Source organism: Phaseolus vulgaris, unplaced genomic scaffold (assembly GCF_000499845.2).
Source record: "Phaseolus vulgaris cultivar G19833 unplaced genomic scaffold, P. vulgaris v2.0 scaffold_22, whole genome shotgun sequence".
In the NCBI taxonomy this organism is placed as follows: Eukaryota; Viridiplantae; Streptophyta; class Magnoliopsida; order Fabales; family Fabaceae; genus Phaseolus; species Phaseolus vulgaris.
In genome coordinates, this window is record NW_027174091.1 from 397,058 (window position 1) to 468,671 (window position 71,614).

The 71,614-nt window shown below is 49.5% G+C and overlaps 2 protein-coding genes across 2 annotated transcripts; one reads left to right on the forward strand and one right to left on the reverse strand.

Moving 5' to 3' along the window:
* Positions 1 to 23,101: 23,101 nt before the first annotated feature.
* On the reverse strand, positions 23,102 to 23,923 carry LOC137817232 (uncharacterized). Its single transcript, XM_068620480.1, has one exon. It carries the CDS (start codon positions 23,921 to 23,923, stop codon positions 23,102 to 23,104), a length of 822 nt encoding a protein of 273 aa, XP_068476581.1.
* Positions 23,924 to 29,940: 6,017 nt separating this feature from the next.
* LOC137817233 (uncharacterized) lies at positions 29,941 to 31,104 on the forward strand. The gene has a single exon (XM_068620481.1). The coding sequence runs from the start codon at positions 29,941 to 29,943 to the stop codon at positions 31,102 to 31,104; it is 1,164 nt and encodes a 387-aa protein (XP_068476582.1).
* Positions 31,105 to 71,614: the final 40,510 nt, after the last annotated feature.

A 71,614-nucleotide genomic window follows, 5' to 3' on the forward strand; every position in this document is an offset into this window, starting at 1 on the left:
ACTCTTCTCGCCTACACTCGCTCGAGGCGAGGAAGGTCTTTTTGAACTCTTCTCGCCTACACTCGCTCGAGGCGAGGAAGGTCTTTTTGAACTCTTCTCGCCTACACTCGCTCGAGGCGAGGAAGGTCTTTTGAAACTTTTCTCGCCTACACTCGCTCGAGGCGAGGAAGGTCTTTTGAAAATTTTCTCGCCTACACTCGCTCGAGGCGAGGAAGGTCTTTTTCAACTCTTCTCTCCTACACTCGCTCGAGCCGAGGAAGGTCTTTTGAAACTCTTCTCGCCTACACTCGCTCGAGGCGAGGAAGGTCTTTTGAAACTCTTCTCTCGCCTACACTCGCTCGAGGCGAGGAAGGTCTTTTGAAACTCTTCTCGCCTACACTCGTTCGAGGCGAGGAAGGTCTTTTGAAACTCTTCTCTCGCCTACACTCGCTCGAGGCGAGGAAGGTCTTTTGAAACTTTTCTCGCCTACACTCGCTCGAGGCGAGGAAGGTCTTTTGAAAATTTTCTCGCCTACACTCGCTCGAGGCGAGGAAGGTCTTTTTCAACTCTTCTCTCCTACACTCGCTCGAGCCGAGGAAGGTCTTTTGAAACTCTTCTCGCCTACACTCGCTCGAGGCGAGGAAGGTCTTTTGAAACTCTTCTCGCCGACACTCGCTCAAGGAGAGGAAGGTCTTTTGAAACTCTTCTCGCCTACACTAGCTCGAGGCGATGAAGGTCTTTTTGAACTCTTCTCGCCTACACTCGCTCGAGGCGAGGAAGGTGTTTTTGAACTCTTCTCGCCTACACTCGCTCCAGGCGAGGAAGGTCTTTTGAAACTCTTCTCGCCTACACTCGCTCGAGGCGAGGAAGGTCTTTTGAAACTTTTCTCTCCCACACTCGCTCGAGGCGAGGAAGGTCTTTTGAAAATTTTCTCGCCTACACTCGCTCGAGGCGAGGAAGGTCTTTTTCAACTCTTCTCTCCTACACTCGCTCGAGCCGAGGAAGGTCTTTTGAAACTCTTCTCGCCTACACTCGCTCGAGGCGAGGAAGGTCTTTTGAAACTCTTCTCTCTCCTACACTCGCTCGAGGCGAGGAAGGTCTTTTGAAACTTTTCTCGCCTACACTCGCTCGAGGCGAGGAAGGTCTTTTGAAAATTTTCTCGCCTACACTCGCTCGAGGCGAGGAAGGTCTTTTTCAACTCTTCTCGCCTACACTCGCTCGAGGCGAGGAAGGTCTTTTGAAACTTTTCTCGCCTACACTCGCTCGAGGCGAGGAAGGTCTTTTGAAAATTTTCTCGCCTACACTCGCTCGAGGCGAGGAAGGTCTTTTTCAACTCTTCTCTCCTACACTCGCTCGAGCCGAGGAAGGTCTTTTGAAACTCTTCTCGCCTACACTCGCTCGAGGCGAGGAAGGTCTTTTGAAACTCTTCTCTCGCCTACACTCGCTCGAGACGAGGAAGGTCTTTTGAAACCTTTCTCGCCTACACTCGCTCGAGGCGAGGAAGGTCTTTTGAAAATTTTCTCGCCTACACTCGCTCGAGGCGAGGAAGGTCTTTTTCAACTCTTATCTCCTACACTCGCTCGAGCCGAGGAAGGTCTTTTGAAACTCTTCTCGCCTACACTCGCTCGAGGCGAGGAAGGTCTTTTGAAACTCTTCTCGCCGACACTCGCTCAAGGAGAGGAAGGTCTTTTGAAACTATTCTCGCCCGCCTACACTAGCTCGAGGCGATGAAGGTCTTTTTGAACTCTTCTCGCCTACACTCGCTCGAGGCGAGGAAGGTCTTTTTGAACTCTTCTCGCCTACACTCGCTCGAGGCGAGGAAGGTCTTTTTGAACTCTTCTCGCCTACACTCGCTCGAGGCGAGGAAGGTCTTTTGAAACTTTTCTCGCCTACACTCGCTCGAGGCGAGGAAGGTCTTTTGAAAATTTTCTCGCCTACACTCGCTCGAGGCGAGGAAGGTCTTTTTCAACTCTTCTCTCCTACACTCGCTCGAGCCGAGGAAGGTCTTTTGAAACTCTTCTCGCCTACACTCGCTCGAGGCGAGGAAGGTCTTTTGAAACTCTTCTCTCGCCTACACTCGCTCGAGGCGAGGAAGGTCTTTTGAAACTCTTCTCGCCTACACTCGTTCGAGGCGAGGAAGGTCTTTTGAAACTCTTCTCTCGCCTACACTCGCTCGAGGCGAGGAAGGTCTTTTGAAACTTTTCTCGCCTACACTCGCTCGAGGCGAGGAAGGTCTTTTGAAAATTTTCTCGCCTACACTCGCTCGAGGCGAGGAAGGTCTTTTTCAACTCTTCTCTCCTACACTCGCTCGAGCCGAGGAAGGTCTTTTGAAACTCTTCTCGCCTACACTCGCTCGAGGCGAGGAAGGTCTTTTGAAACTCTTCTCGCCGACACTCGCTCAAGGAGAGGAAGGTCTTTTGAAACTCTTCTCGCCTACACTAGCTCGAGGCGATGAAGGTCTTTTTGAACTCTTCTCGCCTACACTCGCTCGAGGCGAGGAAGGTGTTTTTGAACTCTTCTCGCCTACACTCGCTCCAGGCGAGGAAGGTCTTTTGAAACTCTTCTCGCCTACACTCGCTCGAGGCGAGGAAGGTCTTTTGAAACTTTTCTCTCCCACACTCGCTCGAGGCGAGGAAGGTCTTTTGAAAATTTTCTCGCCTACACTCGCTCGAGGCGAGGAAGGTCTTTTTCAACTCTTCTCTCCTACACTCGCTCGAGCCGAGGAAGGTCTTTTGAAACTCTTCTCGCCTACACTCGCTCGAGGCGAGGAAGGTCTTTTGAAACTCTTCTCTCTCCTACACTCGCTCGAGGCGAGGAAGGTCTTTTGAAACTTTTCTCGCCTACACTCGCTCGAGGCGAGGAAGGTCTTTTGAAAATTTTCTCGCCTACACTCGCTCGAGGCGAGGAAGGTCTTTTTCAACTCTTCTCGCCTACACTCGCTCGAGGCGAGGAAGGTCTTTTGAAACTTTTCTCGCCTACACTCGCTCGAGGCGAGGAAGGTCTTTTGAAAATTTTCTCGCCTACACTCGCTCGAGGCGAGGAAGGTCTTTTTCAACTCTTCTCTCCTACACTCGCTCGAGCCGAGGAAGGTCTTTTGAAACTCTTCTCGCCTACACTCGCTCGAGGCGAGGAAGGTCTTTTGAAACTCTTCTCTCGCCTACACTCGCTCGAGACGAGGAAGGTCTTTTGAAACCTTTCTCGCCTACACTCGCTCGAGGCGAGGAAGGTCTTTTGAAAATTTTCTCGCCTACACTCGCTCGAGGCGAGGAAGGTCTTTTTCAACTCTTATCTCCTACACTCGCTCGAGCCGAGGAAGGTCTTTTGAAACTCTTCTCGCCTACACTCGCTCGAGGCGAGGAAGGTCTTTTGAAACTCTTCTCGCCGACACTCGCTCAAGGAGAGGAAGGTCTTTTGAAACTATTCTCGCCCGCCTACACTAGCTCGAGGCGATGAAGGTCTTTTTGAACTCTTCTCGCCTACACTCGCTCGAGGCGAGGAAGGTCTTTTTGAACTCTTCTCGCCTACACTCGCTCGAGGCGAGGAAGGTCTTTTTGAACTCTTCTCGCCTACACTCGCTCGAGGCGAGGAAGGTCTTTTGAAACTTTTCTCGCCTACACTCGCTCGAGGCGAGGAAGGTCTTTTGAAAATTTTCTCGCCTACACTCGCTCGAGGCGAGGAAGGTCTTTTTCAACTCTTCTCTCCTACACTCGCTCGAGCCGAGGAAGGTCTTTTGAAACTCTTCTCGCCTACACTCGCTCGAGGCGAGGAAGGTCTTTTGAAACTCTTCTCTCGCCTACACTCGCTCGAGGCGAGGAAGGTCTTTTGAAACTCTTCTCGCCTACACTCGTTCGAGGCGAGGAAGGTCTTTTGAAACTCTTCTCTCGCCTACACTCGCTCGAGGCGAGGAAGGTCTTTTGAAACTTTTCTCGCCTACACTCGCTCGAGGCGAGGAAGGTCTTTTGAAAATTTTCTCGCCTACACTCGCTCGAGGCGAGGAAGGTCTTTTTCAACTCTTCTCTCCTACACTCGCTCGAGCCGAGGAAGGTCTTTTGAAACTCTTCTCGCCTACACTCGCTCGAGGCGAGGAAGGTCTTTTGAAACTCTTCTCGCCGACACTCGCTCAAGGAGAGGAAGGTCTTTTGAAACTCTTCTCGCCTACACTAGCTCGAGGCGATGAAGGTCTTTTTGAACTCTTCTCGCCTACACTCGCTCGAGGCGAGGAAGGTGTTTTTGAACTCTTCTCGCCTACACTCGCTCCAGGCGAGGAAGGTCTTTTGAAACTCTTCTCGCCTACACTCGCTCGAGGCGAGGAAGGTCTTTTGAAACTTTTCTCTCCCACACTCGCTCGAGGCGAGGAAGGTCTTTTGAAAATTTTCTCGCCTACACTCGCTCGAGGCGAGGAAGGTCTTTTGAAACTCTTCTCGCCTACACTCGCTCGAGGCGAGGAAGGTCTTTTGAAACTCTTCTCTCTCCTACACTCGCTCGAGCCGAGGAAGGTCTTTTGAAACTCTTCTCGCCTACACTCGCTCGAGGCGAGGAAGGTCTTTTGAAACTCTTCTCTCGCCTACACTCGCTCGAGGCGAGGAAGGTCTTTTGAAACTTTTCTCGCCTACACTCGCTCGAGGCGAGGAAGGTCTTTTGAAAATTTTCTCGCCTACACTCGCTCGAGGCGAGGAAGGTCTTTTTCAACTCTTCTCGCCTACACTCGCTCGAGGCGAGGAAGGTCTTTTGAAACTTTTCTCGCCTACACTCGCTCGAGGCGAGGAAGGTCTTTTGAAAATTTTCTCGCCTACACTCGCTCGAGGCGAGGAAGGTCTTTTTCAACTCTTCTCTCCTACACTCGCTCGAGCCGAGGAAGGTCTTTTGAAACTCTTCTCGCCTACACTCGCTCGAGGCGAGGAAGGTCTTTTGAAACTCTTCTCTCGCCTACACTCGCTCGAGGCGAGGAAGGTCTTTTGAAACCTTTCTCGCCTACACTCGCTCGAGGCGAGGAAGGTCTTTTGAAAATTTTCTCGCCTACACTCGCTCGAGGCGAGGAAGGTCTTTTTCAACTCTTCTCTCCTACACTCGCTCGAGCCGAGGAAGGTCTTTTGAAACTCTTCTCGCCTACACTCGCTCGAGGCGAGGAAGGTCTTTTGAAACTCTTCTCGCCGACACTCGCTCAAGGAGAGGAAGGTCTTTTGAAACTATTCTCGCCCGCCTACACTAGCTCGAGGCGATGAAGGTCTTTTTGAACTCTTCTCGCCTACACTCGCTCGAGGCGAGGAAGGTCTTTTTGAACTCTTCTCGCCTACACTCGCTCGAGGCGAGGAAGGTCTTTTTGAACTCTTCTCGCCTACACTCGCTCGAGGCGAGGAAGGTCTTTTGAAACTTTTCTCGCCTACACTCGCTCGAGGCGAGGAAGGTCTTTTGAAAATTTTCTCGCCTACACTCGCTCGAGGCGAGGAAGGTCTTTTTCAACTTTTCTCTCCTACACTCGCTCGAGCCGAGGAAGGTCTTTTGAAACTCTTCTCGCCTACACTCGCTCGAGGCGAGGAAGGTCTTTTGAAACTCTTCTCTCGCCTACACTCGCTCGAGGCGAGGAAGGTCTTTTGAAACTTTTCTCGCCTACACTCGCTCGAGGCGAGGAAGGTCTTTTGAAAATTTTCTCGCCTACACTCGCTCGAGGCGAGGAAGGTCTTTTTCAACTCTTCTCTCCTACACTCGATCGAGCCGAGGAAGGTCTTTTGAAGCTCTTCTCGCCTACACTCGCTCGAGGCGAGGAAGGTGTTTTGAAACTCTTCTCGCCCACACTCGCTCAAGGAGAGGAAGGTCTTTTGAAACTATTCTCGCCCGCCTACACTAGCTCGAGGCGATGAAGGTCTTTTTGAACTCTTCTCGCCTACACTCGCTCGAGGCGAGGAAGGTCTTTTTGAACTCTTCTCGCCTACACTCGCTCGAGGCGAGGAAGGACTTTTTGAACTCTTCTCGCCTACACTCGCTCAAGGCGAGGAAGGTCTTTTGAAACTCTTCTCGCCTGCACTCGCTCGAGGCGAGGAAGGTCTTTTGAAACTCTTCTCCCCGACACTCGCTCGAGGCGAGGAAGGTCTTTTGAAACTTTTCTCGCCTACACTCGCTCGAGGCGAGGAAGGTCTTTTTGAACTCTTCTCCCCTACACTCGCTCGAGGCGAGGAAAGTCTTTTTGAACTCTTCTCGCCTACACTCGCTCGAGGCGAGGAAGGTCTTTTTGAACTCTTCTCGCCTAGACTCGCTCGAGGCGAGGAAGTCCTTTTTGAACTCTTCTCGCCTACACTCGCCCGAGGCGAGGAAGGTCTTTTGAAACTCTTCTCGACGACACTCGCTCGAGGCGAGGAAGGTCTTTTGAAACTCTTCTCGCCCACACTCGCTCGAGGCGAGGAAGGTCTTTTGAAACTCTTATCGCCGACACTCGCTCGAGGCGAGGAAGGTCTTTTGAAACTATTCTCGCCCACACTCGCTCGAGGCGAGGAAGGTCTTTTGAAACTCTTCTCGCCTACACTCGTTCGAGGCGAGGAAGGTCTTTTGAAACTCTTCTCTCGCCTACACTCGCTCGAGGCGAGGAAGGTCTTTTGAAACTTTTCTCGCCTATACTCGCTCGAGGCGAGGAAGGTCTTTTGAAAATTTTCTCGCCTACACTCGCTCGAGGCCAGGAAGGTCTTTTTCAACTCTTCTCTCCTACACTCGCTCGAGCCGAGGAAGGTCTTTTGAAACTCTTCTCGCCTACACTCGCTCGAGGCGAGGAAGGTCTTTTGAAACTCTTCTCTCGCCTACACTCGCTCGAGGCGAGGAAGGTCTTTTGAAACTTTTCTCGCCTACACTCGCTTGAGGCGAGGAAGGTCTTTTGAAAATTTTCTCGCCTACACTCGCTCGAGGCGAGGAAGGTCTTTTTCAACTCTTCTCTCCTACACTCGCTCGAGCCGAGGAAGGTCTTTCGAAACTCTTCTCGCCTACACTCGCTCGAGGTGAGGAAGGTCTTTTGAAACTCTTCTCGCCGACACTCGCTGAAGGAGAGGAAGGTCTTTTGAAACTCTTCTCGCCTACACTAGCTCGAGGCGATGAAGGTCTTTTTGAACTCTTCTCGCCTACACTCGCTCGAGGCGAGGAAGGTCTTTTTGAACTCTTCTCGCCTACACTCGCTCAAGGCGAGGAAGGTCTTTTGAAACTCTTCTCGCCTGCACTCGCTCGAGGCGAGGAAGGTCTTTTGAAACTCTTCTCGCCCACACTCGCTCGAGGCGAGGAAGGTCTTTTGAAACTCTTCTCGCCTACACTCGTTCGAGGCGAGGATGGTCTTTTGAAACTCTTCTCTCGCCTACACTCGCTCGAGGCGAGGAAGGTCTTTTGAAACTTTTTTCGCCTACACTCGCTCGAGGCGAGGAAGGTCTTTTGAAAATGTTCTCGCCTACACTCGCTCGAGGCGAGGAAGGTCTTTTTCAACTCTTCTCTCCTACACTCGCTCGAGCCGAGGAAGGTCTTTTGAAACTCTTCTCGCCTACACTCGCTCGAGGCGAGGAAGGTCTTTTGAAACTCTTCTCGCCTACACTCGCTCGAGGCGAGGAATGTCTTTTTGAACTCTTCTCGCCTACACTAGGTCGACCCTTGGCTGGGTCCTCCTTGTCTCGTAGGTGCGCTTCCTGTCTTGTCCTTCCTCCCTGTTGCGGCCTCGTGGACTCTGGCGGGTTGCGCGCATATATGCGCTCTCGGGCGTGCGGGCGCGACAGTTGTGCGTTTTTCATGTACTTCACCTTCAGAGGCAACGTGTTCCACCGCATGACGCCTTATTTCAGCAAAAGTCTTGGGGCGATTGCGAATGATTGACTCGCAGAAAGACCTAGGACACACCCATTTTCTGAATGCGTACACGATCATGGGCTCCTCCTTGGTGCCAACCTTCACCACATGCGCCCCAAAGCGTCTTATGTACTCCTCCAAAGTCTCACCTTGATATTGCTTTACGTCGAATAGGTCGTATGAAACTGGGGGTGGAGCCCTGTTGGCTAGATACTGCTCTCTGAATAACTGCGACAGCTGTGTGAAAGACATGATATGACCCTCTGGGAGGCTGACGAACCAGTCCATGGCCATCCCAGTCAAGGTGCTCATGAAAAGTTTGCACCTTACGGCATCAGAGCTGCCTACTAGCATCATCCGCATGTGGAACGCAATGAGGTGCGCCTCAGGGTCCTCTATCCCTGTGAAGGTTACCTTGGGCCCCGTGGAGGTGTTGGGGGTCGCTGTCTCTAGGATCGCCTGTGAGAACGGCGTTGAGAATTCTCTTGGTGGGGTGACAGTCTCAGGCGCAGCTCCTCGTTGGTACGGTGGAGCTCGTCGTTTCTCGCCTGAGATGCTGCGAGATCCGCTTGCATGCGCTCTTGCTCCGCTTTCGACGCTGCCATTGCTTCTTGCAATCCCTGCGTCATACCCATGAGTTGCTGCATGGTCATCTCTTCACTCTCAGCGCGCGTCGAACCTTGTCTCGTGGATCTCATCATCTGGAACTTCTCCTAGCCGTCGTGCAACTCCAAAGGGCAAAGGAACTCGAACTCGAACGAACGCGATCGCACAGAGATTCAACCAAAACCAATTGGCGAAAACTGCACCAATTCCTCAACGATCAATGGCTTTTGGTAAAATCTTGAAGGAACTGGGTTGAAAACTGCAACTGGAACTGAGAAACTTGCGTGGTGGGATTGATGTTTTAGATCGAGCCCCACGGTGGGCGCCAATGTTCCCGCCGGTTGACCGGGATCGTCTTTGCGCGTGGCTTGTCCTTGCGAGCTAGGGCACCTTCGTTTTGCTCCGTCTGTGAGTACCTGAAAAGAAGTGAACAAAGAAGCGCCTTCGCAGCCGTTTGCACTCCGACGATCAAGTCAGCTAGCGAGAAACATCAAAGGTGACGCACCTCGTATCGGAACACTTGAACGAATGCTCTGAGGGTGGTCGAAAACTGTACTGAAGGGCTAAAACTATTTTGCCCTAATTGCCTTGTGCTCACAGTGGGTGCGCTGCCAAGAATAATTAGGGTTTTGTGCTCTGTGTAACTCTGAGAATTAGGTTAAAACTCTCTCCTTTTCAAATGCTCTCAAGGTCCCTTTTTATACATCTCTCATCATTAAAGCGCATTAAAGAGCATTGAAAGCGTATAAAAACATTCCTTAGAATATACGAATCTTAGCTTACTTAACGCATACCTTGGCAAACATTCCCTTAAACCTTTAATGAGCACGTGGGCATTGCCACGTGCCCCTTTGACTTGATCGTTATTCTGTGCAGAGGGTCCCACAGCGCCGCCACCCAACTTAGGGTTATTCCATCGTGTGAGCCCTCTTTTCTGCGAAGTACGTCTGTCACGTGGGTTGACTTTTTGGGTGCCAACTCATGCGCCCCAATCACTGATCACTTGCCCTGGGGGTGTATCTTCCTTTCTCTCGTACCATGCACGTGGTTCTCCCCTGGTTATGACCCTCTCATGGGTCGTATCTGTTCCAGGGTCTCGCAGCGGTGGCGTGGATACTTCATGAGTCAGCGTATCCCCTACTGGTCCTAGAACTTGTGGCCTTGAAGCCACCTTTCTCTTCTCTTTGCTACTGTTTTGGACTGTCGAGGCCCGACGTCTCTCTTGGGCGATGTCTTTGCTTGGGCGATGTCTTACTTGGGCGATGTCTTTCCTTAGGCGATGTCTTACTTGGCGACGTCTTACTTTAGGGCGACGTCTTTATTTGGCGACATCACGAGCGGTCAACCTGTTGACTTTTTTTCCTTGGGTCCCTTGAGGGGTCCCACCATGTGTTGACTTTGACTTCTGGTCAACGCCTGGGTACGGGACGGTACACCTGTAATGAGCACGTGCGCATCGTCACGTGCCCTTCTAACTTGATCGTTATTCTGCGCAGAGGCTCCCACAGCGCCGCAACCCAACTTAGGGTTATTCCACTGTGTGAGCCCTCTTTCCTCGAAGTGCTTCTGGCTCGTGGAGTGACTTTCTGGGTGCCAACTCATGCGCCCCAATCGCTAGTCACTCGCCCTGGGGGTGTATCTACCTTTCTCTCGTATCATGCACGTGGTTCTCCCCTGGTCATGGCCCTCTCATGGGTCGTATCTGTCCCAGGGTCTCCCAGCAGTGGCGTGGATACTTCACTAGTCAGGTTTATCCCTTACTGGTACTAGAACTTATGGCCTTGAAGCCACCTTTCTTTGTTACTGTTCTGAGCTATCAAGGTCCAAGGCTTCCTCACGGTGTCACCCCCTCAACGATCTTTCCTACCCATGGGCATTGGGGGGTAACACCATCGATATCTCCGCTTGGCTGTGTCTTCTCTTGGCGACGCCTTCTTTTGGCGACTGTTCGTCTTGGGCGATGTCTTTGCTTGGTGATGCCTCTCTCGGGCGATGCCTCTCTTGGGCGATGCCTCTCTTGGGCGATGCCTCTCTAGGGCGATGCCTCTCTTGGGCGATGCCTCTCTTGAGCGATGCCTCTCTCGAACGATGCCTCTCTTGGGCGATACCTCTCTTGGGCGATGCCTCTCTTAGGCGATGCCTCTCTTGGTCGATGTCTCTCTCGGGTGATGCCTCTCTTGGGCGATGCCTCTCTTGGGCGAGGCCTCTCTTGGGCGATGTCAGGCCACCTGACCTTCCATTATCTAACACGTCGGTGACACACAAAGCGGCGACAACCGATTATGTATGCCGCAGAACGCCACTTCCATAAACGGCGACTATGTACACCGCAGAACGTCACTTTCATAAACGGCGACTATGTTGGCTTCTTGACCACCCACCTTTCTCTTGTCCACGTCATCACACCCGATGACCTGATCGGTACAGAAATAAGTTAAAAACCCGGGTGCTTAGTCCTGGAGCAGTGGTTAAGGGATTCCTTCGGGACGCTCCCTCCTCAGGTATGAATAGGTTGCCCCGGTATCAGACGATAGATGTAAGCTAGAATCTGGGTGCCTAGTCCTTGAGCAGGGGTTAAGGGATTCCTTCGGGACGCCCCCTTCTTAGGTATGAACAGCTAGCCCCAGCGTCTGATGTTCAGAACATTTCGCCTTGGTGTTTTCAGACACCCTGAGGACGATACGGCATTGCTGTAGCAGGTCTTTTCTCAGGCATGGGCACCTAACGCAAAAAGATAAGGGCTAAGTTCCCCTGGTGCTTTAGACACCCCATGGATGATACGACACTATTATGTAGGCCTCTCCATGGGCGTGGGCACCAGAGCGCGACTTTTGTCCCAAGTGTTTAGACACGCTGAGGACACCCAGAGCAGGTCTCTCCTCGAGTGTAGACACCCAGTACAGGTAGGATAAGTCTTCCACGCCTTTGAGCGATGTCGAGGCCACAAAAGAACAGATAAGTCCTCCTCGCCCATGAGCGATGTCGAGGCCAAAAGAGAAGAGACTCCTCTTTTCATCCTAAAGCGATGAGGTAACTAAGAAGCAGGGTGAAGATTTTACAAGTTTAGAGGGAAAAAGAAACTCGAAAAGTAAGAAAGAGAAGCATAAAAGCATGAGTTATCAGAGACAAGGAAAATACAAAAAGTTAAAATCCTCCCTTGCCTTTGGGCAATGACGAGGCATGCGACGCCTTCATGAGGAAGATTCCTCGTAGATAGAAAGGCCAAGTGGGGTTCTAAGCGAAAAGATCAGGAGAAGGGTATGCATCGTGACTCAGAGGGGAAGGGTAAGAGAGAAGGTCACGTGCTACCTAAAGAGTTAAAGTCGAACGCGATGAAGAGATGTATCGAAGGTAACACACTCGATATAGTAAAGAAAGCAGAAGCTAAAAGTACACAAGTATGCAAATATAAAGAAAATAGGCATTCAAGTAAAAATCAAGAGTTATAATTACAGATGAAGTTCACGACAGTTGCAAATTAAGCAAAAGGCAATTATATTGTATACACATCAAATGTTTGGTTGAAACGCAAAATGAGGCTATTCTTCAGGAGCCTCTAATGCCACGATCTTTCCATCAACCACCTCGTTTAAAGGGCTGCACCCGAAGACGTCGATGCTAGGGTTGGCACATGCCGCCTGGACCAGAGCCTCCGCCAACCCATCAGCAAACCCAGTGGCAGCCTCCTCGACCAGCTTCTCTTCAGCAACTTTGAAGTTGGCAGCTTGAGCGGTCATCTCTTGGTCCTTGGAGGCCAAGGCAGAAATCAACTCTTGGACTTTGGCTTGGAGGGAGGTGTCCTCAGTGGTTAACCGGGAGCATTCATCAGTTTTGTCCGCAAGTGCGACCTCAGTCTTCCCAGTGTCTGCTCCCGATCGACATACTGGTCCTCGAGTTTCTTCTGGTATGCCTTGAAGGTTTCTACTGTCGCCTCGAGATCAGCGATCTTTGTTCGAAGGGGCACCACTTCATTAAGGAGCCCAGCCTGGGTTTGAGCCACCTCATGCAGCCGTTTATTGGCCTCCTCCCTCGCATTCTACGCCACCCTCAGTGAGGTCTTGTATGCGTCCTCCTGACTTCCCCACTAGGCGGCTAGCCTCTCCTTCTCCTCTTTTAGAGAAGCAACTTCCTTCTTCAGTGCTTGGAAGGCGGAGGCTTGGGCAACCTTGGCTCTGGACTGCTTGTGCCAGGAGTAGGCGCAAGACATGAAGGCACCCATATAGTAGTATAAACTTTCTCTCTAGGGCCCTTCAGCTTGACCACCTGGGGATGCCCTGCCCAAGAAGCCCCGCAACGAATCATGCATGGGAAGAGGGAGTTCTGGGGCAGGTGGAGGAACGCCTGTGGGCTCAGCTTCAACTCCTCCCTCCAGGTTCATTGATTGAGGAGGCGAGGTGGCGTTCGGAGGATCCTCCCTCAAGGACTCAACTCCATGAGAAGAAGAGGTGGCAGAAGTAACTGTTTGAGGGGCATGTTGGGTTCTTTGTCGCTTGAAGACTTGCCCCTCAGCAGAGTCTTCATCATCATAAACTACCTCCACCACCCTCTTCCCCTTGTCAAGGGGGGTTGAGGAAGCACCAGCCTCGACCAGCGTGAGAGGCATGGCCGCGATGGGTGGTGGTGAGCTTGGAGGTGGATTGGGAGAAGGTTGGACCGATGGGGTTGACGGTGTTGTGGCAGATTGAGGTTGGGGGTTGGGAGAAGATGAGGGGGCGCCGGAGGATGGTAGGGGGGATGCCGAAGCCCCATCTTTGGACTTCAGCACCTGGGCCATTCGCAACCGTCGTTGCCTATCCATCTTAGAATCTACACCAAGAAGACATACAAGGTAAAGGTTAGACACAAGCTAAAGTTGAAACATAAAGAGAGCAGATAAATCATGCATCAAACAAGAATCCAACAGAAGCAGGAAATAGAAGGTTATGGGGGGAAGCTCTCATACTTATGTATTGTGCTAGAGCTTCAGCGTTGTACTCTAGACTTATCAGGGTAGCGGTGTCAAAGCCCCCCACGCTGGTCAAGATTTGGTAGGCGTCTCGGTCGTTCGAGGGTAACTCGTCCAGCGACTTGGGTTTCACAGTCTTTACCTCCTTCACCCAGTAGATAGGAAAGCCGTCAAGGGCAGAGGGGTCGTAGTCGGAGCAGCAAACCTTGAAGAATCTGCCCTTCCACCCCTTGAAGGATTGCTGGAACAGGGATAGGAGGACCCTTCCAGGGATATTGCTGAGGCTCACCCAAAGGATCTTCCCTTGTTTCTTCACCTTGAAGAAATGTAGGAAGATGTCGACAGAGGGTGTGCACCCGAAGAACCCACACAACACGCCAAAGTCCTTGACGAAGGCCCAGCCGTTGGGGTGCAGCTGGGCTGGCGCGATGTTGATCTCTGTCAGCAACTCCCTCTCAAACCGGGAGAAGGGCAAGCGCATCCCAATACGCTTGAAGACCACTTGATAAAAGTAGAAGAAGGGGACCCCGTTGTTGGCCCGTTCGTCCCCACACACGGGCTCCCCTAGAGTGCAAGGAAGCACTGCGATGTCGTCATCATGCCTTTTCGCGAAGGCGCGATGATCGTAGGTCCTTGGCTCCCCTACATGATCCCTCCAAGCTTTAGTGGAGACCAGGCTCGAGCACTCGTCGAACAACTCGTCTGGAGCCCATGTATAAAGGGCCCTATGGTTGATTCTGGGGGGTGGAGGGTTGGCTGATGTTTTAGTACGAGCCATTGAAGAACAAACTGGAGAATGAAGAAGAGGAAAGGTTCAGCAAATAAGATCAGGAAGAAAAGGGGGAAGAAACCCTAAGAATACCCCTACCTACGCGTGAAGTTCAAAGGGGGAGAAACTAAGAAATGAGGGAGGGAATACAGCAATACAAGAAATCTAAACAGTCCCAGACAGATAGGAAAGCAATACAGTAAAGAACAAGGGTAATCTGAGTGGAAAGACCATACCTTTTTGTGGCTGGAATGCAAAGAGGCGTGAGCTTTCGGAAATGGAGAACGCAAGAGTCGCAAGGAAGATGAACAGTGCAAAGAGAAGTCAGAAATGATGAAACAGTGCTTTGGGCGCGCGTTTTCGAAAGGTCATAACGTTAACTTGGGAGCGCTAACGACACTCGTCCCCAGCCATAAAATCGAGCCACGTGTCGAGAGATTAATGCACAACTTAAGACGTCACATCTTTAGCGCAGAAAACGTCGCGTCAGACTATCAGAAAGTGTCAAGTCAACTGCTCAAAGGGAATGTCACGTCAGCAAAGAATGCCACGTGGATGATGGGGGCGAGGCCTTAGTCTTTTTGCTGACACAAGTGTCAGCTCAAGACTGGGGGGCTTGTGTACCGTCCCATCCTCGGGCGTTGACCAAAAGTCAAAGTCAACGTATGGTGGGACACCTCGAGAGGTCCGATGAAGAAAGTCAACAGATTGAGCACTTGAAGCATCGCCAGAAGGAGGCGTCGCCTCACTGAGGCGTCGCCTAAGGAAGGCGCCGCCAGGTTAAGGCATCGCCAAGCTAAGGCCACGACAGTTCAGAACAGTGAAAAAGGAAGGAGGGAGGTGGCTTTAAGGCCACAGTCCTAGGACTAGTAGGGAGTAACCTAACTCATGAAGTACCCACGCCACCACTGGGAAACCCTGGGACAGATACGACCCATGAGGGGGCCACGCCCAGGGGAGAACCACGTGCATGGTATGAGAGAAAGGTAGATACACTCCCAAGGCGAGTGACTAGAAATTGGGGCGCATGAGTTGGCACCCAGAAAGTCACCTCCTTGAGCCAAATGCACTTCGAGAAAGGAGGGTTTGCACGATGGATTAACCCTAAGTTGGGTTACGGCGCTCTAGGGCCCTCCACGATGGGTTGCGATCAAGTCAGAAGAACACGTGATAATGAGCACTGAAAACATCAAGGCCTTCCTAAAAGTTCGCTACGGTACGCGTTACTTAGTCAAGATTCGAACGTTCCCATGAATATTTTTATACGCTTTCAATGCGCTTTAACGCGTTTTAAATGCGAGAGGTGTATAAAAAGGGACCTTGGGGCGTTTGAAAAGGGATCCAAGTTTTGACCTAATTCTCGCAGTTTTACACAGAACACAAACCCTAGTTCTTTTCGTTGCGCACCCACTGTGAGCACAAGACGATTAGGGCAACACAGTTTGGTTATTGAGTATAGTTTTCGACCACCTTCAGAGGGTGTGTCACCTTTGATGTTTCTCGCTAGCTGACTTGATCGTCGGAGTGAAAACGGCCGCGAGGGCGCCCCTTTGTTCACTTCTTTTCAGGGGTCACAAACGGAGCATAACGAAGGTGCCCTAGCTCGCAAGGACGAGACACGCGCAAAGACGACCCTGGTCAACCGGCGAGATTCCCTACCAAAATATGCAGAAAGGGCGTTGGCATCAAATTCGCGAGCTATAAGTGTCGAGGTGTGGAAAACAATCTTCAGGCCAGCTAAGGCCACACACACCTCCCTATCAGCGGAGGATAACTCGTCCAAAGATTTGGGCTTGGTCGGATTGGGCTTCTCCGTCCAGTACAGAGGAAAGCCATCCAAGTCTGCATGGTCGTGTTTGGAGCAACACACCCTGAAGAAATTACCCTTCCAACCTTTGAAAGAGTTCTGGAAGAGGGTGAAGAGAATTCTGCTAGCAACTCCGGAAAAGGTCACCTAGAGGCTTTTCCCTTGCTTTTTCACTTCAAAGAAATGAAGGAAAACGTCCACTGAGGGTGGGATGCCCAGGTACCCGCACAGGATCTGGAAAGCCCTGACGAATGCCCAACCATTGGGGTGTAGTTGGGCGGGGGCTATATTGATCTCTGTAAGCAGCTTCCTCTCGAAGGCTGTGAAGGGGAGGCGCAGGCCGACGTGCTTAAATACCGCTTGGTAAAAGAATAAGAAGGGTTTCACCCCATTGGACCTGTCGTCCACGCAAACTGGCTCCCCAGGGGTGCCATGACGGATGAAGATGTGAGAATCATGGATTCTGCAGAAGGCGTTGAAGTTGTACAATCGCAGGTCACCCAGATGTTTATCTATGTCTTCAACAGTAGTTAAGGTGGTGCATTCGTTCAAGAGTTCGTCGGAAGCCCATGAATAAAGGGCTTTGTAGTGGACCTTTGGGGGAGGAGGATTGGGCGTTGTTTTTGTACGCGCCATAGATTGATAAAGAAGCTGAAGAAGGAAGAAAAAGCAAAGGCTTAGTGAAGGAGTTTTGAAGAAGCAAATGGGACGAAACCCTAAGAAAACCCCCACCCACGCGAGAAATCCATAAAAAAGGGGAGAGCGAAGAAATGTGGAGAAGAGGAGAAGAATACAGAAATACGAGAAATGTACCGTCCTGTCCCCGGGCGTTGACCAAACTCAAAGTCAACAGTTAAGTCAAAGTCAACATATAGTGGGACCACTCGAGGAGTCCAAAGAAGGAAGTCAACAGACTGACCGCTTGAGGCATCACCAAGATAAGGCATCGCCAAGATGGGGCGTCGCCAAGAGAAGGTGTCGCCAAGATGAGGCGTCGCCAAGATGAGGCGTCGTCAAGATGAGGCGTCACCAAGAGAAGGCTTCGCCAAAGTAAGGCGTCGACAGGAGAGGGTGTCACCAGGTTGAAGCATCGCCAGGTTAAGACGTAGCCCAAAACAGTAATAAAGAGAAGAGAAAGGTGGCTTCAAGGCCATAGTTCTAGTACCAGTAGGGAGTAACCTGACTCGTGAAGTACTCATGCAACCGTTGGGAGGCCCCTGGGATATATATGACCCATGAGAGGGCCACGCCCAGGGGCAAACCACGTGCGTAGTGCAAGAGGAAGGTAGATACACTCCCAGGGGAAGTGACTAGAGGTTGGGGGGTCTGAGTTGGCACTCAGAAAGTCACCCCACGCGCCAGATGCTCTTCGAGGAAAGAGGACTCACACAATGGAATAACCCTAAGTTGGGTTACGACGCTGTGAGGCTCTCTGCGTAGAATAATGATCAAGTCAGAAGAACACGTGGCAATAAGCATTGGAATATCAATATTCTCCTGAAAGTTCGCTAAGGTACGCGTTAATTTAGTTTACGTATCGAATGTTTCAAGGAATGTTTTTATACACTTTCAATGCGCTTTAACGCGCTTTAAATGCGGGAGGTGTATAAAAGGGGGCCTTGGGACGTTTGAAAGGTGATCCTACCGGTTGACTAAGCGCAAGAACGATGCCTCGTCACGATCTTTTCTCACCACCTTTGACACCACGTGCCCTTCAAGTCCACGGTACAAATTATCTCTCTGAGAACCTGAAAACACAAGATGGCGCCTCTGCGGCCGGTGGCGCTCCGACGCTTAAGTCAGTAACAAGAACACCTAAAAACTGAGAGAAAACTAAGTTCTGTAGAACGGTACTAAAGTGCATTCAACCAAAAAACAATGAGCCGTAATGAACGTACCTCTACAAATTCTGTTAAGTTTACCTTTATACCTAGGTTTTTTCTCTCTCCAGGCTGTTACGCTTTGGACACGTGGCTCGCATCCAACCATGCACGTGTCATCATCTGGGCTGGGGTGACTGGTAGCACCCAACCCTACACGTGTCATCATCTGATCTAGGGTAACTTGAGCGTCATTTCTATGTAACATCCAACCCTACACGTGTCATCATCTGGGTTGGGGTAACTAGTAGTACCCAAACCTACACGTGTCATCATCTGAGCTAGGGTAACTTGAGCGTCATTTCTATGTAACATCCAACCCTACACGTGTCATCATCTGCGTTGGGGTAACTAGTAGTACCCAACCCTACACGTGTCATCATCTGAGCTAGGGTAACTTGAGCGTCATTTCTATGTAACATCCAGTCGCGTGGCCAAGTCTCCTATTCAAGGAGTAATCTAGCACGTAACACGCTCTGGAACACCATCCAACAAGGCGAGTATCGGATGCAACAAAGTACACCGTCTCTGGGATATCGCTTGTCGCAAGTGCCACCCTCCTCATTGCCACGCCATGCATGTTCTAGCTGGGGAAACCTCGCCATCGACGAATGTCCACTCTGGGAATCCCGTCGTCGATGAGCAAGTTGTTTCCTCCAACTCACTCAACCTTCACGCTTTATGCTGACGTAACAATGATCTTTACTGAACTTACACGCTTGAACTTACTCGCCTGAACCTCCAACAGCTTCAACTAAGTTTACTGGAAAGCCCCAGCGATGTGCTTCTTGTGGCGATGTGAGACCACCTGATCTTCCATTATCTAACACGGCGATGTGCTTCTTGTGGCGACAACCGACTATGTACACTGCAGAACGCCACTTCCACAAACGGCGACTATGCTCACTTCTGGACCATTCGTCTTTCTCTTGTCCACGTGTCCCGCTAAGCACCCCCCACGTAGTCACTTACTATCCACATCGTCACACCCGATGACCTGGTCGGTACACAAGCCCCCCAGTCTTGAGCTATGGCTTGTTCAACGAAAAGACTAAGGAGTTGAATTTTCGGCGATCTACGTGGCCTTGTGCGCTGGTGCTCATACTGTTTACTGATTTGACATTTCACCAACCCCTCCGATCAATTCTTTTCCTCTGACGGTGCACAAGAGGAGAGCCAGAGCTCTCCTCTTCAGTTGAGGCAGCAGTGGCAGCAGCAGCAAGCGAAGTGGAAGCCTTCACCAGCCTTTTCCTTTTCTTTCCTTGCTCGGGGCCTTCAGCTGGCGCGACCGAGAGTGGAGGGGCGGCAATGGGCTCAGTTGTAGAAGAGGAGGAGCCAGTGCCTTTGGTTCCCCTACGTTTGGCAAGCTCTAGCAAAGCCAGCCTCCTGTCCTTTCCTGACATTGAGTCTACATAGACGAGAAAAGGAAGGGTCAGTTGGCCAAGTTATGCAAGTAAGTTAGAAAACACATAAAAACATGCATGAGAAGAGACAAGTATCCTAAGAGGTGCAAGAAGAGCTACCTATATATTTTTTCAGAGCCACCACATCAAATTCATCCTTGATGAGGCGAGCGGAGTTGTACTTGGCTCCCAGGAGCAGCCCACACAGCTCGCGCTCGTAGGGGGCCATAGCTTCGAGGTCCCTGGATTTCTTGAATTCAACTCCAGGAACCCAGTAGAGGGGGTACCCCTCGAGCAGATTTGGACTTTGAGGGGTAGCAGATATCATGTAGAATCTGCCCTTCCAGTCTTTGAAGGATTGCTGGTACAGGCCCAGGAGCACCCGTCCAGCAACCCCATTCAGGCTAACCCAGGACCTGTCCCCAGGGTTCTTCGCTTCGAAGAAGTAGAGGAACACGTCCACGGAGGCGTTATGCCCGAAATAACTGCAGAGGATCTGAAATGCCCGGATGAAGGCCCAGGCATTTGGATGGAGTTGGCAAGGCGCGACATTTAACTCCATCATCAGCTCCTTTTCGAAGAAGGTGAAAGGGAGGCGCAGCTTCAACTTGAAGATAGCGGAGTAGATGAAGACGAAGGGCACCCCATTGGTGGCCCTGTCATCCGCGCAGATAGGCATTCCTCGGGGAGGAATGCGGATTTGGATGTTGAAATCAATCTCCCTGTCGATGGAGCAGGAAGGCTCGTCGGGATTGTGGCTTAGCAGGGACGTGAGATGACCCTTGGGCAGCAGGGTGGAGGTTTCAGCGAGCAATGCCAGGGGAGCCCATTCGTAGACCCTGGCATTGTCGTGGTAGGAGGTAGCCACAGGCGGTGGTGGAGCTGGCGCACTCGCAAAAGGCTGTGCACCAGAGGACGGGGCAATAAGGCGCGCAGTTTGTTTCAAGCGAGCCATCGCGAGATAGCTGCAAATGGAAGAAAAACGAAAAAGTCAAAATAAATGGAAGAAGAGGGAATGATGAATGTTTCGGTGAAAACAGAAAGGGGAAAGGAGAAGGAGATGCCCAGGTGAAAAGAGGAAGAAGAAGAAGCAGAAGCCAGAATGAGAGCGCGAAAAAACCCTAGCGCGGGTTCGAGAGAGGGAAATAGAGAAGATGAATGCATGATAACCAGAATGATAAATGCAATCGGTAAAGATGACCAAAAAGGGGCCAGGGAGAAGAAAAACCATACCTTTGGATGATCGCAAGAGATTTGAAGCAGAGAATTTGAGGAAAGAAAGATGCGCAGAGGAAAAGTTCGCAGAGAGTCGGGGAGTCGAATGAAGAAGATGAAGGAATAGTGAAAGAGCGCGCCAATTTTAATAAGAGAAGCGCTAGCGACGCGCAACGCTGGCCATCGATGGGGCCACGTGTCGCGAGATTAAGAGAGGAAGTCCAAACGTTAAAGAAGCAGCACGTGAGGTGTCACGTGAGGCGGCCCCACTTGCCACGTGGACTGAGGGCACGACCACTTAGTCTCTTCGCTGCGAACGAGTTCTCGACTCGAGACTGGGGGGCTTGTGATCCGATCGGTCATCGGTAGTCGATGACGTCAGCAGCAGAGAACCACGTGGACCACTCGCAGGGTGACACGTGGACCAGGTGGCAGAGAGGTCAGGGAGACGATCGCCAAGAGCGGTGATCGGTGGTCAGTAACCAAGTGACCACCGACAGATCAGGCGGCAGAGAGGTCGGGGGACAGATCATCCAGAATGGTGATCGGTGGTCAGTAGCCAAGTGGCCACCAACATACCAGTTCTCAGACTAACGCCTGAAGGCAGAACGCGAGAAGCAAATAAACACTGATCAGTCGTCGGGTGTATTGTCATCGGGGTCTCGTGTTACACGCAGTTAAACTGGGACTGAGGTTCCCAGCGAGAGCGTTACGCATGGATCTCGCATCAGCACACCTCAGGGAATCATGCACGAGAGTGGCCTGAGGGAACTAGTAAACCAGTCAGTGATTGGTGATTCCCTCTACCCATTACGTGCGTGGCATCGTGAAGGGTAAGTCGCCTACGCAGAGAGCAACGTTTGGTGAGTGCGCCTAGACCAGCCACACCCGACGTTCTCCTAAGAGTATGCGATTTACCCAGATAAGAGAAATATCCTAAGTTACTCCGCGACCCTAAAGAGAAGCGCTAGAGCCCTTCCAGTAAATGACACGCGTGTGGTTAGATGTGAGTTGCAGGCCTCCACGTGTCACCATCTGAGAGGGGTGCGGTCCAGACAAAAGTGCACTCCGTACCATTAAGGGTACAGACAGGCGCAGCCCAGCGCAGAGACGCGCAGACATGCACAGACTCTCACGCTCTCACTACTGATTCTGCAGGTACACTGTCTCTGAAAAGCATAACAGGGTTCTGACACATGCCAGAAAAGCATAACAGAATTCTGTTATGCCCAGAAACAGAGGGAGAGAGATAAAAGAGAGAATCAGGGAGAGATTGAGGGGGATACGAAAAACAGAGAACAAGAGTTTCACACACACACTACCAGTTTTCTGATCTTTGGTGGTTCTGTGGACTAACTTGATCGTCGGAGTGCAAACGGCCGCCAGAGGCGCCGTCTGTGTGTTTTGCAGGTCACATTTGAAGACATCTGAGAGAAGGTTCTGAGGGTGACTCTGCAGAGAACGCAGTCGCGTAGACGGGACAGAGAGTGCTACGAAGCGATTCCTCCACGTTCGAGTTGCCGGCAGGATCAGCAGGTCTGCCTAACAAAATTTTGTAGGATGAGTTGGCGTTAACCACCAAGTACCGGATGCTCTCGGTGCGCGACGCCGCTTCATCAGTGAAATTCGTCCTCAGCTCCAAGTAGCCACGTACCTCTACTGGGTTATCTGCAAACCCATACAAGCATCCAGTATAAGGTCTCAAAAGGTCGGGGGACAACTGTAGCTTATTGAAGGTGGACCAAAACATGACGTCTGCAGAACTGCCTTGGTCGACGAGGACCCTATGTACCTGATCCTGCCTGTTGACCAAAACGCTGGAGCCTTGCCTCGTCAAACCTGGACCGACTTCTACGCCGTGTTAGCCTCCGTCCTTCACCGCGATCCACCTCAAGAACCTGCAAAGGACAGAACGGCGCCGCTGCGGCCGATCACGCTCCGACGCCCAAGTCAGCGACTGAACCACCAATTACTAAGAGAAAAACTCAAGAACTCTAAGGAACCGTGCAAAGTTCTCTCTCAGCGTACTCTCGTTCTCGCAGTTGTAAAGAAGTAATCTAAACGCGTGCGTACCTCAAAGTTTGTTGGAAACTCTTATATACCTGGGCACTTTCTCTTTCCTGGCAGTTACACATCTAGACACATGGCTTGCATCCAGCTGTACACGTGTCATCATCTGGAGCATCCTTGGCTTGGGCGCCACTTCTTACTCTTCAGGCTTTTGGCTAAGTTACTTACGCATGGAGCGCAAAGCTGCCTTGGAGCGTGATCTCTTCTGAGTGGCGAGTTCGGGTGCCTTCATATACACCTTCCCTGTGGTCTCGCCGGCCGCCTTCATGATCTGCTCTACCTGCTTCACCGTGTATGTTCAAGTAAGCAGTCTCCCGACCTCATCCTCTGGTTAGCTAAGAAATGACTATCTGACAACTTTATCCTTTGCTTCGAGGGCCTAGAACAAGCTTCCCTGGTCCTTCGGCGATGTCCTTCTGTCGGCAATCTCTAACCATCAGGTTGCCTGGGTTCGTATCCGGCGACTTCATCTCAAACTCGGTGACTGCCGGGTTAGGTACGATAGAGATCGGAGCACGCCAACTTAATACCTGGCGACCGCTCGAGCCCCCCGACCTCCTTCCCTTCTGCCAGCCATGGGCCCCGCCCAGCACGCCTTCATAATAGCTTGCTGCCATGTCATCACTTCCGACTACCAGGGCGGTACAGTACCTTTCCTCCCGCTGTGACTATTGAAATGACCACTGGGTCATTATCGTGTGGGACGACATTCCGTAGGTCAGCTCTTGTGAAAACGAGGTCTGACTCCCACGGGTCGTCTGGAAATTCCTCAACAACTGAACTTACTGACCTCACATATTTCTTACGTTGAGAGGCAGTGGGTCCTCCTCCGGAAAAGCTGTCAGAAATGGTGTGTACTTCTCCGTGAGTCGGCATTTCGTGCGCTTGTCCTTCCTCCGGTGTCGCCGTGGCTGTGGTCGCGGTGGACCTATCGAGATAATCTTTCAAGAAACCATTTTTCACAAGCTCATCCAACTGATAGCCCAGAGCTAAGCAGTTGATAATATGGTGTCCGAATGCTTCGTGAAATTCGCACCATGATTCCTTGTGAGGTCCCAGTATCTTGTCAGACTTCACCGGTGGCCTCAACCTGTCAGCTATGTTGGGCACAACGATGAGGTCTTTAAGTTCGACCACAAAGTTGTGCCTTAGAGGTCTATTTCCCTCTTTCCTTCCTTCTGCTCGACCCCTAGGCTGGGTGCGCTTCCTGTCTTGGTTCTTTCTCTCTGTGGTGGCTTCATGGACCCTAGCGGGTTGTGTGCGCATCTGTGCTCTTGGGCGTGTAGGTGCAGCTGTCGTGCACTTCCCGTATGTCTCGCCCTCAGAGGCAATGTGTTCTACCGCCCGACGCCTTACTTCAGCAAAAGTTTTGGGGCGGCTGCGATTGAGTGACTTGCTGAAAGATCCAGGACACACCCCCTTCCTGAATGCGTACACGATCATCGGTTCGTCTGTGGTACCCACCTTCACCACCTGCGCCTCGAAGCGGCTTATGTACTCTTTCAGGGTCTCACCTTGATACTGCTTCACGTCGAATAGGTCGTATGAAACTGGGGCTGGGGCCCTGTTGGCTAAATACTGCTCTCTGAATAGCCGCGAGAGCTATGTGAAAGACGTGATGTGACCCTCTGGGAGGCTGATGAACCAATCCATGGCCATCCCGGTCAAAGTGCTCATGAAGAGCTTGCATCTTATGGCATCAGAACCGCCTACGAGCATCATCTGTGTGTGGAACACAGTGCGGTGCGCCTCATGATCCTCCATCCCTGTGAAGGTTACTTTGGGCCCCGTGAATGTGTTAGGGATTGCTGTCTCTAGGATCGCCTGTGAGAATGGTGTTGAGAATTCTCTGGGTGGGGTGGCAGTCTCAGGCTCGTCCACGTCGCGCCATCCACGGCGCAACTCCTCGTTGGCGCGGTGGAGCTCATGGTTTCTCGTCTGAGATGCTGTGAGATCAACCTGCATGCGCTCTTGCTCCGCTTTCGATGCCGCCATTGCTTCTTGCAGCCCTTGCATTATGCCCATGAGTTGTTGCATGGTCATCTTTTCGCTACTAGCGCATGCAGGTCTCATGTTTGATGTGATTCCAATAGCACACTTTGAATGATTCTTGACATTCTTAGGAATCATCTTGAGTTGGATATGAGATAGGCACTTTATCATAGAATTGGATCAAGGTTCTATGAACAAGAACTCACCAAAACTAGTACCAAAACCCAAACTCATATGGAAGTTCCACATATTGTCAAATTGAACCGATTGAATTGGAAGAAAAGGTAAAGGCACCGATTAAACAACACAAAAACTAAATTGCACCGAACAAAAGACTTGAATTGAAGAAGAAAGGATGAAGAACAACCAAGATACAAAAGCACTGAAGCAAAACTAACAAGAAGCTGAAAATACCGAACAAAATTTCAAAGGAAGCAAGCTAAGACATGAACAATTAAAGAGAAGTAAGGAAGGAGAAGAGAAAGCTCATGAAGATGGAGGAATGGTTGGATGATCACGCCACTAGGAGGATGGAGACTCCAAGATAAGTGTGCAAGCTGCCACTTGAGGTAACCATGGAACCATCAAGATAAGACTAGTGAAGAAGGCACAAAGCTCTCCAATGCTCTCTCAAAAATTGAGTATAGTTTCTCTAATTAAAATTCAAATCTGAATTGTACAAGCTAAGCACCTTTATTTATAGCCTAGAGGTGCTGAAAAATAGGTGGGAAAATTCAAATAAACTCATTTGAAATTCCCACCAAAAACAAGTCACATGGAAGGTGTGACCTTTTTCAACTATGACACCTCCTAAAAACTACACCTACACCACTTTCCTAAGTCACATGGACAATGTGACTTTATTTTACATTTTCACACTCCTTTATTTAATAACCACACCTCCTAAAACTATACAAGAGTATTTCAAAGCTTGGCCTTGCCCCTCATGGGATGGACTTGGGCTCTTTGGGCTTTGGCCTTCTTGGGCTTGGGCTTTGGGCTTGGGCCTCATCTTTATTTTATGTCTTCTTTTAATTTTGAGAAGACTAGAAGGAAGAACTTCAAATGTGAGGGTGGATGTCCTCTTCCTCCATTAATAAAAGCCTCCTTTATTTGATTCTCATCAATGTTCGTGGTTTCTGGAAGCCTTCTTGACTATCTGCGATTTGAGAACTGGAACTGGGTTGGAAACTGCAGCTGGAACTGAAAAACTGTGTAATGGGACTGATGTTTTATATCAGCCCCACGGTTGGCACCAAATGTTCCCGCCGGTTGACCTGGGTCGTCTTTATGCGTGGTTTGTCCTCACGAGCTAGGGCACCTTCGTTCTGCTCAGTCTACGAATACCTGAAAAGAAGTGAACAAAGGGGCGTCCTCGCGGCCGTTTGCACTCCGACAATCAAGTCAGCTAGCGAGAAACATCAAAGGTGACACACCCCCGTATCGAACACCGTGACTGGATGCTCTGTGGGTGGTCGAAAGTACTGAGTAACTAATACTGTGTTGCCCTAATTGTTTATGCGTACAGTGGGTGCGCCGCGAAACAACTAGGGTTTACGTGCGTGTAGAACTGCGAGAATTAGGTCAAGACTCGGATCCCTTTTCAAATGTCCAAAGGCCCCTTTTTATACACCTTCTGCATTTAAAGCGCGTTAAAGCGCATTGAAAGCGTATAAAATTCTGCCTTGAAACATTCGATACATAAATGATCCTGCCGGTTGACCTAGCGCAAGAGCGATGCCTCGTCACGATCTTCCTCACCAGCTTTGACACCACGTGCCCTTTAAGTCCACACCAAATATTGTGTCTCTGATGCTCAAGTTAGTAACAAGAACACCCAAAAACTGAGAGAAAACTATGCTCTGTAGAACCGTACTAAAGTGCACTCAACCCAAAACAATGAGCCGTCATGAACGTACCTCTGCAAATTCTGTTAAGTTTACCTTTATACCTAGGTTTTTTCTCTCTCCAAGCATTTACGCTTTGGACGCGTGGCTCGCATCCAACCCTGCACGTGTCATCATCTGGGCTGGGATAACAGGTAGTACCCAACCCTACACGTGTCATCATCTGAGCTAGGATAACTTGAGCATCATTTCTATGTAGCATCCAACCCTACACGTGTCGTCATCTGGGTTGGGGTAACTGGTAGTACCCAACCCTACACGTGTCATCATCTGGGTTGGGGTAACTTGAGCGTCTTTTCTATGTAGTAACCAGTCGCGCGGCCAAGTCTCCTATTCGAGGAGTAATTTAGCACATAACACGCTCTGGAACACCACCCGACAAGGCGAGTATCGGATGCAACAAAGTACACCATCTCTGTGATATCGCTTGTCGCAAGTGCCACCCTCCTTATTGCTACGCCATGCATGTTCCAGCTGAGGAAACCTTGCCACCAACCAATGTCCACTCTGTGAATCCCGTCGTTGATGAGCAAGTTGTTCCCTCCAACTCACTCGGCCTTCACGCCCCATGCTGGCGTAACAATCATCTTACTGAACTTACACGCTTGAACTTACTCGTCTGAGCCTCCAACACCTTTAACTAAGTTTACTGAGAAACCCGGCGATGTGCTCCTTGCGGCGATGTTAGATCACCTGATCTTCCATTATCTAACACGTCGATGACACACAAACCCGGCGACAACCGACTATGTACACTGCAGCGCGCCACTTCCACGAACGACGACTATGCTCACTTCTGAACCATTCATCTTTCTCTTGTCCACGTGTCCTGCTGAGCACGCCCCACATCGTCACTTGCTAGACGCGTCATCACACCCGATGACCTGGTCGGTGCACAAGCCCCCCAGTCTTGAGCTGCGACTTGTTCAGCAAAAAGACTAAAGAGTTGAATTTCCGGCGACCTACGTGGCCTTGCGCGTTGGCGCTCATACTGTTTACTGATTTGACATTTCACCAACCCCTTCGATCAAACGACACATGGACTTATCAACGACTATTATTCATTGTCGTTTGCGCTTTGTGTATGCCACAATGTTCAAGAAGGTCAAGCTCCGCTTCCCCTTCACTCGTTTCGAGAGGGAGCTCTTGACTGAGCTTGACATAGCCCCCGCCCAGCTTCATCCCAACAGTTGGGCGTTCGTCAGGGCATACCAAATCATCTGTGCGCACTTGGGACATCCGGCTTCGGTGGACGTGTTCCTTTATTTGTTCAAGGCCAAGAACCCAGGTGATCGTCTATGGGTCAGCCTCAATGGGGTTGCTGGGAGGTCCATCCTCTCCATCTTCCAGCAATCCTACAAAGACTGGAAAGGGAAGTTCGTGCGCGTCTACTGCAATGACCAAGACCCCACACTCCTCGACGGATTTCCCTTGTATTGGGTGAACAAGGGAAAGAAAGAAACTAGCTTCAGGAGCGCTAGAGGGCCAGACAAGATGGGGGAGCTCGACAAAGACCTATGGAACTTCTGGAAAAGAGTTGCCTCCTCCAACGTAACTCTGGCCACCTCCTCCATCATCGCCTATGAATTCCACGAAGGTCAACTGGACATTCATATAGGTTTGTCCTTTCCTCATCTCCGAGTTCCCTTTCCTTGAATTCGCGTCATCTTGTCTTTTACATTGATGTTGTCGTTCTGATTCGCACGTAGTCCTAACTAGCTAGTCCATGCATCGACTCACACTGCTTATTTTCTTGTTCATTATCAACTGCTTGCATTGGATTGGTTTGTGATTGTTCGCTTCTTTGTGCAGATATGATGTTGGGGCAAGAAAGGATGGCTGAGCTGCGCTCCATAGCCAAACTTCACAATTTGGCGGCGGGCTCCCAAACTATTCCAAACTCCGTTGCAGAAATCGCCGCCGCCCAAGGCAAACCTCCGCCAGCTGGCCCATCCTCTGCCGCTGCTCTTCCTGCCCCCGAGCGGAAGAAACTACTACCCAAAAAGGCTAAGAGGAAAGCCCCCAGGGTGGTGTCGGACGAAGAGGCGGACGAAAGCACCAAGGATGGGCTACTCTGCAAGAGGAAAAGTGTACTGTCCCGTCCCCGGGCGTGGACCAAAAGTCAAAGTCAACATGTGGTAGGACCCCTTGTGGGACCCAAAGAAGAAAGTCAACAGATTGACCACCTGAGGCATCGCCGGGTTAATACGTTGCCAATAGAGGGCATCGCCTTGACAAGGCATCGCCTGAGAAAGGCGTCGCCGGGTTAAAGCATCGCCAAGTAACGGCGTCGCCGGGTTAAGGCGTCGCCAAGGCAAAACACCAAGCTAAGACATTGCAAGGAGGCTTCGGGCCTCGATAGTTCAAAACAGTAGCAAAGAGGAGAGAAAGGTGGCCTCAGGGCCATAAGTTCTAGCACCAGTAGGGGGTAACCTGACTCGTGAAGTACCCACGCCACTGCTGGGAGACCCTGGGACAGATACGACCCATGAGAGGGCCACGTCCAGGGGAGAACCACGTGCATGGTATGAGAGAAATGCAGATACACCCCCAGGGCGAGTGACTCGAGTCTGGGGCGCATGAGTTGGCGCCCAGAAAGTCACCCCATGCGCCAGATGCACTTCAAGGAAGGAGGACTCACAATGGATTAACCCTAAGTTGGGTTACGGCGCTGTGAGGCCCTCCGCACCGAATGACACGTGGCAATTAGCACGTGCTCATTAAATGTTTCAGTGAAAGTTTGCCAAGGTACGCGCTAATTCAGTTAAGATTCGAACGTTCAAAGGAACATTTTTATAGGCTTTCAATGCGCTTCAACGCGCTTTAAATGCAGAAGGTATATTAAAAGGGGCCCTGGGTCGTTCGAAGGAGGGATCCGAGTTTTAACCTAATTCTCGCAGTTTTGCACAGAGCAGTAACCCTAGTTGTTCTCGCTGCGCACCCACTATGAGCACAAGGCAATTAGGGCAACACAGTTCTAGTCACTCAGTTATTTCTGACCACCTTCAGAGGGTGTGTCACTTTGATGTTTCTCGCTAGCTGACTTGATCGTGGGATTGCAAACGGCCGCGAGGGCGCCCTGTTGTTCACTTCTTTTCAGGTATCGTAGGCGGAGCATAACGAATGTGCCCTAGCTCGCGAGGACAAGCCACGCGCAAAGACGAACCATATTGGCGCCCACCGTGGGGCCGATATAAAACATCAGTCCCACTACACAAGTTTTTCAGTTCCAGTTCTCAAAGCCTAGATAAGTGAAGAGGATTTCGAGAAAGCCATGACCACCAGACCTGCACGTTCTAGGAGTGAGGAGATGACCATGCAACAACTGGTGGGCATGATGCAGGGGTTGCAAGAGGCAATGGCAGCATCAAGAGCGGAGCAAGAACGCATGCAGGCAGATCTCACAGCATCTCAGGCGAGAAACGACGAGCTCCACCGTGCCAATGATGAGTTCGCCGTGGCTGGCGCGATGTAGACGAACCTGAGACTGCCTCCCCGCCCAGAGAATTCACAACACCGTTCACACAGGCGATCCTAGAGACAGCAATCCCCAGTACATTCATGGGGCCTAAGGTAACCGTCACAGGGATGGAGGATCCTGAGGCGTATCTCACTGCGTTCTACACACAGATGATGTTGGTTGGCGGTTCTGATGCCGTAAGGTGCAAGCTCTTTATGAGCACGTTGACTGGGATGGCTATGGATTGGTTCATTAGCCTCCCAGAGGGTCACATCACGTCCTTTGCACAGCTCTCACGACTATTCAGGGAGCAGTATCTAGCCAACGGGGCCCCAGCCCCAGTTTCATACGACCTTTTCGATGTGAAGAAGTATCAAGGGGAGACCCTGAAAGAGTACATCAGCCGTTTTGGAGCACAAGTGGTGAAGCTGGGTACCATTGACGAGGCCATGATCGTGTACGCATTCAGGAAAGGAGTGCGCCCTGGGTCTTTTATCAAGTCACTCAATCGCGCCCGCCCCAAGACCTTCGCTGAAATAAGGCGTCGGGCAGTGGAACACATTGCCTCGGAAGGCGAAGCATATGAGAAGTGCATAACGGTTGCGTCTACGCGCCCCAGAGCGCAGATGCGTGCGCAACCCGCCAAAGTCCACGAAGCTACTACAGAGAGAAAGAATCAGGACAGGAGGCACACCTTCGAGACAAGGAGAGCTGAACCTAAGGGTCGACCAGAAGGACGGAGAGAGAACAACAGACCTCTAAAGCACAACTTTGTAGTAGAACTCAAAGATCTCATCGTTGTGCCCAATATAGTTGATAGGTTGAGGCCACCAGTGAAGTCCGACAAAATACTGGGACCTCACAAAGAGTTATGGTGTGAATTTCACGAGGCATTTGGGCACCACATTAACAACTGCTTAGCGCTGGGATACCAGTTGGATGAGCTTGTGAAGAATGGTTTCTTGAAGGATTATCTCGCTGGATCCACGGCGACCCCAGACGTGGCGGCGCCAAAGGAAGGTCAAGCGCACGAAGCCCCAACTCACGGAGAAGTGCACACAATCTCTGGCGGCTTTTCTAGGGGAGGACCCACTGCCTCTCAACGAAAGAAATACGTAAGGTCAGTAAACTTGGTTGCAGAAGAATTTCCGAACAACCCGTGGGAGTCAGACCTTGTTTTCACAAGAGCTGACCTGCGGGATGTCGTCCCACATGACAATGACCCGGTGGTCATTTCGGTAGTCACGGCGGGAAGAAAGGTATGATCCTGCCGACAACTCGAGCGTGGAGGAATTGCCTTGTCGCTTGCTTGACCCGCCCCTGACAACTGTGCTATCTGCAAGAACACTCTTAGAACCTCCTCCTTGGGAACTCCGAACGCAACCTGCAAACATACAGACGGCGCCTCTAGCGGCCGTTTGCACTCCAACGCTCAAGTTAGATCACAGAATCACTAGAAAATAATGTGTGTAAAAAAAAAAGTGTGTGTGTATTTCTCTCTGATTCTCTTTTTATCCCCCTCTGTGTCTGTGCCTAACAGAATTCTGCTACGCTGTCCTCTGCGCGTGTCAGAATTCTGTTATGCTTTTGTACGAAAACGTACCACAGTCAGGGTCGTGGGTGTTTGGGTTTTCTGTTTGTACCTTTCACGACACGGAGTGCACCGTTATCTGGGCCGCGCCCCTCTCAGACAGTGACACGTGGAGGCATGCAACTCGCATCTAACCGTTCACGTGCCACCACCTGAAGGGCTCTAGCGCATCTCTTTGTGCGCCTAAGTTATTCCCTTGCGGAGTAACTTAGCGCGTTTCTTCCATCTGGGTGAAATCGCACATTCCCAGGAGAACGCCAGGTGTGGCTGGACTAGGCACACTCACCAAGCATTGCTCTCTGCATACACGATTTCCCCTTCACGATGCCATGCACGTAATGGGTTGAGAGAGTAACCAATCACTGACCGGTTTACTGACTCCCTCAGGCCACTCTCGTGCACGACTATACCGACGAGGAGCTCTTCTTTCTCTGAGGTATGATCATGCGAGGTCCATGCATAACGCTCTCACTGGGAATCTCAGTCCCAGTTTAACTGCGTGTAACACGAAACCCCGATGACCAAGCACCCGATGACTGATCGGTGCTCTATTGCTTCTCGCGTTCTCCCCCGGGTGTTTATCTTGGAACTGATCTGTCGGTGGCCACTCAGTTACTGACCACCGATCTCCATACCGGGGAATCTCCTCCATGACTACTCTGCCACCTGATCCACGTGTCACCCGTTTATCTTGGAACTGATCTGTCGGTGGCCACTCGGTTACTGACCACCGATAACCATACCGGGTGATCTCCTCCCCGATTTCTCTGCCACCTGATCCACGTGTCACCGTGCGAGTGGTCCACGTGGTTATCTGCTGCTGACGTCATCGACTACCGATGACCGACCGGATCACAAGCCCCCTAGTCTCGAGCTGTGAACTCGTTCTCAGCGAAGAGACTAAGTGGTCGCGCTCTCGGTCCACGTGGCAAGTGGGGCCGCATCACGTGCCACCTCACGTGTTGCCCTTTAACGTTACAACTTCCTTTCTTAATCTTGCGACACGTGGCCGCATCAACGGCCAGCATGGAGTGCCGCTAGCGCTTCCCTTATTCAAATAGGAGCGCGTTTTCACTGTTTCATCATCTTCTTCAACACTCTCAGGCTCACTTCGAATTCCCTCTCTGCGCGCCCATCTCCCTTCAAGCTTTCTACCTCCCAACCTTTCGCAATCACTCAAAGGTATGGTTTTTCTTCTTCCTTGGTCTATTTAGGCTCTTTTCACCGATTGCATTCGTCCCTTTCATTATCATGCATTCATCTTCTCTGTTTTTCCTCTTCTCGACCCGCGCTAGGGTTTTCGCGCCCCTCACTCTGCTTTCTACTTCTCCCTCTTCCTCTTTTTTGCCTGGACATCTCTTTCTTCTTCCCTTCCTCTGTTTTTCACCGAACCATTCATCATTTCTTCTTCTTCCATTCCTCTGACCCTTCATTTTTCTCCATTGCAGTTATCTCGCAATGGCTCGCTTAAAACAAACCGCTCGAATCGTCGCTTCGTCTTCTGGTGCACAGCCTTCAGCAAGTGCACCGGCGCCGCCACCACCCGATGCAACCTCCTACCATGACAACGCCAGGGTCTACGACTGGGCTCCCTCGGCGTTGCTGGCCGAAACCTCCACCCTACTACCGCAGGGTCACCTCAAATCCCTTCTGAGCAACGACCCAGATGAGCCTTCTTGCGCCGTCGACAGGGAAAACGATTTTAATATCCGTATACGCATTCCTCCTCGAGGGATGCCCATCTGTGCGGATGACAGGGCCACCAATGGGGTGCCCTTCACCTTCGTCTACTCTGCCATCTTCAAGAGGTTGAAGTTGCGCCTGCCCTTCACCTTTTTCGAGAAGGAGCTGATGATGGAGCTGAACGTCGCACCCTGCCAACTCCATCCAAATGCTTGGGCTTTCATCCGGGCATTTGAGATTCTTTGCAATTACTTCGGGCTTAACGCCTCCGTGGATGTGTTTCTCTACTTCTTCGGGGCGAAGAACCCTGGGGACAGGTCCTGGGTTAGTCTGAATGAGGTTGCTGGACGGGTGCTCTTGGGCCTGTATCAGCAATCCTTCAAAGATTGGAAAGGCAGGTTCTACATGATATCTGCCACCCCACAAAGTCCAACATTGCTCGAGGGGTACCCCCTCTACTGGGTTCCTGGGGTTGAGTTCAAAAAACCCCGGGGTCTCGAAGCCATGGCCCCCTACGAGCGCGAGCTATGTGGGTTGTTCCTGGGGGCCTAGTACAACTATGCTCTTCTCATCAAACATGAGTTTGATTTGTTGGGTTTGAAAAAATACATAGGTAAGCTCTTCTTCTTTTACCTCTTAGGATACTTGCACATTCTCATGCATGCTTGCATACATTTTGACTCACTTGCAAAACTATGCCATCTAACTCTTCTTTTTCCCTTCGATGTAGATACGATGTCAGGGAAGGAAAGGAGGAAAGCTTTGCTAGAGCTTGCCAGACTCAAAGGGGCCAAAGGGACTGGCTCCTCTTCTTCCACCACCGATCCTATCGCCGCTCCTCCTCTCTCCGTCGCGCCAGCTGAAAGCCCCGAGCCAGGAAGGAAGAGAAGAAAGCTGGCGAAGGCCTTTCCTTCATCTGCTGCTGCTGCTGCTCCTGCTCCCTCAACCGAAGAGGAGAGCTCTGGCTCTCCTCTCGTACACCGCAAGAGGAAACTTCCAGCGGTTGGGGGGGCTTCATCTCTTCAGCCTGGGGAGATTGAGGTAGTGGAGATAGAGGAAGGTTCGCCCTCGCCTCCTTCTATTCAACCTGCCCCAGTGCCAACATGCTTTCCCTCTCCTCAACAACTGCCATCCCCAGCTCCTCGATCACCATCTCCTTCCCCAGCAGGCCAACCACTTGGTCAATCCACTCCACCTGCTGGGGGCGATTCTGCTCGCTCGGGGGATCTCCCGGGACCTCTCGTGACGCCACCACCACCGCCAACCTCCGCCGCTACCGCTGAAGGCGGCGGGGCCAGCTCTCGACCAAGCGGCTCTGGAGCAAGCAATGAGAACTTCAGCCGACTCATTGCCTTGGTCCGACAGCTCATTCGCAGCCGGGAGCTTGTCGAGTGGAATGGGGAGGAGGTGGACATGCACTTGGCGAAGCAGATAGTGCTTTCCCTGGAGTTTTCCACCCAGCACCGCAAGCAAATAGCCCTGGAGAAGAGGGTAAAGGAGCTTGAGCATGACAAGGGGTCATTGTAGAGTGACTTCGAAGCTGCCCAAGAGTCCGTAGCCCTGCTGAGGGGTATGGTGGAAAAATCCAGGGGTGAGTACCTGGCGCAGGTCCAAGAGACCATCAAGACTGAGATCTTGATGGGGCAAGCCATCAATGTCTTGGACTGCGAGGTGGTGGAGTTGCGGGGCAAGGTGACCCACCTGGAGGCCGAGACTTTCTCCCTACGCCAACTGAACTCACAACTGGCGGGGGATCTCGAGTCTGCCAGAGAAATGACCACTACTGGGGAGAAGAAGCTTGAGGAGGCGGTGAGCAAGCTGTCTGAGGCAAAGGGCCAATTGGAAGAAGCTGCTTCTTCCATTGCTTCCCTTACCACCGAGAAGAATGTTGCGGAGGCCTCCAAGCAAAAGCTCGAAGTGAAGAATGCTGACCTTATGGGCGTGGGCGCTGAAGCCCTTGCTGATGGGTTCGAGCTGGCACTCGAGCAGATCAAATGCATTCTCCTGGATCTGGACCTCTCCCAGTTCAGCATTTATCACGAAGTGGTAGATGGAAAACTCATCCCTCCTCCTTAAGCTCTTTCTCTTTTTTTTTTTTTAATTTTACACTTCTGCACAATTTGTTGTACTTGAACTTGTATAAACTTTGTCGCTTAATATATACTAGTTTCAGACGCATATCTTTCTCTTCGCATTTTCTTAAGCTTTGTCTTTCTCTTTGCACACGACTAACTGTTAACCAGCTTAGGCTTAGTGCGATCTGCCTTTTTTGATCTTGGCCTCTACTTTGATCACGACTAACAACTCCCTTAGCTTTGTCCTTAACAGTTCTTGTGCACTGCTTTGTACTGGATGACTGACAAGGCATAGCCTGTCTGCTAGCTTGTTGTGTAGGAATTTGTTTGGAAAAGTTTCCTCCGACAAGGCAAGACTGATCAGTCATCGTTCTTCAAGCAGCGTACCCACCAACAACTCATCAGTCATCGTTCTTCGGGCAGCGTACCCACCGACAACTCATCCGTCATCGTTCTTTGTACTTCACTTTGCTTCTCTATCGCTCTAGCGCTAAGTGCATAGAGGACATCGATCGTCAGAGGTGATACCTTGTTTGGCGAAACTTGCTCAACTGCGTGAACTCAGCAATACTTGAACTTGATCCTCCATGTACCGCTTTTAACTCGAGCAAGTTGTTTAACCTTATAACAAACTCGGCAAACTGTTAACTCAAAGTAAACTTGAGCAACTATCAATTCTTCGGCGATGACGTTCAATAAAACTTGTGAACTTAAGGCAACAAACCTTAACATAAAATCACTTACTAGGTAGCAGGTTTTGACTCAAACTAGTATTAAAATACAGTTTACCTGATCTGCCAAGTGAAATCCCCCCTATTTCTGTCATCACCCGGAACTCTTCTGATCTGGTACTCGCCGCACAACCCCTTCACTGTCTCAACTTTCACGCCATAAGGCTCTGGCGATGTTACCTTTCTTCTTTTCCTGACCTGATCATTGTTCCCTCATCTGGGGATAGAGGCGCCTTTGGGATCCTTCTCTACCTCCCTGAGTTTCAGAACAATGATCTGGTCTTACTGGGTCAACATTGATGTTTCACTTAAAGGGGGAAAGGCATTTTCCTTCCCTTCCCACCATTTAAGGTCACAAACACCCCTGACCTTTCAGCTCATTTTGCCTGGACTAACTCGGTGAGAAAGGCTTTTTCTTGCCTGAACTCACTCTAAGGTGAGAAGGACTTTATCTTGCCTGAACTCAGTCTAAGGTGAGAAGGACTTTATCTGGTGCCTCAACTTGCCCAGGGTGTACATCTCCACCCCCCCGGATGCACTGAGGACTTTTAATCTTGCCTCTATCTGCTGGTGCAGAGAGGTCTTTTAACCTATTCTCGTCTGCACTCGTACAAAGACGAGGAGGACTTTATCTCTTTCTCGCCTCAAGACGCGCGAGGGCGTTGAGGTCTTTAATCATTGTTGGTGCCTCCGATCGCCGAAAGACGACGAGGTCTTTAAAACTTTTAACTGATGCCGCCGATCGCCGAAAAACGATGGGGACTTTAAAACTTTTAACTGATGCAGCCGATCGCCGAAAAACGATGGGGACTTTAAAACTTTTAACTAAGAGCATGCAATACGATTTTACTGTTGCCCTAGATCACATACGAGTAATAAGGCCTTTTTCCTAAAACTCTCGAAGCCATAAGCATGCAAACATAGAAGCTTTAAACTTTGAAAAACTCTTCTTTATTGGGTGGCCTCATTAAAAACCCTCCTTAGGGAAAAAAGAGTGCCCCCTTGAAATTGTTTTAACAGAAACTATTCAAATCTCTTCATATTCGTCTTTACTTACAAGGCTTTAACTGTAATACGACTTGAGATGTGTGGCGTTCCAAGTGCGAGGAATCGCCCCTCCTTCTAACGTCTCCAAGCGGTAGGCGCCATTCCCGAGCGCCTCGGTTATTCTGAACGGTCCCGTCCACTTGGGCGATAACTTGTTCTGCATCTCATACTGATGGGCCTTCCTCATCACCAGATCGCCGCTTCTAAACTGCCTTGACGTTACCTTAGAGTTGTACCTTCGCTCAACTCTTCTCTTTACCGCTTCAGCTTTCACTCTCGCCTCCTCCCTGACCTCATCCAGCAAATCCAGATTCATTCTTCTTTCTTCGTTCGATTCTTCCGCCACGAAGTTCTGGAATCTCGGCGAGCTTTCCTGGATTTCGACTGGAATCATCGCATCACATCCATAAACCAAACTAAAGGGGGTCTCGTGGGTTCCTGACTGCTCAGTGGTATGGTATGCCCAAACTATGCGGGGTACCTCTTCAGCCCACGATCCCTTAGCTTTCTCTAATCTTCTCTTTAAACCTCTCAGCAACACCCGATTGGCAGACTCCACTTGGCCATTCGTCTGTGGGTGCTCGACAGATGCAAACACCTATTGTATCCCCACCTCTTCGCACAGCTTTTTCAAGAGGTGACATGCAAACTGAGTCCCATTGTCTGACACCAGGCGTTTAGGCACACCAAACCGGCACACTATGTTCTTCCATACAAAGCTCTCGATCTTGTGTGCGGTGATCTGGGCCACTGGCTCCGCTTCGATCCACTTGGTGAAGTATTCAATCGCCACCACCAAGTACTTCATCTGCCTGATCGCCAATGGGAAGGGTCCCAGAATGTCAATTCCCCAAGTATGGAACGGCCAGGGGCTGTAAATCGACTTCAGCTCTTCTGGGGTTGCCTTGTGCCAATCGGTGTGCTGCTGGCATTGCTTGCAACGCTGGGCGTATCTCTTGCAATCTTCTCTCATCGTGGGCCAGTAATAGCCTGCACGGATAGTCCTTGTCGCCAGCGATCGACCTCCAATGTGGCTCCCGCAAATTCCCTCATGGAGCTCAGCCATAATCCTCGTGCACTTCTCTCCGTGTATGCATACAAGAAGGGGGTGCGTGAATCCAAACCTGTACAGCTCGCCGTCAATAAGGGTAAACTTGCTGGAGCTCTTCTTTATTTTTCTGGCCTCAGTTGAGTCCACTGGAAGCACACCATCCGCTAAATAACGTTGGTAAGGCGTTATCCACGTGTCTGGCTCGTGGACAGTGCAAATCTGCATCGATCTTGCCCCTTCTTCTGCTGGGCGCGCTCTGACCCTCGGCGCCCTCAGAGTTTCCTGCGTTAGGGACCTATGACTTCTCGCCGGTCTTCCCATTGATCTACAAACATGGAGAACTTGGTGGTCTGCCTAAAATGCTCGAGGCGCTTTCAAAGTTTCTTGAATGACAGTCCTCTGCCTACCCCCCTTGCCCGAACTGGCGAGCTTGGCTAGCAAGTCAGCTCGGGCATTCTGTTCTCTTGGCACGTGCACCACTTCAAACGAAGCGAAAGATCTTCTTAGCTCCTGCACGTACTCCAAGTAGGCTGCCATCTGCGGGTCCTTGGCTTGGAACTCGCCAGTTATGATGTGATTCCAATAGCCACATAGAACAAGATTCTTGACATTTTTAGGAATCACCTTGAGCTGGAAAATATAGAGGCACTTTTCTTAGAGTTGGATCATGGTTCTAAGACAAGAACTCACCAATAACTAGTACCAAATCCCAAACTCATTTGGATGAACCAAATATTGTCAAATTGAATCAACAAAGATATTAAAACTGGAATTGACCGAACAGAATTGAACAATTGATCAAATGAACCGAACCAAAACAGAAATTAAAAACAAAAACAGAACATAGTGCTGGAAAATAGAAAAACCGAAACTAAACAACTCAAGAACACAAGGCAACATGAACAATTGAAGAAGAAGAAAGGAAGGAGAAGAGAATGCTCATGAAGATGGAAGGAGGATGGATGATCTCGCCACTAGAAGTGTGGAATGCTCCTAGATGAGAGTGATGCCGCCACTTTAGGACTCCATTGATCCATCAAGATAAGACTAGAGAAGAAGGCTCCAAAAGCTCTCCAAAGGTCACTCAAAATTTGAGTAGAGTTTTCTTAGATTAATTCCAATCTGAATTTTACAAAGAGAGCACCTCTATTTATAGCCTAAGGTGCTGAAATGTAAGCTACACAAATTCAAAAAACTCCCTCCCAAAAAGCTTCTAGAATTTGCGCCTAAAACAAAGCATGAGGAAGGTGTGATCCTTTCTCTCACTTTGGCACCTCCTTATTTACTCCTACACCTATCTACTAACACACCCCCCCTAAGACTCTTAACTAAAGACTAAAAGATGCTTTAACAATAGAGGTTTCTAATGTTTCCCTCTAAGCACCTTTCTAAACAATATTTATTTAAAACTTGGCCTTGCCCTTCATGGGATGGTCTTTGGGCTTTTGTGGACTTTGGCCTTCTTGGGCTTGGGCTTGGGCTTGGGCTTTATCTTTTGCAAAGATTAACAAGAAAAACTTTAAATGTGAAGGCGAATGATCTTGTTCTTCATTATAAAAAGCCACCTTTAGTTGATTCTCATCATACTCCCCGAGTTGGAGAGAATTCGCCCACGAATTCTGAATCCCTGCATATAACAAAGTCAGTTTACTTTTACAATCAAAAGTGTAAGAAAAAGGAATACATGACTTAGCAGATGGAACCAAAGGGATTGCAGAAAAGGAGGTCCTACAAATCGACCAAGTTGGAAAAATGTGTTTGGGAATGATGATATTTTTGGGAAAAAGACCTCTTAAATGGTGAAACCCCTTAGGAGGTATGAAAAAATCATCCCTAACATATTTTAACCAAGGTGGTGTTGAAATAGGAACCTTGGGTAATGAAAAAGATAAAGAAGAAGAAGACCTTGGACGGTCCATTTGAGGCATAGCACGAGTCAACATGATGGATTTAGAGGAGAAAATGGTGTGACTCGGTGTAGTACTTACTTCTTTTTCTTTCTCATTTTCTCTTTTAGTTTTCATTTTTATTTGGTCCTCATGAACCTCTTTGGGAGAGAGGGGTTTTAATATAACCTTGCGCCCTAGGAAGGAAAAAGACATTGTATTGGATAGGCCATCATGTAAAACATGTCTATCATATTGCCAAGGCCTTCCTAAAAGAAGATGAGATGCTTCCATGGGCACAACATTACATAAAACCTCATCTTTATACTTTCCTATTGCAAAGTTAATGAGGACTTGTTTATTCACCATGATTTCACCTACTTCACTAAGCCATTGTAATTTGTAGGGCTTGGTATGAGAGATAGTGGGTAAGGCTAACTTCTCCACAACCCTTGTACTAGCCACATTAGTGCAACTTCCCCCATCAATAATCAAGGAACATAACTTGTTGTTGATAAGACATCGGGTGTGAAAAATATTTTCTCTTTGAGTATCATTCAAAGATTTTGGAATTGTGCCCAACATACGTCTTACCATCAATAAGTCACCTTCACAAGGACTTTCACTCTCATTTTCACTTGATGGTCTAGAAGGTGAAGAATGCCTAGGTGAATTGGAATCATGCTCACTAACTACAATGCCTTCATGCATGTACATACTTCGTTTAGAAGGGCAATTAGCAGCAATGTGACCATATCCCAAACATTTAAAACACTTTTGACTAGACGATTTAATTGGGGATTTAGGCCTAGAAGTAGATGGCGTAGGATCCTTGGGTTTGAAAGAAGAATCTTTGGAAGGATGTTTAGAAAAAGAATTTTTGTTTCTCCAAGACTTGGAGTAGTATCCATCATTGGAAGCATTTTTGAAAGAGTTTTTCTTAGCAAGTTGGGCTTCCACCTTCATTGCAAGATGAACTAAAGAGCCCAATGATGAATACTCTTGTAACTCAACAATGTCTTGAATATCCTTCCTAAGACCACTCACAAACCTAGCAATCATAGCTTCCTCACTTTCCTCTAATTCAATTTTAAGCACAAGCGTTTCTAGCTCTTTATAATATTCATCCACATTTAGCGTTCCTTGTTGAAACCGTTGGAGTCTCAACATGAGGTCTTTCCTAAAATGTGGGGGCACAAATCTAGCGCGCATTTCATCCTTTAAAGAGTTCCAAGAGTCCACGGGAGGGACCCTTGTGATAGATAATGTCCTTTACAATTCCATGCCACCATTTCATGGCATAATCACTAAACTCTAGGGTGGCTAGCTTAAGCTTATGCTCATCTTGGATGTCATGGATCTCAAATATTTGTTCACACTTAGCCTCCCAATCTAAATATACATTAGGATCACTTGAGCCATTGAAACAAGGAAGCTTGACCGAAGGTAGCCTAGCCTTTGCATCTTGGTAGTAGCCATTGCCATAGTGAGGTCTCTCCCCTTGGTTGTGATGTCTATGTCCAAGGAATTGGGGTGGAGTTCTCCTTCTCCTATGGTCCTCTTCACGGCCTATGTCATTGGAAGAACCTCTTGTTGAAGGTCTATGTGAATGATGCCCATCATGGATAGAAGGAGATGGTCTAGCTTGTTGGACCTCCATCTTTTGCATTTTCTCTTCCAAGCGTCTAATAGTTCTTTGTGCTTCATGTAATTCACCAAGGATTGAAGCTTTGGAAGGAGAATTCTTCTTGTATGATGCATCACTTGAAAATCCAGCCATTTGTAATTAAAAACAGCAAACACACAAAAACAGCAAACAAGTTAAAAATTAGTAAAAACAGTGAGCTTTTGGCAATGAAACTGCCGAAGTGAACTAAGGCTGAAAAAGATATCACTCTCAAAGAAATAATGTTCTTGCACCAATCTGATCTTGAGGCCTTGGAATCCTCAAATGAAATATGTCAAAGCAAGCACACCAATCTTAAGAGCAAACCACCACAAAACCAAAGAAACAATAAAGACAAACAAGAAAAGGTATAAGCAAGGAAAGGTAATTGCAAAAGGAATACTATATGTAAGACAAACTCAAAGAGTAAGAATGAAAGACAATCAAGAAAATAAAGAACTCAATGAGAAAAGTAGGCACACAAAAGAATACTTAAGGAAAAGCTCTAGAGTAGATGAAGAAAACAAAAAAATTTAGCTACTGGAAATTTTTTTTTTAAAATGCAAACTGTGCTTGATATTCACTGATTTAACTGGAACGTTGTAGAGCGAACTGGATTATGAAATTTATACCACAGAAACTTCAAGATGTTAACTCAAAAATGGCACTGGAATCAATTAAAAACAGTAAGCGAATTGAGAGAAAAAAAATTTTTAAAATCGCTGCCAGATTACCGTATTTTTTTTCGGCAGGAATGTACACTTTTTTTATTTTATTTATCATTTTTTGTGTACTTCATATTTTTGAATGATTCTTTTTTCTATTCTTTTCTAACACTTTGAATATCTCAAATCCAGAATTTCAGAATTTTACAGTACGTAAATCAATTGCAATAAGGAAAAACAGTAAGCACTTTTTTCAGAAACAGAGGAATCCTAATAGGAATAAAAAACAGGATGATGAACTAGCAAAGACATAATAGAAAATGATGTATTGGAACTTGTATAGGTCTAGAATACAAGTATGAACTCAAATCTAAAAAGAAAATGCACAAAGGATCAACATCAATTCAGAAAAAAAAATTATATGACACCAAAGCAAGAAACAATCAAAACAATAAAAGTACTACTAGAAGTAATGACATATATGGAATAACATGACTAAGACAAAACTTGACATGATTACAAAATTAAAAGACACAACACAAATTTTAACAACAAGTGAAAGGAAGCTTAAGGTAAACTCTAGGAAGGATAATGCCATTCCAAAAGAGCAACCATACTCATAAGAATTATGAGTGCCATAAACCTTTTCACAAGCACTTGGAGCAAAAGAAAAAAACAGCAAGAATACTCAAATAAAATTCTAAAACAGAAACTTAAATTGCAAGAAATTAAAAGAGCTCTTGAAATAAAGTGCACACAACTCAACAATTAAACAAGAAGAACCTAAGACTCATGATACCACATGATGTGATTCCAATAGCCACATAGAACAAGATTCTTGACATTTTTAGGAATCACCTTGAGCTGGAAAATATAGAGGCACTTTTCTTAGAGTTGGATCATGGTTCTAAGACAAGAACTCACCAATAACTAGTACCAAATCCCAAACTTATTTGGATGAACCAAATATTGTCAAATTGAATCAACAAAGATATTAAAACTGGAATTGACCGAACAGAATTGAACAATTGATCAAATGAACCGAACCAAAACAGAAATTAAAAACAAAAACAGAACATAGTGCTGGAAAATAGAAAAACCGAAACTAAACAACTCAAGAACACAAGGCAACATGAACAATTGAAGAAGAAGAAAGGAAGGAGAAGAGAATGCTCATGAAGATGGAAGGAGGATGGATGATCTCGCCACTAGAAGTGTGGAATGCTCCTAGATGAGAGTGATGCCGCCACTTTAGGACTCCATTGATCCATCAAGATAAGACTAGAGAAGAAGGCTCCAAAAGCTCTCCAAAGGTCACTCAAAATTTGAGTAGAGTTTTCTTAGATTAATTCCAATCTGAATTTTACAAAGAGAGCACCTCTATTTATAGCCTAAGGTGCTGAAATGTAAGCTACACAAATTCAAAAAACTCCCTCCCAAAAAGCTTCTAGAATTTGCGCCTAAAACAAAGCATGAGGAAGGTGTGATCCTTTCTCTCACTTTGGCACCTCCTTATTTACTCCTACACCTATCTACTAACACACCCCCCCTAAGACTCTTAACTAAAGACTAAAAGATGCTTTAACAATAGAGGTTTCTAATGTTTCCCTCTAAGCACCTTTCTAAACAATATTTATTTAAAACTTGGCCTTGCCCTTCATGGGATGGTCTTTGGGCTTTTGTGGACTTTGGCCTTCTTGGGCTTGGGCTTGGGCTTGGGCTTGGGCTTTATCTTTTGCAAAGATTAACAAGAAAAACTTTAAATGTGAAGGCGAATGATCTTGTTCTTCATTATAAAAAGCCACCTTTAGTTGATTCTCATCAAGTTACTTGTCCCGTGACCAACAGCGAGTCGCTCTTGGCCATCAGCACTATCGCCCCCATTTCCTTAGCTAGCAAGATTCCAGCGATCAAAGCCTCATACTCTGCTTGGTTGTTGCTTGCTTTGAAAGCGAACCTCAATGACTGCTCTATCAACACTCCGTTGGGCCCTTCCAAGATGACCCCAACCTCGCTGCCCAGCTGGTTGGACGACCCATCAACAGAGAGTACCCAGCGAAAGTCACCCTCGGCGTTTTGTGCCACCTCGGAGGACAACTCGACCACAAAATCGGCGAAGACTTGCCCTTTGATCTATCCCTGGGGTTCATACTTGATGTCGAACTCCGAAAGCTCGACCGCCCACTTCACCATCCTTCCAGCCACATCGGGCTTCTTCAAAACCTTCTGGATCGGCAGATCAGTCATTACCAGTACCGTGAAGCTCTGGAAGTAATGGCGCAATTTCCTCGCCGAGAATACAACCGCTAATGCTGCCTTTTCTAGGGCCTGGTACCTTACCTCCGGGCCTTGCAGCACCTTGCTAACGAAATATATAGGCCTTTGGGTCTGGTCCTGATCCTGCACTAGCACTGCGCTGATCGCCCTCTCAGTTATGGCAAAGTACAGCCTGAGGGGTGTTATGTCTTGGGGCTTGCACAGAACTGGAGGGCTCGCCAAATATTCCTTGAGCTTTACGAAGGCCTCCTCACACTCCTTTGTCCAAACAAATCTGTTGTTTCTCTTCAAACATTGGAAGTATGGGTGGCCCTTCTCTCCGCTTGCCGATACGAATCGAGACAGGGCGGCCATCCGCCCCGTGAGTTGCTGCACCTCCTTCACATTGGCGGGGCTCCTCATTGCCAAAATGGCGGCGCACTTCTCGGGGTTAGCCTCAATTCCCCTCTCTGACAGAAGAAACCCCAGAAATTTCCCTGCTTCTACACCAAAAACGCACTTTTCAGGATTCAGTTTTAGCTTGTACCTGGCTATTGTGGTGAACAACTCTTCCAAGTCTGCGACGTGCTTGTCTTTCTCCAGGGACGTCACGACCATGTCGTTGACGTATGCCTGCACATTCCTTTCGAGCATGGGCGTGAGCACCTTGTCCATCAGCCTTTGGTACGTGGCCCCTGCATTCTTCAACCCGAAGGGCATCACCTTGTAGCAATAACATGACCTTTCCGTCATGAAGGCAGTCTTCTCTTCGTCCATGGGGTGCATTTTGATTTGGTTGTACCCTGAGAAGGCATCCAGGAAACTGAGCAGCTTGCACCCTGATGCACTGTCTACTAGGGCGTCAATGCTTGGCTAAGGGTAAGAGTCCTTCGGGCAGGCCTTGTTCAAGTCTGTAAAGTCAACGAACATCCGCCATTTTCCGCTGCTCTTCTTGACCAGGACGACGTTAGCGAGCCATTCTGGATATTGGATTTCCCTGATGTGGCCCGCTGCAAGTAGTTTCCGTGTCTCTTCTTTGATCGCCTGTCTCTTCTCCTCATTGAATTTTCTTCTTCTTTGGCGGATAGGCCTGACTTGGGGGTCCATTGCCAAACGATGGCACAAGAAATCGGGGTCGATCCTCGACATATCTGAAGCAGCCCACGCAAACGCATCCAAGTGTCTACTTATTACCTCGGCGATCTGGTCTTGCGTCTTGCTATCCAGAGTTCTTCCCAGCTTAAACACCTTACCACTGTTCTCCTTCTCGAGCCATTCCTCTATTGGCTGAGGTTTCCTCTCGCTGGCGATCAACGCCCTCGCGATACCGGTTTCTCTGGCGGTCTCCGAGCAGTTTCTCTCCGACCTTGCCTCTACATTCCCCATCGGCACATCGCCCTCTGCTACCACCTCTAACGCCGCATCCGAAGCTCGTCGGGGTTCACGCTCTGACTCCATGCCAGGGGGAGGCGTTGTGGTTACGTGGCACACAAACCTCTTATTCTTTAGGCTGTTTTCGTAACACTTCTTTGCCTCCTTCTGGTCGGAGCAAATAGTGATGATCATACCCTCCATAGACGGCAGCTTGACCTTCATGTGCCTTGTCGAAGGCACAGCTCCTGTTCTGCTGAGCGTTGGCCTCCCCAGCAGTATGTTGTATGCTGATGGGGCGTTTACAACAAGGTACCTGACCTTCTCCGTTCGTGAGGCCAAGCCGTTAGTGAAGGTCGTCCTCAGCTCGATATACCCCCTCACCTCCACCTGGTCGCCGGCAAAACCGTACATGCAGCCCCAATATGGTCTTAGCTGATCAGGGGACAGTTGCAACTTCTCAAAGGTTGGCCAAAACATCACATCTGCTGAGCTTCCTTGGTCGACCAGCACCCGGTGGACGGTCCTTCCCGCCGTGACAAGCGAGATCACAATGGGGTCGTTGTCGTGAGGCACCACGTCGGGCGAGTGATCCTCAAAGACTTCCACTGACATTATCGACCTCGCGTACGTCTTTCGTTGCGACGCTGTGCACCCCCCGCCGGAGAATCCGCCAGCTATGGTGTGGATCTCGTCGTGAATAGGCACCTCGTGCTGTTGCCCTTCGCTGCTCGCCGGTTGAGACCCTGATGCTTGGTCCGCTTGCTTCTCTAGCAAGTAATCCTTCAGGAAACCACATTTGACCAGCTCGGCGAGCTGGTGCCCCAGAGCCAAACACGAATTGATTGAGTGGCCAAAACACTTGTGGAACTCGCACCATGCGTCTGGTTTTGGCCCCAAAATCTTCTCCGCCGTTTTCTCAGGCACTTTGAGCCTGGCAGCTATGTTTGGGATGGCGATCAAATCAGCCAAACCCATCACAAACTCATACCTCGGGGGGCGATTACTCTCCCTGGGGCGCCCTGGTCCCTTGCTCTTATTTTTCTTAGGGTCGTAAGGATGACACGTCCTTTGATCCCTCTTTCCCGCCGCCGCCTCCATTACCCTCTGAGGCTGCACCCTTGCTTGGGTGCGCGGTTTAGCTGGGGCCACAGCACGTCGCCGGATTTCGGCGAACGTGGCGGGGTGGCTCCTGATGAGCGACTCACTAAAAGGCCCAGGCAACACGCCCTTTTTGAAGGCGTGCACGAACATCTCTTCGTCCTTTCCTGGAAAACGGACTATCCGAGCTCCGAATCTGTTCAGGAAATCCTTCAAGGACTCCCCTTGGTACTTATATCGAACAAGTCGTAAGACACCAAAGGTGGCGCCTTGTTCACTATGTACTACTCAACAAACATCTTGGAAAACTGTTGGAACGTGGTAATGTGGCCAGTGGGTATACTAACGAACCAGTCCAACGCTGTTCCGCTCAAAGTGCTCATGAACACCTTACAATACACCGCGTCTAAGCCCCCTGGGAGCATCATCTGAGTATGAAACGCCGTGAGATGGGCTTCAGGGTCCTCCACCCCAGTGAAAGACGCTTTCACCGCCACAGTGTTAGCCGGGACTACCGAGTCCATGATCTCTTGGGAAAATGGCATAGGAAAGCTGCGTGGTGGGGATGGGGGTGCAGATCTGTCCCCTGCCGCACGCTCCTCCCGCTCATGAAGGGCTTTGCGCAGCTCTTCGTTGATCCTGTTGAGCTCTTCGTTCCTTGCTTGCGAGGCCACCAGCGCCTCGTGCATCCTTTCCTGCTCAGAACGAGATGCAGCCACGTTCTCCTACAGCGTCCTCATCATGTCCATCACTTGCGTCATGAACACAGCATCTTCGTCGGTTGATGGCGCAACTGAACTGGAGCGCGTTGTCCTCATCCTTCCTCAGCAAACTCAGCAGCTCAAAGAACTCCAAACAAACGGAAACTCCAGGAGTCGACTGCAATAGCGAGCAGTCGAACAAAGAACACTCGAAGCACCACCAACACAAACTATGGCTGGGAATCACCTTTTATACGTGCCCCACGGTGGGCGCCAAATGATCCTGCCGACAACTCGAGCGTGGAGGAATTGCCTTGTCGCTTGCTTGACCCGCCCCTGACAACTGTGCTATCTGCAAGAACACTCTTAGAACCTCCTCCTTGGGAACTCCGAACGCAACCTGCAAACACACTGACGGCGCCTCTAGCGGCCGTTTGCACTCCGACGCTCAAGTTAGATCACAGAATCACTAGAAAATAATGTGTGTAAAAAAAACAGTGTGTGTATTTCTCTCTGATTCTCTTTTTATCCCCCTCTGTGTCTGTGCCTAACAGAATTCTGCTACGCTGTCCTCTGCGCGCGTCAGAATTCTGTTATGCTTTTGTACGAAAACGTACCACAGTCAGGGTCGTGGGTGTTTGGGTTTTCTGTCTGTACCTTTCACGACACGGAGTGCACCTTTATCTGGGCCGCGCCCCTTTCAGACAGTGACACGTGGAGGCATGCAACTCGCATCTAACCGTTCACGTGCCACCACCTGAAGGGCTCTAGCGTATCTCTTTGTGCGCCTAAGTTATTCCCTTGCGGAGTAACTTAGCGCGTTTCTTCCATCTGGGTGAAATCGCACATTCCCAGGAGAACGCCAGGTGTGGCTGGACTAGGCACACTCACCAAGCATTGCTCTCTGCATACACGATTTCCCCTTCACGATGCCATGCACGTAATGGGTTGAGAGAGTAACCAATCACTGACCGGTTTACTGACTCCCTCGGGCCACTCTCGTACACGACTATACCGACGAGGAGCTCTTCTTTCTCTGAGGTATGATCATGCGAGGTCCATGCGTAACGCTCTCGCTGGGAATCTCAGTCCCAGTTTAACTGCGTGTAACTGCGTGTAACACGAAACCCCGATGACCATGCACCCGATGATTGATCGGTGCTCTATTGCTTCTCGCGTTCTCCCCCGGGTGTTTATCTTGGAACTGATCTGTCGGTGGCCACTCAGTTACTGACCACCGATCTCCATACCGGGGAATCTCCTCTATGACTACTCTGCCACCTGATCCACGTGTCACCCGTTTATCTTGGAACTGATCTGTCGGTGGCCACTCGGTTACTGACCACCGATAACCATACCGGGTGATCTCCTCCCCGATTTCTCTGCCACCTGATCCACGTGTCACCGTGCGAGTGGTCCACGTGGTTATCTGTTGCTGACGTCATCGACTACCGATGACCGACCGGATCAAGGTACATAGGGTTCTCGTCGACCAGGGCAGTTCCGCAGATGTCATGTTCTGGACGACCTTCAACAAGCAACAGTTATCACCTGACCCTATACTGGATGCTTGTATAGATTTACAGATAACCCGATAGAGGTACGTGGCTACTTGGAGTTGAGGACGACGTTAACTAATGGAACGGCGTCACGTACCGAAAGCATTCGATACTTGGTGGTTAACGCCAACTCAACTTACAACATTCTGCTAGGCAGACCCGCCTTGAACAGATTAAGGGCGGTGTCCTCCACGCGCCACATGAAGATGAAGTTACCAGACCTTAGCGGCAAGGTGATAGTCATCAAGTCAGACCAAGAAGAGGCCTGAAGGTGCTATGAGAATAGTTTGAAAACAAAGAGAGGCGTAGTTATGGTGATTGAGCGACCGCCTGTCTCAGATTCACCTACAGAATTAGAATCATGGTACGGGGTGGCGCCCGCAGAGTTTACACCAGTGGAAGTCACCTTAGGGGCGAAGCTTATGGAAGGCGCACATACAGCAGGAAAAGATGGCGAGGCCTCGCCGATAGAAGGAGCACACGAAAAGGCCTCGCCCGCATATGAAGCACCAAGGATCGTACGGGCTTACCCCGCCACACCTCAATCCTCTACCATGCAGACACCTTTCAGCTTGATGTGTGGATCGGACACCATAATCCCAGTGGGGATCCACGAGGGTTCGCCCCGTTTCCTGGGTTTCGTGGCAGAAGAGTCCGACGAAGAAAGGAAGGTGAACATGAACATGATAGATAAGGCCAGAAAAGAAGCGAAAATCAAGGCTGAGGCCGTGGGAAGAAGGGCGGAGCGTCAGTACAGCTCCAAGGTGAAACTACGACAGTTCCAGGTCGGTGATCTGGTCAGGAGGAAGGCCCACCCCCACGAACTAGAAAACAAGTTGCCCCCCGAGTGGACTGGGCCGTTCAGGATAACAAAGGCCAAAGGGAATGGTTCGCATGAGCTAGAGACTTTAGAAGAGGGCCCCATCCCACGTGGCTGGAGTGCGGCGAATGCAAATTTTTATTTCAGTTGATGTTATTCCAATTAAAGTTTGTAAAGGGGACACTTTTTTTCCCTCCCGAGGGTTTTTTAATGAGGTCACCCCAAATAAAAAAAAGAGAAGTTTAAGATATTGTTGCCCTAGTTTTTCTCTCATAAAAATGTAAGATCAAAGGTTAAAGAAACAAAAACGAAAAGGTGAGGCGTTGCCAAGATGAGTCGTCGCCAAGAAGAGGCGTCACCCAGATGAGGCGATGCCAATGTAAGGCGCTGCCAAGATAAAGCGTCGCCAAGCTAAGGCGTCGCTAAGGCAAGGTGTCACCGAGATAACGATGCCGAGACAAAGTGTCACTAGAACAGGGCGTCGCCACCAGATAATCAGGCGGAGGTCAAGATACCAGGTACGTCTAGTATGAGCTAAAAATCGGGCGCTTAGTCCTTGATCATGGGTTAAGGGTTTCCTTCGGGGCACCCCCTCCTCAAGTATGAACAGCTAACCCCGGTATCAGATATCAGTACGAGTTAAAAACCGGGCTCTTACTCCTTGATCAAGGGTTAAGAGATTCCTTCGGGGCACCCCCTCCTCAAGTATGAACAGCTAGCCCCGGTATCAGATGTCAGTATGAGTTAAAATCCGGGCGCTTAGTCCTTGATCCGGGGTTAAGGGATTCCTTCGGGCCACCCCCTCCTCAAGTATGAACAACTAACCCCGGTATCCGATATCAATACAAGTTAAAAACCGGGCGCTTAGCCCTTGATCAGGGGTTAAGGGATTCTGTTCCGGCCGGTTGACCTGGGACGTCTTTGTGTGCAACCTTGCCCGTCAGCTAGGGACACCTTCCCTCTGGCTACCCGTGAATACCTGCAAAGAAGGACAAAGGGGCGCCCTAGCGGCCGTTTGCACTCCGACGCTCAAGTCAGCACCTCCGTATCGGAGCACCGTGAATGGCACTCTGAAGGTGGTAAACGAAACTGTAATTGTGTATATTTTCTCGTTCTGGCAAACAATCCTTCTCTAGTCCCTTGTGCGTAGCCTGAGGGCTTGAGCAAACAACTAGAGTGTGTTCTGAGAAAATCTACCAAAAGTTCCAACCCCGTTTCCAACATTCCCGGTTCTATTTAAACTGCTCAAGCATTTAAAGCGTCTTAAAGCGCATTTAATTATGAAACGTTTAGCGCCTTTAAGACGTTTAAACCGCTTGGAGCATTTAAAGTACCTTAAACGCTCGAAACGTAAACTTTATTAAATAGCTTTAATTACCTTGTACCTGACAAATTGATGTTTTTGTTTTGACTTGGCTGCTATTACACGTGGAGGGCCTCACAGCACCGTGACCCCACTTGGGGGTATTTCCTCGTGTGAGTCCTCCTACCTGGGAGTGCATCTGCGCAAGGGGTGACTTTTTGGGTGCCAACTCATGCCCCCACACATCTAGTCACTCACTTTGAGAGCGTATCTACCTTCCTCTCGTACCCTGCACCTGGCTACCCCTGGGCGTGACCCTTCTCATGAGTCGTAACCATCCCAAGGGCTTCTCTGGGGCGACAAGGGTACTTCACGAGTCAGATTGCTCTCCACTGGCGCTATGACTGTGGCCTTGAAGCCACCTTTCTCTTTTCTTTAATGCTACCCCGGGTTATCGGGGTTTGATCTTCTCTTTGATTTCTTTTAATTTGTGAGAAGACTAGAAGGAAGAACTTCAAATGTGTAGGTGAAAATCCTCTTCCTTCATTAATAAAATCCTCTCCTAGTGGATATCCATCATACTCCCCGAGTTGGAGAGAATTCGTCCACGAATTCAGTACTCCTGCATAAAACAAAGTCAGTTTGCTATTATATAAGAGAATACAAGAAGAAATGGGCAAACATGACTTATCACTTTGAAATGTTGGGAGTTCAGAAAAAGATGGTCTATACACAGACCATGTTGGAAAAGATTGTTTAGGAATGATATTATTTGGTAAAATAGGAGATATGAAAAAATCATCCTTAACATTCTTCATCCAATATGGTGTATAAGTAGGAACCTTGGGTAATGAAGAAGACAAAGAAGAAGGATACCTTGTAGATGTAGCACGAGTCAACAAAATTGAATTAGTTGAGAAGGTATTATGACTCGGTTTATCATGTACTTCATTTGTTTTTTCATTTTCTCTTTTAGTTTCTTTGGGATTGGTCCTATATGCAGGGCTATTTGGTAAAGAAACCCTGGGCATGAAGTATATTTGGTGTTCAATCCCTCTTAGAGGTGGTAAGCCTTTAGGAGGATCTTGAAACATATCTTCATATTCTTTTACCAAATTGTCCAAACATGTGGGACTATCCTTAGCCGACTCACATTCAATAGTACTAGGAATAGCTAAAAAAATAGGCTTGTGAGTAACTATTACCTTTTTGACTTGTTGTGTGGACATGAGAAGGCTTCTCTTGGAATTTTTTATATCATTTTCTTTCTCTCTCTTTTCTCTCATTTTAACTTGGTCCTCATGAACTTCCTTTGGAGAGAGAGACTTAAGAATGACTTTGTGCCCATGGAAATTAAAAGACATTTTGTTGGTAAAGCCATCATGAAAAACTTTTCTATCAAATTGCCATGGCCTACCTAAAAGAATATGTGTGGCTTCCATTGGGACAACATCACACAAGACCTCATCTTTATATTTACCAATAGAAAATGTAATGAGGACTTGCTTGTTAACAACAATCTCACCTACCTCACTTAACCATTGTAATTCGTAGGGCTTGGCATGAGAGATGGTAGGTAATCCAAGTTTGTCTACCACTCTTGTGCTTGCCACATTCGCACAACTCCCCCCATCCACAATCAAAGAGCATACTCTATCATTAATAAGACACCTTGAATGAAAAATATTTTCTCTTTGAGTTTCATCAAAAGGTTTTAAAACTTGACCAAGCATGCGTCTTATTACTAATAGGTCACCCTCATGTGGATTTTCACTCTCACTCTCACTTGGGGATCTAGAAGGTGAGGAATGTCTAGAAGATTCGGACTCATGCTCACTACTATCTACCCCATCATGCATATACATAGTTCGTTTAGTAGGGCAATTAGAAGCAATATGTCCATAGCTTAAACATTTAAAACACTTCTTACTAGACGATTTAGGTGGTGATTTAGGCCTAGAATTGGAAGTGGAAGGCTTAGACTCTCTAGGGTTGAAAGTAGAGTCCTTAGAAGGGATATTTGAAAAAGAGTTATTTTTATTTTTCCAAGAAGAGTGGTAGTAGTTATCCTTAGAAGAATTTTTGAAAGCATTTTTCCTTGCAAGTTGATTTTCAATTTTACTAGCAAGGTGCACCACATTTTCCAAAGAAGAATATTCTTGTAACTCTACCACGTCTTGAATGTCCCTTCGAAGGCCACTCACAAACCTAGCTATCTTAGCTTCCTCACTCTCATCCATATTAACTCGAATTAAAAGCGTGTCTAATTGTTTAAAGTAATCATCCACACTTAGCGCGCCTTGATGAAACCGTTGGAGTTTCAACAATAGGTCTTTCCTAAAGTGTGGGGGTACGAATCTAGCGCGTAAACAAGCTTTGAAATCGTTCCAAGAGACCACGGGCGGCCTCTTGTGTAGTTCAATGTCCATGAGATATCGATGCCACCATTGCATGGCATAGTCCAAAAATTCTAAAGAAGCTAACTTAACCCTATGCTCATCCCTAATCCCATTTACATCAAAAATTTGGTCAACCTTAGCCTCCCATCCTATGTATACATTGGGATCACTTTCACCACTAAAACTAGGAAGTTTTACATTAGGAGAACAAGGGCCAGCCACATGTTGGCGCCTCTCTTCATGGTGATGATGTCTTGGCCTTGGATTGTCTTCATAATAACCATGGGAGTGCCTTGAAAAATGCCGACTAGGAGGAGGAGTTCTTCTCTCACGGTTTTGATGCATTTCTTCTCGGTTTAACTCCAAACTTTGGAGCCGTGCTTCCATCTTCCTTATCACCTCAAGATAGTGAGCATTGGATTGCTTGACATTCTTTAAGTCTTCATAAAGGGCTGCCTTTTGTGGTGAGCACGGTTTAGAGGACTCTCCATTAGAGAAATGAGCCATGAGCAGAAAATACACAAAAACAAAAAACAAAACAGTGAAAGAAACTTGTTAAACAATTAAAAACAGTGAGATATAGTTTGCTGGAAAATGCCCAAGAAAGCACTCAAACCACTCCAAGAAAAGTACTACTAGAAGTAATGACAATTATGGAATAACATGACTAAGACAAAACTTGACATGATTACAAAATTAAAAGACATATAACAAGATGTAACCACAAGTGAAAGGAAGCTTAAGGTCAGCTTTAGGAAGGAGAATGCCATTCCACTAGAGCAGCCATACTCATATGAACAATGAGTGCTAGAAACCTTTTCACAAACACATGGTGTAACAAAAGAAAAAACAGCAAGCAAACTCAAAATAAATCCTAAAACAGAATGGTAAACAACTTGAATTTAAGAGCTCTTGAAAGTAAAGTGCAATACAACTCAAAATTTAAGCAACAACAAGCCTAGACTCTAGATACCACATGATGTGAATGTAACTACAAGAACACATGATTCTTGACATTCTTAGGAACAACTTGAGCTGGATTTGAAAGGCACTTTACTTTAGAATTGGATCAATGTTCTAAATTCAAGAACTCACCAAAACTAAGCACCAACCAAGACTCATATTGAAGTCCATGTATTGTCAAATTGAATCAAAACAAAAGGAAAGAAGAACAAGAATTAAAACTGGACAGAATTTAAATGATAGCTACTGAACCAAAACAGAATTAAGAACACAATGCTGGAAACACAAAAATAAACGGTAGAAAAAGAAGTAAACTCTAGGAATCAAAACTACCGAATGGAAAATTGAAGAAAAGGGAAGAAGAACACTTATAGAATAAGATGCTTGCTGGATTTTGAGAATTGGAAGAAGCCATTCACGCCACTTGGAATCTTGAACCAAGATAAGTGATGGAGTGCCACCACTTGAAGCTCACCATAGCTCACAAGATAAGGCAAAGAAGAGGAAGACTCAAAACTCACAAATTCTCTCCAAAATTGAGTATAGTCTCTCTACTATAAAATTCCAATCTGAATTGTGAAGGACCTAAGCCCTCCTTTTATAGGAGTAAGGGCTGGTCATTTACATAGCTTATTCCCTAAGCTACCCAAAAAACTCCTAAGATCACACCCCCCTTGCTAAGCTCACTCCCCAAGCTTCTAGAATTTGCTAAACTAAAGCCTAAAGATGCTTTTACAAAAGAGGTGTCTCATGTTTCCCTCTAAGCACCTTTCTAAACATTATTCTATATTATTTACAATTTAAAAGAAACTATAAAGAGAGATATTTAATATGAAGCCTATTATTTGAGAGTTTGTAGACTTCTTTATCTTTAGGCTTGATCTTCTCTTTGATTTCTTTTAATTTGTGAGAAGAATAGAAGGAAGAACTTCAAATGTGTAGGTGAAAATCCTCTTCCTTCATTAATAAAATCCTCTCCTAGTGGATATCCATCACCTTCCCACGGCGTCACTCCCTCCATGGTCTTTCCTACCCATGGGTATCGGGGAGCAACGCTGTGGTTGCCTTGCTCTTGTGACATTTTACCTTGGCGAAGCCCTACCTTGGCGACGCCTGCTAGGAGACGTCTTATCTTGGCGACGCTTCCTCTTGGCGACGCCCCGCCTTGGCGATGCTTACACTGGGCGTCGCCTCACGTAGGCGACGCGTTATGTTGACTTTTACCTCGACGTTGACTTTGACCTTGACTTTGTCAACGCCCGGATACGGGACGGTACACAAGCCCCCCAGTCTGAAGCTGATGACTTGTTTTTAGCGAAAAGACTAAGGCCTCGCCCACGCCATCCACGTGGCACCCTGGTGACGTGTCATTCTTGCTGACGTGACACTCCTCCAACTATTGACATGACAGTCTCTGAACCCTTGGGGTGCTCTTAATGGCTGATTGGACATCCTCTGACACGGGGCCTCGCTTAATCTCGCCACGTGGTTCATCACGCAGTCAGCCTCAAGAGTCTCTTGCGCTCCGCTTGAGCGCCTAATCTTTTGACACGCGGCTCAATCGCACGGTCCCAAATTAGCGCCTCTTGGATTGCAAATGTAACGTTTAAGACTTCGAAATCCCGCGCCCCAAACACTGTTCTATTCACTCTTTCGCATTGTGCGCTACTGTTCATCTCCCTTTCTCTTAAATTCCAGCGATCGCTGCTCCCTCTGCGCTTCCTCAACAACCACCGACCCCCACGTTCAAAGGTATGATTTTTCTACCTCCATGACTCTTCTTCTTCATTGCGTTGCATTGCTGTGTATGAACTGCCTGGGACTGCTTATGTTTCTGCATTTCTGTATTCTTTTCGCTCCTTCGTTCTTCTTCGCTCTCTTCTCCCCCTTTCTGGGTTTCTTCGCGTGGGTGGCATTTTCTAGGGTTTCTCTTCCCCTTTCTGCCTTGGCATCGCTTGTTAAAACCCTTTTCCTTTCTTCTTTCTTCAGCTATTTATCCGCATCATGGTGCGCTCGAAACCGAAGTCCAGTTCTCCCCCCAAGACCAACTACAAGGCCTTTTATAAATGGGCCTCTGACGATCTCTTAAACGAATGCACCACCTTGACAACCTTCGAGGATGTGGAGAACCATCGGGGTGACCCTCATTTGTACAACTTCAATGCCTTCTGCCGCACCCACGATGCCCACATCTCCATTCGCCCAGGCACACCGAGGGAACCTGTTTGTGTGGATGACAGACCCGGGGTAGGGCCCCCTTTTTCTTCATGTACCAAACTATATTCAAACGCGTTGGTGTGCGCCTTCCATTCACACCCTTCGAGAGGGAACTCCTCACGGAGATTAATACGGCCCCCGCCCAGCTACATCCTAATAGCTGGGCCTTTGTTCGGGCCTTTCAATTTCTCTGTGGATATCTAGGCGTTCTTCCTTCTGTGGACGTCTTTCTACATTTCTTCGAGGTGAAGAAGCAAGGGAAAAGCCTCTGGGTGAGCTTTTTCCGGGATCGCCGGCAGGATCATCCTTTCCCTCTTCCAGAATTCGTACAAAGGCTGGAAGGAAAATTCTTCAGGGTGTGCTGCGCCAAACAGGACCCTGCAGCCTTGGATGGCTTCCCCCTATACTGGACAGAGCACCCCAAGCTGCTCAAGCCCAAGGCCCTGGATGAACTGTCCTCCGCTGATAGGGGGTTATGTGAGGCCTTGGCTAGCCTGGGAATTATTTTTGACACGCTGAAGCTCATAGCGTGTGAGTACAACGCGCACACCCTGTCCACCTATTTTGGTAGGGAGGCTCATTCCTTGTTGCCTTTTGTCCTTCCTTTCTTATATGTGCTTTATTACATCGTGCTTGTACTGTTAGCCTCTCCACCTGTTCCCCTCGCAGCTAAGTATTAATTTGTTCTCTTTATATTTCATTTACTTGCGTGCCTTGTGGATCCGTACGCCTGCATTGGCAGTGGGATTGGCATTCTGTGACTTGTGTATAACTGACGCCTTGTGTTGGGTCTGGTGTGGCTTTAACTTTTGTTCTTTGGTTTGTCTGAATGTAGGATCAGTGATGGATTCATCTAAGAGGATGGTCTTGGAGAGAGCACTGAAGGCTGCTCGTGCCACCAAGGCTGGCGCCTCCACCGCCCCCGCTGCTGACCCAAACCTCCCATTATCTTCACCCTCACCAACGCCAACCGCCACCGAAACTCCACTAGGCCCATCTTCACCACACCCACGTAGCCCCCAAACACTTCAAACACCCAATTCACCTCCACCCATCGCCGCAGTCCCACTGGCTGTGGCCTCATCACCTGCTCCAGCTCCCCTTGACAAAGGGAAAAGGGTGTTGGAGGTCCTCTCCGATGATGAAGACTCCGACGGTGGGCTAGTCTTCAAGAGGAGAAAGGCTGCTAGGGTTCCCATCCTACCAGCAGCGTCCCCACAGGGAGGGGAGTCCTTCAGGGACAATCCCCCTAGCGCCACCTCTCCTCAACCCACAATAGTCCAAGAGGAAAAAGGCGAAGGGGCCGAGTCTGCTCCACCTCCACCACCAGCAGAGGCTTCTGCTGTTCCTGCCTCCGTTTCTGCTGCCCCCGATCTCATTGCCATTCCTCCTCCCATCATGCATCTGATGAGGGGCTTCAACGGAGGATTGATGCCAGAAGGCTCCGACAGAAGAGAAAGAATTCCCTTCTATTTGGGAGCCTTCTTGGCCGTGGCCCTTGATTGGCGCGCCCAGGCTAGAAATGCCGCTTCACACACACAAGCCCTCCAGGCCCTGAAAGAAGAAGTGGTCGCTCTGAAGGAGGAGAAGGAAGCTTTGGGACGCCAAAATGTGGTCTATCAAGCTTCTCTGAAGTTGGCCCAAGAGGCCAAAGAGGAGGCTGAAAGGCAATTGGATGAGGCGATGGAATTTCAGGCTGAGTTCTACGTCCAGGAAGTGTCTCTCCAAGTTCAAATAACGGATCTCCAAGACATGGCTGAGGCCTCCGAGGAGCTTCAGAAAGACTTGGAGGATCAGTGCTATGGGCAGGCGGAAAGACTTGAGTGGATGGAGGAGGAAATGGCTACCAAGGCCAAGGCATTGGACCTTCTCCAGGTTGACCATGACAAGCTGCAAACTGAGGTCAACCGGCTCCGAGTGGAGAAGGAGGCTCTGGAGAAGCAGGTGGCTTCTGGGGACTCTACCATCGAGGAGTTGGAGAAGGCCAAGAAGGCACTCATCGATAACATGGCCGGCACCTTCGAGGAGGGATTCAAGGAAGCTTTGGCCCAGGCCGCCTGCGAGAACCTGGGGATCAACGTTTCTAATTGCAATCCCACCCACCATGTCGTTGACGGGCGTGTCGTGCCCCTCGAATTGGATGACTGAAACGCCAACTTTCAACCGCCACCTTTACCTTTTGTGCTTCATATTCGTTCTTGCAACCCTTTAATAAACTTGTAAATCTCTTGAACCACTGGCACTTTTGTTGGAACAATGGGTTTTTGTATAACAATTTCATACTTCTGATGTGTTGAGTTCTGTTTGTATGATATTTTCACCTTGGTTCTTCATTTTTGCATGCTTCAATTGCCTTACCAGTATTTTTACCTGTTTCTTTCGCTGTGTTGGGCGATCCTGTACATTCGGCGCCTTACTTCTAACGTGTACCTCGAACCTGCTCAACTTTCGTATCTGTGAGGCCTCTGCCTCGTGAAGGCGCTGGTCGCTCCGCCATTGTTGCAAACGCAAAGGTCGAGACCTGCTCTGGGTCTTAAACACTTGGGACAAGGTCGCGCTTCAATGCCCACGCCCATGGAGAGGCCTGTCTAATCAGCGCCGTATCGTCCATGGAGTGTCTTAAACACCAAGGCGATCTGCCCCTTAATTCTTGGTGCTTGGCGCCCACGCCTGAGGAGAGGTCTGCTACAGCAGCACCGTATCGTCCTCAGGGTGTCTAGAAACGCCAAGCACAGGGAAGGCTCGAAGCCCCCCATGGGGTCGTTCCCTCCAATGGTCTTTTCCTTCCCATGGGTATCGGGGAGCAACCCTGCCGGTGGTTCACTCGGCTTCTGGCGATCTCGTCTCCCTCCACAGTCTTTCTTACCTGTGGGTATCGGGGAGGCGACGCCTCTGGTGACTAGTTTTGACTTCTTCGATTTCGTCTCCCTCCACATTCTTTCCTACCTGTGGGTATCGGGGAGGCGACGCCGCTGATAACTTATACTGGCGACGCCCTCGGCATCTCATACTGGCGACGCCTTCGGCGTCTTCTCCTGGCGACGCCTTCAGCGTCTTATACTGGTGACGCCTTCAGTGTCTTGGCGATGCCTGGTGCGATCAACCTGTTGACTTTGACCTTGGCGTCGACTTTGACTTCGACTCTGGTCAACGCCTGGGGGTAGCGGAGAGCTCAAGGTCTCGCCCGCGCCATCCACGTGGCATTTCCCGTATGGCTGATGGGACGTTCCCTCACTTGACTTGATCCTGACATTTTCTGAGCTTCTGACAAGATGCTCCCATTCTCGGCGGCGCATCGTACCCTTGGGCATTCTGTCGACGCGACCTTTTCTGAATGTTAACCAATGACTCCAAGATCATCCTCCCATCCTCTAACACGTGGCTCGATCGCACGGTGCCCCCATTTGCGTCACTTGGCGCTCCAACTGCAATATTTATGTTCCTCGAAATCTTGTACATGCGTCCATCATCTCTGTGTTTTCGCACCCTCCTTGCACCGCTACACAAAGAGTTCCTTCTGCGCTCTTTCTAGTTCGCGATTTTCCTCCCGCACTCCTAGCGCGTTATTTTCTGATCCTGCCCGTAGACCAAAACGCTGGAGCTTGCCTCGTCAAACTTGGATCGACGTGTGCACCGCGTCAACCTCCGTCCTTCACCACGATCTACCTCAAGAACCTGCAAAAGAACAGAGCGGCGCCGCTGCGGCCGATCGCACTCCAACGCCCAAGTCAGTGACCGAACCACCAAATACTAAGAGTAACACTCAAGAACTCTCAAGGAACCGTGAACCAGTTCTCTCTCACAGTATACCCAAGAAACTCGCAAGCGTAAAGAAGACAATCTGAACGTGCGTACCTCAGAAGTCGTTGGGAAACCCTTATATACCTGGACACTTTCTCTCTCCTGGCAGTTACAGACCTGGACACGTGGCTCGCATCCAGCTGTACACGTGCCATCATCTGGAGCCTCCTTGACTTGGGCGCTGCTTCTGACTCTCTTTTGGCTAAGTTACTTATGCATGATACTACTCAGTGCATAGTTGTCTTGGAGCGCGATCTCTACTGGGATTGGCGAGTCAGGGTGCCTTCGTATACACCTTCCCTGTGGTCTCGCCGCCCGCCTTCATGATCTGCACCGCCTGTTTCACCGTGTATGCTCAAGCAAGCTGTCCCCCGACCTCATCCTCTGGCCAGCTGGGAAATGTCTATCTCCTCTCATCTCCGGCAATGTCCTTGTTTCGGCGATCTCTAATCACTTGGTCGCCTGGATTCATATCTGGCGACTTCATCTTCAACTTGGTGATCGCCGGCTCTGGTGCGATGGAGATCGGAGCATGCCAACTTAATAACTGGCGACTACACGAGCCCCCCCGACCTCCTTCCCTTCTGGCAACCTGGCGTCTCATCAACACGCCTATACAGTAGCTTGATGCCACGTCATCACTTCCGATTACCAGGGCGGTACACAAGCCCTCCAGTCTTAAGCGAAGACTTGTCCAGCGAAAAGACTAAAGGAGTCACGTCAACACCGATCTACGTGGCGCTGGCGCAGAATTCCAAGCGGTTGTACTTTCTGCTTTCCTGACGCTCCACCAACCACTCCTCCAATCGCTCGACACGTGGCTTCATCAACGGTTACCTTTAATTGCCGTTTGCGCTTCTCAAACCCATTCGAAAAACCCTTAAACCCATTTCACTTCACTGTTCCATCACTTCTTCGTTCTCCCAGACGCTTCAACTTTCTTCTGCAAAAGCTCACGATGTTCTTCAACCTCCTGAATCACCAACTTCCTTCATCACTCTTCCGATCATAAAAAGGTACTCCCTTTACTTCTTCTGCTGGTTTTTCCTGCATTTTCACCGATTCGCATCATCCATTAACTGTCTGGTGCATACGCTGTGGGCTGTTTTTTCTATTTCTCCTTTCTCGTAACTTAGGGCTTCGTCTTCGTTACAACGAACCTTCGTTCGTTCGTTTTTCACCCTTCTTTCACGATCGAGTCAGCCTCTGCGAACCCTGATCACCTTTTCTTTTCTTTTTCCTCTGCAGCTTCCGCAATGGCTCGCTCAAAGATCACCCCAAATCCTCCTCCCTCGTCACGAAACCCCTCATCTCAAGCACACGACCCACCGCGAGCACGTGGTGCTTCTTCTTCTCAGGCTGAGAGGCCTGCACCCTCCCGCTCTAACCTGGCTCAGGCTACTCCACCTGTCGCCGGAGGGGCCTCCGTTCCTTCCCCAGACTTCAAAAAACTATACCCATGGGCCACCCCGACCTTGCTGAAGGAAACTTCTTCAGTAAAATCTGCTGGGGCAGTTCTCCGTTTGAAGAAAGGGGACGAGCCTCACCTATCGTTCCACAAGGAGCACGACGACAAGATGATGGTGCTACCTTGCCCCCCCGACTTGCCAGTGTGCGTCGACGACAAAGGGAACACCGGCGGGTTGTTCTGCTTCATATATACCACCCTGTTCAAGAAGGTGAAACTTAGGTTTCCCTTCACTCGCTTTGAAAGAGAGCTACTTACCGAGCTCGACATCGCCGCCGCCCAGCTCCATCCCAACAGCTGGGCGTTTATGCGGGCGTTCCAGATCATGTGCGATCATCTGGGGTTGCCAGCGTCAGTTGACGTCTTTCTTTTTCTTTTCGAGGCCAAGCACCCAGGAGATCGCCTGTGGGTGAGCCTCAATGGGATTGCTGGGAGGTCAATCCTCTCTATCTTCCAGCAATCTTACAAGGACTGGAAGGGCAAGTTTGTCCAAGTGCGCCCGAACGACAAGGACGCCTCACTGCTCGACGGTTTCCCCTTGTATTGGGTAAACAAGGGGAACAAAGAGTCCAAAGGCAGCTTCAGGAGGCCAAGGAGTCCTGATAGCATGGGTGCTTTGGACAAGGACCTATGCTTCTTCTGGAAGAGTGTGGCAGACGCCAACATTACTTTCCTCACTACTACACTCATCTCCTACGAGTTCTTCGAAGATCAACTCGAAGTTCGCATAGGTTAGAACTCACCTCAACGTATAAGTCTTTACTTTGACATTATCTCTGTTAACTGTTTCTGGGCATCTTGTGCGTTGTGCACAAGACTTTGGTTTTATTTTCTGCACCACTGATCTGCTTTCTGCTGCATACTGACTTATGCGTTTATTTTTCTCTCTGAGCTGACCCATGCATCTTTGCATTATGCAGATCGTATGTTGGGCCAGGGCAAACTTGCTGAACTGAGGGCGCTCGCCCGAGCCCACGGGTTGGCATCGGGTTCCCAGACCGTGCCAAACCCAGTGGTGGAGATCGCCGCTGCACAGGGCAGATCGCCACCTAAAGGCCCAACTTCCTCCGAGGCCCAGCCCGCCAACCAGCGCAAAAAGCTTATCCTTAGGAAACCAAAGAGGAAAGCCCCTCAAGTGGTTCATGAGGAAGAAGAAGAAGACGACGAGGCGACTGAAGATGGCCTTGTCACCAAGAGGAAGAGGGTGGCGCCTTCTTCACCATCTGCTCCACCCCCTCTTCCAACATCAACACCACCATCCACACCTGCTCCGCCTCCAACATTGCTTCCTCCACCAGCTCCCGCCTCGCCAGTCCAAGCGATTCCTTTGGCGTCTGCACCTCCTGTGGTTGAGGCCACCGAGACTAACTTCATGGAGAACCCCCCGAGCGCCTCCACGCCTTATGTATCAGCTGGAGGGGGTCCTCCTTCAAATGCCTCAACCGCAAATGCTGCACCAGTCGGGGATGAAGGTGCTCACAACTCTCCAATCCTTATCACTGAATCCCCGACGTCGCCACCGCGCCAAGAAGCACTCATTGAACAACCAACTCAAGAGGGTGGCGGCGAGAACCAACAACAAGCCCCCCCGGTGCCTCCACCAGCAAACCTCTCTCTTGAGGTCAAAAGGGTATGGGAGCCCTTCTCAGCAAAACTGAAGATGATGGCGGAGGATTTCCCCTCCATCATATCTAAAGCTGTGGAGAGTTCTACCAGGAAGCTCCAGGATGACCTCTTCGCACTCCGAACTGAGAATAGCACCATAAGGATTGAGGCGGAGAGGTTATCCTGCAATCTTACACTCGTCGAGATCGAACACTCCCGAGTAGAAGATGCTATGAGCACCGAGCTCCGGGTGGCGCGCAAGGAGGCCACTGATCTACGCCACAAGGTGCAGCTCTTGGCTGAAGAGAAGATTGAGCTGGAGAGCAAGCTGGTACCTTATCGCGTCAAAGTGGCTGACCTGGAGGCGTTGATCAAAGCAGACGCCGCCAAGGTGAAGAACCTCGAGAAAAGGTCAGCCGATCGGGAGGTCTTCTTGGGGAAGGTGGAGAAAGAAAGAGACGACACCGTGGCCAAGCTCGCTGAAGCCAACGGAGAAAACGGGAAGATCGCCGCTGAACTGGCCCAGGTGCAGGCAGAATCCAAGAAGGTTGCTGAAGACCTTCTTCAAGGTCGGGAAACCATTGAAGAACTTAAGAAACAAGCTGAAGAGCTGAAGCAGCAGAACGAGGGGCTGAAGAAACAGATCGAAGAACTTGACCCGAGCTCTTCCTAGATTCTTGCTGCTGGATTCGAGGCCGCCCGGGAACAGTTCGCCTGCCTGTACCCCGACCTAGATCTTACCATGGTGTCTCTCAACAATGAGGTGGTGGACGGGAAGGTTGTTCCTGCTGAAGACTGATTGATTCCCTCCATCCAGTACTTTTATGCTTTCTCCTTACATATGATTGTAATAGACTTTCCTCTTTTCTGTATATGTACCTGGAACTGATGTTTACTTGATGATAAAGTCTTTGCGCTTCTTCTTGTAACTTCTTTGTCTGCTTTATCTTTCCTTGCACGATTTACTTCAAAGAAATTAACTTAGCAATTTCGTAAGTGCAAATGTATACTTAACTGCTTCGAACCGCCGACTTTCGAACCATAACGCTTTAACAACTTGCAACTCCAAGGTAACGAACCTTAGGATAAAATCGCTCTTCAAATAACGAACTTCAACTCAATTAATGGCTTAAGACACCGCTCACCCGATCTGCTTCATCAAAACAGGTCTTTGACTTTCTTGCCATTGCTTGAATTTCTCCTGGTCGCCAAAGACTCTTGGCGATATCAGCTTCTTCCTGGCTTCATAACTTGGCCATTGTTCCTTCATCTGGGGGTAGAGGCGCCTTTCGGATCCTTCTCTACCTCCCTGATCTTCAGAACAAGAGACCGGGTGGCTAGGCGTTCTCTTCGAACCTGCCTGGGCCACCCTACAAACTTCTTCCACCCTTCACACCATACCTGAACTCGTTCGAGACGAGAAGGATTTTATCTTGCCTGAACTCGCTCATCGGCGAGAAGGTCTTTAACTTGCCTGAACTCGCTCATCGGCGAGAAGGTCTTTAACTCGCCTGAACTCGCTCATAGGCGAGAAGGTCTTTAACTCATGCCTCTACATTGTCCCAGGGGTTACATCTTCTCTCCCTCAGAAACACTGAGGACTTTTTGCTGGTGCCTCTACATTGCCCCAGGGGTTACATCTCCTCTCCCCCAGAAACACTGAGGACTTTTCACTGGTGCCTCTACATTGCCCCAGGGGTTACATCTCCTCTTCCCCAGAAACACTAAGGACTTTTCACTCTTTCTCGCCTGCACTCACTCGACGGCGAGGAGGTCTTTATCTCGCCTCTGGACGCGCGAGGGCGTTGAGGTCTTTTAACTGGTGCCTCCGATCGCCGAAAGACGATGAGGACTTTAACTTTAACTGATGCCTCCGATCGCCGAAAGACGATGAGGACTTTAACTTTAACTGGCGCCTCCAACCGCCAAAAGACGATGAGGACTTTAACTTTTTAGAAAGCATGCAATATATCTTTAACTTGCCTTAAATCACATATAAGTGACAAGGTCTTTCTTCAAAACTTTCGGAAAACTACAAGCGTGCAATCTAAAACAACTTCAAACTTCAAAAACTCTTCTTTATTGGGTGGCCTCATTAAAAACCCTCCTTAGGGAAAAGAGTGCCCCCTTCAAACTGTTTTAACAGAAACATTGTGATATAACTTCGTGTTTGTCTACCCTCAGCTTTCAATCTCGCCTCTTCCCTGACCTCATCCAGTAGATCCAGGTTCAACCTTCTCTCCTCATTTGAGTCTTCCTCCACGAAGTTCTGGAATCTCGGCGAGCTCTCCTGGATCTCCACTGGAATCATTGGGTCGCACCCATAGACCAAACTGAACGGGGTCTCATGGGTTCCTGACTGCTCGGTGGTGTGGTACGCCCAGACTATACGGGGCACCTCCTCAGCCCAACTCCCTTTGGCTTACTCTAGCCTTCTCTTCAAACCTCTTAGCAACACCCGATTGGCTGACTCTACCTGGCCATTCGTCTGAGGGTGCTCGACGGATGCAAACACTTGTTGAATTCCCACCCCTTCGCACAGCTTCTTCAACAGGTGACTTGCAAACTGAGTCCCATTGTCCGACACCAGGCGCTTGGGCACACCAAACCGGCACACAATGTTCTTCCACACGAAACCTTCGATCTTGTGTGCTGTGATCTAGGCCACTAGTTCTGCTTCGATCCACTTGGTGAAATATTCAATTGCCACCACCAAGTACTTCATCTGCCTGATCGCCAGCGGGAATGGTCCCAGGATGTCGATTCCCCATGTGTGAAATGGCCAAGGACTGTAAATCGACTTCAACTCCTCGGGAGGCTCCTTGTGCCAATCGGCGTGCTGCTGGCATTGCTTGCAGCACTGCGCATACCTCTTGCAATCTTCTCTCATCGTTGGCCAGTAGTAACCTGCACGGAGAGTCCTTGCGGCCAGAGCTCGACCCCCGATGTGGCTTCCGCATATCCCTTCATGGAGCTCTGCCATAATTCTCGTACATTTCTCGCCATGCACACATTCCAGGAGTGGGTGAGTGAACCCAAACCTGTACAACTCGCCATCAATCATTGTGAACTTGCTAGAATTCTTCTTTATCTTCCTGGCCTCTGTCGGATCCAGCGGGAGAAGGCCATCCGCCAAGCAGCGTTTGTACTGCGTCACCCAGGTGTCTGGCTCGTGCGTAGCGCAGACCTGCGTCATGTTCACCCTCTCCCCCCGACATGCTCTTATTCTCGGCGATATCAAGGTCTCTTGAGTCAGGGATCTGTGACTCCTCGCCGCTTTCTCCGTCGACTTACTTATCTGAAGGACCAGGTGATCTGCTACAAATGCTCTCGGCGTCTTCAGAGTTTCTTGAATCACTGTCCTCTGCCTACCCCCCTTGCCTGAACTGGCGAGCTTAGCTAGCAAGTCAGCTCGGGCATTTTGCTCTCTGGGCACATGCACTACTTCAAAGGAGGCAAAGGAACTCTTCAATTCCTGTACATACTCCAGGTAAGCCGCCATTTGTGATCTTTAGCCTGGAACTCGCCTGTTACTTGCCCCGTGACTAGCAGCGAGTCACTCTTTGCCATCAGCACCCTGGCTCCCATCTCCTTGGCCAGCAAGATACAGGCGATCAGCGCCTCATATTCTGCTTGATTGTTGCTGGCCTTGAAGGCAAACCTCAAAGATTGTTCAATCAGCACGCCGTTGGGTCCCTCCAAGATGACTCTAGCGCCGCTACCCTGCTGGTTCGACGATCCATCCACTGAAAGCACCCAACGAAAGTCGTCCCCTTCAACTCGTGTCGCCTCAGATGAGAGCTCGACCACGAAATCTGCGAAGATCTGTCCCTTAATCGGACCTCGGGGCTCATACTTAATATCAAACTCTGACAGCTCCACTGCCCACTTCACCATCCTTCCCGCAACATCGGGCTTCTTCAAGACCTTCTGGATGGGCAGGTCGGTCATCACCAGTATCGTGAAGCTATGAAAATAGTGGCGCAACCTCCTCGCCGATAATACCACAGCCAGCGCAGCCTTCTCCAGGGCCTGATATCTCGTTTCGGGGCCCTGCAGCACCTTACTAACAAAATAAATAGGCTTTTGAGCCTGATCTTGGTCCTGGGCGAGCACCGCACTCACCGCCCTCTCAGTTACAGCAAAATACAACCTGAGAGGTGTTCCCACCAGCGGTTTGCACAAAACCGGCGGGCTCGCCAGGTACTCCTTCAGCTTGACGAAGGCTTCTTCACATTCCTTCGTCCAGGCAAACTTGTTATTCCGCCTTAAGCACTGAAAATAGGGATGGCCATTCTCTCCGCTAGCTGACACGAAGCGAGACAGGGCGGCCATCCGACCTGTAAGCTGTTGTACTTCCTTCACAGTGGCCGGGCTCCTCATCGCCAAGATGGCGGCACACTTATCAGGGTTGGCTTCTATTCCTCTCTCAGTTAAGAGGAAACCCAAGAACTTCCCAGCCTCCACGCCAAAGATGCACTTCTCCGGATTCAGCTTCAACCTAAACTTGGCAATCGTAGTAAACAACTCCTCCAAGTCCGCAACGTGCTTGCTTTTCTCTGGCGAGGTCACGACCATGTCATCCACGTACGCTTGCACATTCCTTCCCAGCATCGGTGCAAGTACTCGATCCATCAACCTCTGGTACGTGGCCCCCGCATTCTTCAGCCCAAAAGGCATCACCTTGTAGCAGTAGCACGATCTCTCGGTCATGAAGGCAGTCTTCTCTTCATCCATGGGGTGCATCTTTATCTGGTTGTACCCCGAGAAGGCATCCAGAAAGCTCAGCAACTTACACCCTGCAGCACTGTCCACCAGGGCATCTATGCTTGGTAAAGGATATGAGTCCTTTGGACAAGCCTTATTCAGATCAGTGAAATCGACGCACATGCGCCATATTCCATTACTCTTCTTCACCAGCACGACATTGGCCAGCCAATCAGGGTACTGCACCTCCCTGATATGGCCTGCAGCAAGGAGTTTCTATGTTTCGTCCCTGATCGCCTGCCTCCTCTCCTCGTTGAACTTCCTTCTTCTCTGCCGCACTGGTCTCACCAAGTTGTCCATCGCCAAATGATGGCACAAGAAGTCGGGATCGATCCCGGGCATGTCCGAAGCGGACCATGAAAATGCATCCAGATGTCGTTCTATCACCTTGGCGATCTGGTCCTGGAGCTCGACCTCCAGGGATCTTCCCAGCTTGAAGATCTTTCCCCCGATCTCTCTCTCGAGCCACTGCTCGACGGGTTTTGGCCTAGTTTCTCTGGCGATCACCGCCCTGGCGATTCCCAGCTCCCTCGCTTCCTCAGGGCCATTCCTCGCCTCTTCTTCCTCCAGACCGGCGTTCCCCTCTCCCAGCTCAGCATCCACCATCTCCACGTCTCTTCCGGCGGTCTCTTCTATCACCGTCGATCTGGGCTTCACACCAGGAGGCGGGGTGGTTGTCACGTAACTCACAGACCTCTTGTTTTTCAGGTTATTCTCATAGCACTTCTTCGCTTCTTTCTGGTCGGATTTGATGGTGATCACCACCCCCTCCATAGACGGCAACTTCACCTTCATGTGCCGGGTCGACGGTATAGCGCCTATTCTGTTGAGCGTGGGTCTTCCCAGCAGAATGTTGTATGCTGAAGGGGCGTTTACGACAAGGTATTTGATTTTCTCTGTTCTCGAACCCGCCTCATCTGTAAACGTAGTCCTCAACTCGATGTACCCCCTGACCTCCACCTGGTCACCAGCGAAACCATACAAACACCCTCCATAGGGCCTCAGCCGGTCAAGGGGTAGCTCCAACTGCGTGAAAGTCGGCCAGAACATCACGTCTGCCGAGCTTCCTTGGTCCACCAGAACCCTGTGGACCTTCCTTCCTGCTGTGATCAGCGAGATGACTATGGGATTGTTGTCATGAGGCACAACATCCCGAAGATCTTGCTTCGTGAACGTAATGTCCACGTTTGGTGAGTGGTCTTCAAACATATCCACCGTCATCACAGACCTCGCATACCTCTTCCTCTGTGATGCGGTGCATCCACCACCCGAGAAACCTCCTGCAATGGTGTGGATTTCCCCGTGGGTGGGCATCTCGTGTTGCTGAGCCTCTCCACCTGCTGGTTGGGAGCTCGACGCGCCCCCCGTCCTTCTATCCAGCAAATAGTCGTTTAGGAACCCGCTCTTGACCAGATCATCGAGCTGGTATCCTAAAGCCAAGCACGAATCCACGGTGTGGCCAAAGCCCTGGTGAAACTCACACCAAGCGTCTGGCTTTGGTCCCAGCACCTTGTCGCCCACCTTCTCGGGCGCTTTCAACCTAGCTGATATATTGGGAATGGCGATCAGGTCCGCCAATCCCATGACAAACTTGTGCTTAGGCGGGCGATTGTACTCCTGGCGTGCTGGTTGCGGGCGTCCCTGGCCCCTGCCCTTGTTCTTCCTTGGATCATAAGGATGGCGAGTCCTCTGATCCCTCCTGGCCGCCGCTGTCTCCAGCACCCTCTGTGGCTGGATCCTGGTCTGGGCGCGTGGCCTAGCAGGAGCCACGCTTCCTCTCTTCTCGGCTACTTCACTCTCGTCGGCGATGTGGGCCACCGCAAGTCGCCTAACCTCGGCAAACGTGGCGGGGTGAGCCCTGAGGGACTCTCCCTGATACTGCCTTATGTCGAACAAGTCGTAAGACACCCTGGGCGGTGCCTTGTTCACGATGTACTGCTCGACGAAAATCTTTGAAAACTGTTGGAAGTTGGTTATGTGACCTGTAGGCAGGCTCACAAACCTTTCCAGCGCCGTTCCCTAGAGTGTGCTCACAAACATCTTGCAGTACACGATGTCTGATCCTCCCGACAGCATCATCTGTGTATGGAACGTGGTGAGATGAGCCTCAGGATCCTCCACGCCAGTAAAAACAGCCTTAACAGGTACCACACTCGCAGGAATGGGCGTGTCAGTAATCGCCTGAGCAAAAGGCATAGGAAAAACACGAGGCGGCGTTGACGGCGCGACCTCTTCAGCGACTGGGCGCCCTCGCTGCTCTTGAAGAGCTTGACGCAGTTCTTCAGCTACTTTGCTAAGCTCATCATTCCTGGCCCGAGAGGCGACCAGGTCCTAATGCATTCTCGCCTGCTCTATACGCGAGGCTTCCACATTCGCCTGCAACGAACGCATGATCTCCACCATCTGCGCCATGGTCATGGCGCTGGCGCCTTCAGCAGCAACGGGCGCAACTGGACTTGAACGGTTGCTTCTCATTTTTCTCATGAAAACTTGGAAAATCACAGAGTGCAATGAACGACACCTGATCCGATCGGTCATCGGTAGTCGATGACGTCAGCAGCAGAGAACCACGTGGACCACTCGCAGGGTGACACGTGGACCAGGTGGCAGAGAGGTCAGGGAGACGATCGCCAAGAGCGGTGATCGGTGGTCAGTAACCAAGTGACCACCGACAGATCAGGCGGCAGAGAGGTCGGGGGACAGATCATCCAGAACGGTGATCGGTGGTCAGTAGCCAAGTGGCCACCAACAGACCAGTTCTCAGACTAACGCCTGAGGGCAGAACGCGAGAAGCAAATAAACACTGATCAGTCATCGGGTGTATTGTCATCGGGGTCTCGTGTTACACGCAGTTAAACTGGGACTGAGGTTCCCAGTGAGAGCGTTACGCATGGATCTCGCATGAGCACACCTCAGGGAATCATGCACGAGAGTGGCCTGAGGGAACTAGTAAACCAGTCAGTGATTGGTGATTCCCTCAACCCATTACGTGCGTGGCATCGTGAAGGGTAAGTCGTCTACGCAGAGAGCAGCGTTCGGCGAGTGTGCC

What these genes read in the sequence shown, in the direction of transcription:
- LOC137817232 (XM_068620480.1), bottom strand. Translation starts at nt 23,923, where the DNA reads ATGATCGTGTACGCATTCAGGAAGGGGGTGTGTCCTGGATCTTTCAGC.
- LOC137817233 (XM_068620481.1), top strand. Translation starts at nt 29,941, where the DNA reads ATGGGGCCTAAGGTAACCGTCACAGGGATGGAGGATCCTGAGGCGTAT.